Here is a 72,089-nt window from a genome sequence, read left to right as displayed (position 1 = left end):
TCAAATAAAGGTTAATTGAGTGAAAAAAGGGGGAAAATAAACCACAAAAAAGAGAGTTCAATTTGCTTAGTTAAACTAAAGGTTTCTAGAGGTTCCAAATGTAAATAAAAGGTTTTTAGTTCGTTGCCATTTCAAACGACTTTCTAAAATGTCACGTTTTGAAACCTTAATCCGTTCCAACGACGGATTAAGCGAACCTTGTAATTAAAATCGTTTTCCTTGTAAATAATAGAGTTTTGAATCATTTTCCTAACTAAACGGTTTTGTACCAAAAATAAATGGACTTGTATGCTTAATCACGTTTTTTGAGTTAAAACCTCTTATTCCACGTTTTCAAACGCTCGAGTCGTTCCAACGGCGATTCGAGTGAAAAGCATGTAAATTAACGGGGTTTTCAAACGTATCTAAATCGTTCCAACGGTGATTAAGATACGAACCATGTAAATAAACCTTCTTTCCGGGGAGTGAGATTAGTTTAGATTGAATGTATAGCTTAAAGCATAATTCACGTGGTAAATAAACCAATTCTTCCTTTTATCTCCCTCTCTTCTATATTTATGTAAATGGGTGATTCTTTACCAAAGTGGCTTTCAATAATATGCTCAAAACGGTTTTCAAAACGAGAAAGAAAAGGTTTCAAATGAATTTTAAACTTAAAGAAATATGTGATTAGTCCGTTAGCGCCTAACATGCTAAGTAGGAGGCCGGTGGTTCAGAACCGGGTGATGTCGGGGTGCCTAGTAGCCTTTCTCCGGAAAGGAGCTAGCCTTCTCGGCTCGTACCCAAATTTCCCGAACCCTCACTGGTCTCCCGCAAGGGATCGGTGTTCATTTCCCATTCGTGGATGGCGACTCTTCCATACTCCGAGCTCCGGCCTTACCGAGCAGCTTGATTCCGCGATTGGTTGCTTTCGGCGCCAATCATAGCATATGTCGTCAACAGTGTCCACCCCCCAGGTCTTCCGGGCGAGGCCGCGGCACCTACAAGTGGCGACTCTGCTGGGAAAGTGAGAAATTTGATTCCAGAAGGCGTGTATTAAGCCCATAACGGGGACGGATCGTATTATTTCTTTTCGTATGCATTCATAAGCATTATTGCAAACCTTTTGGGTAATTTTCGAGAAACCTCTATTGAGAGTCCATTCGTCACTCGAAAGAGGCTAGTGTAAGTTCCCCCTTGCAGTAAGGCGCCAAAGGGTCCCCATCCATTCGTTAGGGGTGAATTTGTGCGGTCCTGTAAGGTCCCGCGATCAGCTGTGTCAGCATATAGTAGCCTTAGAAGTTGCCATAGGATTACCCGTTACTATTTTTGGTGTGATGAATGAATCAATTCGTGTTTTCAAATTGCCATGATACGTGTCCAATCCTAAAATGTGTAAAGAAAATGAAACGATACGTTAATATATAGTCTTAAACCGATATATAAACTATCCCAAAGCACCGAAACGATTTGAACTAAAGACGACTTAGTCATCTCGTATGAATGAACTTGTGCGACCCGCCTGGTCCCTTTCCGTGTCCCGAAGAAGACACATATTCAGGAAATACATTATGACGTAAGCACGTATTAGTACGAGTCGGTTTGGTATTAAGGATAGTTATATCTCGATTTAAAAGACTATATTAACAATAGCCGTTATTCACATTCTTTAAATACATTGGGATAAAGCAAGATTATGACAAAAAGAAAATAAAGAACATTTCTATTTTGAACGACCCTATTGTAACGTAAAGAGTTTCGTAAACGTAGCATGTCCCTTCCGAATTAAAAACGAGCTCTTACGTTACACCTTGCGTTGTTCTAAGGAGAAATGGACGTATCCGCAAAAGTGACTAAGAAAATAAAATAAAAAATAAAAAAAACGACCAAAGTCATTCTGTATCTACGATATATGTCAATCCTGATGGTAGTTAAAGAAAATGAACCAATGTCGTTAAATACATGCCTCGAACTGGTATATACGCCGCCTAAAAATCACGAAGCCGAATTAAGATAAAAACCGCGTAATTGCTCCATATGGACGAGACTATGGATTTGACTAATGGCTCGATCATTTCGACCGTTACCCAAAACTATAAGAAATATGGCCCGATTTGCGCGTTTGCTTAACTCGTGCCTAAATGAAAAGAACGGTAATATCCCTGCTTCGAATAAGCATGCGATTAAACGAAATGTTGATTTTCTATAACCACGCTAGGATGGTATATCCCGTAAATTGGAAGAAATAAAGAGTTGTTGCTAGCCGAAAGATTACCGTGCGCTCGAATAAGACTCACCGTCTTTTCACGTAGCCAAAACGAGCAAGCGGATTCTTGACGCTAAAAACAAACATGTTACGCGATGAGTCCGTTCCCTAAAATAAAAATCCAAAAGTGATATCATCACTAAACAAACATGTGGTTGCGTCTCTCGATAGATCCAAAAGATCCTGTCGTAATCCGAAGATCGAGACACGAACCCACGCGAATAAAAGGGAACGAGTCATTGTAAATAATGAGCGATTGAACCAAAAGAATAATTCGTACCACGTCTAAATCCGAGATGCGCTCAAAGGGTGTCAAAACCCGAACTAATGCGTCTCGCGAAATAACAAAAGATGAGTTATTCAGAAGGACAATCCAATTTGGTCGATATCTTAGTCACTGAACGTCGATACGTTAAAACGAATTGTATTGTTTGATGGATGATTTATTTTTTTCCGCAATAATCGACGGCATCACGCGTCCCCTGGACCACAATGTGAGCCCCAAACCAAAATCCTAGGAAAGAGACTTGGACCATCGAGTGTGTGGAGGAATAAGGGTGGAAGAGAGATGTTGTGATACGTGTAATTAGACTAACGTTTGTTCTTCTTATCTTATATATCCGTAAATAATAAATGCACACACCACGAATCATGCATATAAAATCATGCATACATACTAATGGGTATCGCTCGTGCAGACGTCATCATTAAGCGGTTGTGGTTCCGTGAGAGTAATCGGCTAGTCAGACAGTTCGACCAGTTACAGATTGTCAGTTCCGAACCGTCACAGTCGGCAGTTGTGGCTTCTGAATCATCTTCGTCCGAGTCTACTCAGTCTTCGGTCAGTATGTCTGCGACCAGCGAAAAGGTGGCCGAATTGGAGAATTCTGTGAATAACATTAACGATCAGTAACCGCGATTTTGGCCTAGCTAGCTGAGCTGGCATTGAAGGATAACAAGAGTGGTAGTAAGCGCGCTGAGAATGATGTGAACACTGGTCCCCGCTTCGGGAATGAGGATGACTATCAGGATTACATCCAGAAACAGCTTGAGAAGGAGAAAGCTAAGGAAGAGGAATGGAAGCAACACATCACTCAGGAGGTGCAGGATCTGCGTGGGGGAAGCTCTGGGAGTCAGGACTTTTATAATTTGAAAAACTGCTTATCGGCAACGGCTTTGCCTTTGAAATTCCGGCTCCCTGACATGAAGAAGTTCGACGGAACTGGGGATCCTACCGCTCACATGAATCAGTATGTCGCGATGATGAAACACACGATCTTGACCGAGGAGCAAGTCTTGGGGCTATTCAATACTTACCTGGAGGGGGCTGCCCTCATATGGTTTCATGCGTTACCGCTGGTGACAAAGAGAGATTGGAAGGAACTGGTGAAGGCATTCATCGCCCAGTATAGCTTCAACACTATGCTTGAAGTTACTTTGAAGGAGCTAGAGAGAACTAAGCAGCAGACTGGTGAATCCTTGTTCGACTTTGTGAGGAGGTGGAGAGCAAAGGCGATGGTTATGAAGCAGAAACCGCTTGAGCAGGATCAGATCCGAATGGTAGTTGGCAACACGTTGCCGTATATTAAGAATGAGCTGCGGTATATGCCTTTTACCGATTTCAATCAGATGTATAGCTGCGCTTTGATAGTTGAGGGGGATGGAGAGCCGAAGAAAGCTTATACCAAGTGGACGAAGTCTGGATATAGTGCCGGAGGGCCAAGTGCGAGTACAGAATCTACCGCAGTGAAAGTACTTGAACTTAATGCTATCGAGAAGAGGCAGTTCGCCAAGTTTGATCAAACCTACGCGAAAGTTTTCGAACGATTGTAGAAGAAGGGATTGTTGAAAGCCCTCACTCCTTATAACAAGGTGTAGCCTACTCCGCAAATGCAAGCTAGAGGGTACTGTGAGTTCCATAGCAACTACGGGCACACTATTGAGAATTGTGAGAGGTTGAAGCACGAAATTCAGGATTTGATTGAGGAGAAGAAGATAGCTGATCCATCGTCAGCAAACCCTTCCACTAGGCGCAATCCATTGCCTAATCATAGGGTAAGCATGATTGGATCTGGGCCAGAAGGAGGCTTGATAGTAGAACCCTTCGAGGAAGATGAGGAGGAGTTGTTAGGCTCCGATGAGAAAATGACTATAGGAAATGGAGTTTATGTGTCTTTTCTAGGGGAAGAACCAGTGGATGAGAGGATGGATGAGGAATTGGGTGATGGAGCGCCGTATGATGAAGACGACACCGAAGAGACCGGGCAGGGGTCATCTCGGAGGATTATTCCTGAGTTAAAAGTATTCAGTGGAGTGGAAGATCCTGAGGTCCATCTGTATGAGTATATGTGTGCTATGTTTGTTGAACCGTTTGGGATTAACGAGATCGCTCAGTGGTTCCACCATTCGTTGATAGGCGAGCCGTTGAGGTGGTTTTGATCCTTGCCTGACTCCATCGAGGGTGATTGGTCGCAATTGGCAAGTTTATTCTTGGAGAAGTATAAGAAGGTTAAGGAGAGAGCGGCAGAAAGTAGCGCAATGCAAATTGGGCCCATCAAGCGCCCGTTACCAGCAGTTAGTAAGTATAACGGCAACAAAGATCCTATGGAACATTTGCATTTCTACTTGTCGGCAATGGGGCCGTTGGGCTTTAATGAAGAGGAGATCACCAGTTTGTTTTGTAATTCACTAATGGGTGAACCGTTGATGTGGTATATGTCACTCCCGATGTACGTCAAGAGCAATTGGGCCGCAGTGATGAAGAGGTTTATCAAAGAATATACGGTATGGATGCTTGCGGAGCAAACACCGGATTCGCCCTCCTATGAGACCCCTGAAGCAGTGTTGGCAATGCCCAAGTATGGTGGATATCAAAATCCAGTTGAGCACGCAACCTCATTCCGCAATCACATGTATGATGTCGGGTTCCCCCAAAGTGAGTTACACGAGCATTTTCTGGAAACTCTTATTGGGGACGCTCTGTTGTGGCACCAAGGGTTGTCAGAGGAAGAGATGGGACATTGGATACCTCTTCGGGATGCGGTCGTGTCGAGATACGAGATGTATATTCCATGGACGGGATCCCTAAAAGATCTGGATAGGATCAGGCAATTCCCCGAGGAGCCCTTCGTGGATTACGCCAGGAGGTGGAGGCACCACTATGAACTGTGTCGAGAAACTGTGATCGATAAAATACAGCTCATGTATATACAAAGAGGCGCTATTCCAATAGTGGCAAGGAGGATGAACAGGGTGTTCCTCAAGAATTATGACGAGCTGATAGGTTGGGCGTTGTATGGATCGTCAGACCCCTCCTATATCAATTCGAATGTCCCTCATGTGATGGACCTGATGGTTGTGGATATTTGGGGAAGTTCCTCAGAGGAGGAGGATGCCGAGCAGGGAACTCCTATCAATATTTGGGATGAATCTGATGATGAGTCGGAAGTTGCCGTCATGACAAGATCAAGTCGTGTGGCCGAGGGGAAGGCACCTATGGTCCAGACAGAGATAGGAGAAGGATCGGCTCCCAAGTCGGACAATCAAGTCCTGGAACAGTTGAAGAAAACACAAGCTAAGTCTACGGTGTGGGAAGTTTTGTGCCATTCCAAGTATCACCGTGAGAATTTGATGAAGGAGCTGCAGAACTTGGTCATTTCTACGGATACTGAGCCGGCAGCGCTAGTGGGGGCAATCATGGCTCGGAAGAAGACCGAGATCACCTTCACTGATGAAGATCTCCCGGAGGAGGGGAAGGCTCACAACAAGCCTTTGTACATCCGAGCTGAAATCAATGGGAAGAAGACTAGTTGTGTGATGGTCGATGATGGATCGGCCATTAACGTTTGCCCGCTGAAGCTCTTGTCCAAGTTGGGAGTGGAAAGAGGGGATTTGACTGCCTCAGAAACCGTGATCAGTGCCTATGATGATAGCCGTCGTCACATCGAGGGAGTTTTCAAGGCTAAGTTGAAAGTGGGGCCGCATGAGGAAGAAACTGAGTTCATGGTACTGGACATACCGGTGACTTTTGCTGTATTGCTGGGACGCCCATGGTTCAAGAAGCTCGGAGGTGTGCCCTCCACACTCCACCAGATGATCAAGTTCCCCTACGAGGACGAAATAGTGACGATCAGAGCTGAGAAATTGAGCTCAGTAGCTGCATTAGGGATCGAGCCTCAGCTTTTCTCCGGATTTCAAGTTTTTGGGATCTACGAGTCTAGCATGACCACCGATGTGATACAGATGATGAAGGGGGGGTTTCATCCCCGACATGGGCTTGGGTGCACACCATCAGGGGCTGCCAGAATCACCAGATTTCAAGAGTCAGAACACCTGGAGGGGATTGGGATATGAGCTAGGAGGTCCGTCTAACAAAGGCTGTGAGGGGAAAGTGGGCCTAAAGAAGTATTTTGTGAACGAAGGCCAGGGGAAGCTTTATTCAGGAACTTTCGAGTCATGGACTAGCACTGAGGGAAAGATTTTGCCAGGCTTTGAGATCTTCAATGATGTTACCGACTGGGGCAAAGGAAAGGCGACCTGCTTCATAGAGGAGATCATGATGTTGGATCTAAATGCCGAGGAGCAGGTTATCACTGCAGAAGCAACCGTGGGAGCGGTGGATGAACCAAGCACCTCCAAGGCTTACGAGGCGCCCGAAAACCCCGATGATGACAATTGTATTACTGCTTTGTTTGAATCTGGCGATATACTCACCAAAACTATCAATGAAATGAATTCTGATTTTGCTTACTTGCTTGATGTTGATTCTGATCATTCCATCCATTCTCATTCATATAACATGCCTACATTTGAAATCAATGCAATAGAAATGTCAACTTTCAATCTTGGCACGGATGAAAATCCTAAACTTATACAAATTGCTCAAGAATTAACTACTGAAGAGAGGAAAGAATTTGAGAGAATAATTAAAAAATATGAAATAGTGTTTGCTTGGACGTACGAAGACATGCCAGGAATTGATAAATCCATCATGGCTCACCGCATTCCAACATACCCCGATGCTAAACCTGTAAAGCAAAAGGTCCGACGCATGAGGCCAGAATGGGCAGATAAGATTAGAGAAGAGGTGAAGAAACAGTTAGAGGCAGGTTTTATCGAAGTGATCGACTATCCTCCTTGGGTCGCAAATGTAGTGCCAATCGCAAAGAAGGATGGTAAAGTGAGAATGTGTCGATTATAGAGATCTCAACAAGGCTTGCCCTAAAGATGAGTTTACACTGCCTCACATCGACGTATTGATCGACAGTGCAGCATCAAGTGTCTTACACACAAATGTGGATGGCTTCATGGGCTACATGCAGGTTCAGATGGCCGAGAAACACAAAGCAAAGACCTCGTTCACTACTGATTGGGGGACATACTGCTATAGAGTGATGCCATTTGGTTTGAAAAACGCAGGGGCAACTTATCAGCGAATGGCTACGGCACTGTTCCATGATATGATACACAAGGAAGTGGAGGTTTATGTGGACGACATGATGGTCAAGTCGGATACAAGAGAAGGGCATTTCGTAGCACTTGAGAAATTTCTGGCCCGAATCGCAGAATTTAAGCTAAGGTTGAACCCGAAGAAATGCTTCTTCGGTGTTTCGTCGGGGAAGATCCTAGGCTATATAATCAGTAACAAGGGGATTGAGGTGGATCCCGATAAAGTGAAGGCCATACGGGAAATGCCAGCACCGAAGAATGAGAAAGAAGTAAGAGGATTCCTGGGGCAGGTTTAGTACATCAGTCGATTCATAGCACGACTCACCACGATCTGCGAACCAATCTTTAAACTGCTACGAAAGGATCAACCCACGGTTTGGAACGATAAGTGCCAACAAGCGTTGGAAAGTTTTCGAACCTATTTGACTAATCCACCGGTTTTGAGACCGCCTAAACTTGGAAAAACGCTCCTCCTATATGTAGCGATCGAGGAGCAATCAATTGGAGCAATACTGGCCCAAGAAGGGGACACCGGTGTGGAACATGCGGTCTATTATCTGAGTAAGAAGTTCCTGGAATACGAGCTTAAGTATAACATGATCGAAAAGACGTGCGTGGCGGTAGTATGGCTAACAAAGAAGCTGTGGCACTATTTTCAGTCTTACAAAGTGATCATTATTTCCTGGATGGATCCCGTAAAGTATCTATACCGAACTCCATCCTTAACAGGGAAGCTGGCCTGATGGTTGTTGCTCTTGTCAGAATTCGACATCGAATATGTAACGAAAAAGGTTATCAAGGGGAGAGCCGTAGCAGAATTTCTGGCCAATCAGCCTCTAATGGAGGAGATAAACTATGATTTCCCCGACGAGCACTTGAACGCAATAGAAGTTATACCGTGGAAGATGTCCTTTGATGGAGCGGTTAACTCGAATGGAGCCGGGGTAGGGGTGCTACTTATCTCACCTGAAGGAGAAAGGATCCCAATGGTGAAGAAGTTGCCATTCCCTCTCACTAATAATATGGCTGAGTATGAAGCGTGCATCTACGGGATAAAGTCGTTAGCAGCGCTCGGAGCATCGTATGTTGAAATTTGGGGCGACTCAAAGCTGATTATCGAACAAGCGCAGGGAAATTGGGAAGAAAGGGAAGAAAGGTTGCGCCCATACCTCGACCAGCTGGAGGGGTTGGCGCAGAGATTCAGCGAGTGTCGCTTTTATCACATTCCTCGAGCACAGAACCAAGCAACGGATGCTTTGGCCACTTTGGTGTCGGTATGGGATAATCCACAGAATCTTGCCTCAAAGCCTTTGGTGCTAATGAGATCTCACAAACCTTGCTATGAAGATGTAATGTTGTTAAGAGTTGATGAGAAGCCTTTGTACTTCGACATCATGAATTTTATGAAAAGTGGGATTTATCCGGCAGAATCAGAACTTAGGGACCAGGCCGTGATCAGAAGGTTAGCCCAGCAGTTCATCATCCACAATGATTTGCTTTACAAAAGGCACACCGATGGATTACAATTGAGATGTTTAGACGAGGGAGAAGCCCGTGAGGCAATGGAGTCAGTACACTCGGGAATTTGTGGAGCCCATATGGGAGGAGCAGTGTTGGCAAAGCAAATCGTAAGGCAAGGCTTCTATTGGCTCACCATAGAAAGAGATTGCAACGAACATGCGAAGAAATGTCATGATTGTCAAGTCCACGGGGATTATAATCACCTGCCAGCTATGAAACTACACGTGTTGGCACCCGTTTGGCCATTTACAGCTTGGGGCATTGATATCATCGGTGAAGTGAGGCGTAATGCGTCAAATGGACACAAATTCATCGCAGTCGCCATTGATTACTTCACCAAGTGGGTAGAGGCAGAATCGTTTGGCAAGTTGGGATCTAAGCAGATGAGGAGGTTTATCGAAAAACACCTAATCACCAGGTTTGGGGTACCTCACCATATGATCACAGACAACGGGGTCCAGTTCCAAGGAGAGGTGAAAAATCTCTTCCAAGAGTACGGTATTGAGCATCATAGGTCTTCTCCATATCGCCCACAAGCTAACGGGGCAGTAGAGGCGGCAAATAAAAACCTCAAGAGGATTTTCATAAAGACCGTGGAGTCACACCAGAATTGGCACGAGCAGCTTCCACTTGCTTTGTGGGCCTATCGCACGACTGTTAGGACATCTACTGGGGCAACGCCGTTCTCCTTAGTGTATGGGGGAGAAGCAGTTCTGCCAATCGAGATTGAGAAGCGATCGCTGAGAATCACGGTAGAAGCAGAGATTCCTGAAGCAGAATGGGTGAAGAAACGGTATGAGCAGTTGGCGTTGGTCGATGAGAAAAGGATGGAGGCCCTCTACCATGTACAACTATATCAGAGGAGGATGGCCCGGGTTTTCAACAAAAGGGTTAAGGTCAGTCCTATCAAAGAAGGAGACATGGTGCTGAAACAGATCCGGATGACGCACACCGACCCTAGGGGCAAGTTTAGGCCAAACTAGGAAGGACCGTTTCTCGTGAAAAAGATGCTGAGCAAAGGGGCGGTGAAACTAACTACCATGGACGGCATGGAGTTCTCCGAACCTACCAATCTGGATAGGCTTAAGAAATACTTTTCGTAAAAAAATAAATAAAAATAAAAATTCCCGATAGGTTGAAAACCCGCAAAGGGCGATCTATGCAACAATGAGGGACATCCCAATGAGTGAAAACCCGAGAGGGCATTCATTTGAAAATTTTGGGATAATAAAAGGAGAGTTGAAAAATCGCTGGGATCTGAAAACCGAAAAGGCGGGTCCTGGTAACAGTGGTTATGTCTTGAGCAATTACGAAAATAATGTATAATTGGCTAAGTATTTCTGTTGTTTGTAAATAAATAAAGGCATGAATATATTTGAAGGGAATGATTGGAATCGTTATAATCGACTGAATGCATTGTATTATGAATCATAAGTTATACATTTCCTATCTCTATCACATAAAAAGCCTATACCTCTATCCACCCATCTCCCTACATACAATGTATACATCGGGGTAATACTAATAAAAGAAAGCTACAAATAACGGGCCTATCAAGGAGGAAACGACCCAAAATCCCAGAAGTCCTCAAAGCCTCTCGTATGTGAAGCCCGCTCCGCAGCTAAAGCCTCCTCGGCGACCCGGCGTCCCGACGGACCTCCTCGGCAGTCCGACGTCCCTCCTCAGCAACATGACGACCCTCTGTCTCAACCCGCATCCTCTCCCCCCAGCTGGCATCCCTCTCCTGATAGATGTGCCCGACCCGAGCATCAGCGTCCCGCTGCAACTCGCTGACTCTCTGATCGACAGCTTGAATATCGCTCTGCAAATAAATAAAAAACAAAAAAAAACAAAACAACAGAAGTTATACATACATATGTGCATCACATGCATACATTTCACTACACTACAACAGAATGAGAATACTCACTAGGTGGCTGGCACAACGCAGGTCGAGCTGCTCCCGGAAGTAATCAGATAGCCCCACAAAATCTGTGCAAGTCTCCCTCGAAGCGTGAAGAGAATAAGGGGGATCGAAAGGCACCATCAAGGTAAAGACTGGGGGGCGGTCTCGACGCCAGAATAGGCCACGCCCGCCTCACCGTAGCGGATCACCGAATACTCTCTCCTAGGGGCAGGTAAGGGTATGCCTAGGGAAAGCTGCTCGGGTCGGGCAGCGCCCGAAGACTCGCCTGCATAGTATGAAGCCTCACTCGCAGGGGACGCTCTAGATGTCCGGGCCCGAGTATCGTCGAAAAAGTCCAACGTTCGAGCACTCCTCAAAGAGCCCTCTTGCGAACAAAGGCAAAATAAATACACCCAACTATCTCGCAAAATAAAGAATAAGCAAACTGAGTACTCACCGGGACCACGTCAAGGCCGAAAACCTCAGCGACGGCCGCCGCTGAAAACACGTCCACCACAGGATCAACAACCATCACAATCTCAGGAGGGACCGTCGGAGTCAGGAGCGTCGATAAATAGCGAGCTCGACCCCTCACGCAGGCCCATACGTCCCGAGGCGCTAATCGGCGGATCAGGTCACGACGTATCATCCGTAGGGGCATAATCCTCACCGCAAACATGGAGACATGGATCTCGCCCGGAGTCCAATAAATGATGTCAGCTCCGGTAAAGCTCCGATCACCCAAATACCATGCCCGCACGCACGGGCCGGTGAGTACGCACTGCTGCCTCTGGATGTGAGTAACATATGCGTAATCAGGACCGAAGTCGAGGTCGTCCCATCCAAAAGAGATCTGAAACGTAAGGAAAATCAGACAAGAACAAATAAAAATCTAGAATAGCCAGGAGACGCTCACCTGTCCCAGGCTCCGTGTGTCGATCCAGGATAGCAATCGTGCCACTGTCGGCCTCGCCTCGGTGCTCAAATCAAAATCCCTCCACCTCGCCATAAGCGGAAGCGTAGCCCCACGCGGACTGCTCCCACGGACGCTCGGGAGAATCCTCCTCTCGTAGGCCCAAACCTGCTCATAAAAACCTGCGTCAGAAGCGGAAGTCATGAAAAGAATAAAAGGCGAGCTAGTGATAGAAAACACACCAGGAGGGCGAAGGTATAACCACCGAAGTCCTTGCGCTTCCGGCAAGTCAGGTCCAAGAATCGATATAGGTATGCCAAACTAGCTCCGGCCCAATCATAGGAAGACACCGCGTTTAGGTCCCGGAAGGCCTGGACGAGGCCCGCATGTATGGTCCCGCTCCGAGTATGGAAAACCGTCTCGCCTAGAGCATATAGGAGAAAGCTACGAGTGGCCCTATCCGTATCATCTCGATCACAGAAGTCTCGACGACTTAGCAGTCTGAAGGTGGTGACGAACTTCGCCGGGGTAGATCTAACGCTCGTATAGACTCCGGGACCAAGCAGAGCATCCATCTCATCGAGGTTAACCTCGGGACGCACCATATCATAGTAAAGGGGGACCGGAGTATCGCTACCTCATAATCCAGTCAGCAAAGAAAAGTCTCGGGGTGAGATCGTCGTCTCCCCGAATGGAAGATGAAATGTGTGGGTTGAATCCACCCACCTCTCGCAGAGGGCGCGCGAGCGCTTGTCACACACGCCGTTGGCACGGGGCAGCGCCAGAATAAAGGGCTCGAAGCCCAACTCCCGCACGCGGACTCTAACCGCCGTAGGAAGCAAAGCGAACCATGAATGGATGCCCTCGGTGGATCCCGAGATGGCAATAACCTGGAAGAAATAGTACAGATAAGAGCGAGACTTAGCTAGAGTCATTATTCCTCAAGGGCCTCGCGTCTGTATACGTCTAATGGAAATTCAGTTTAACTAGTTATTCTTCGAGTTTCGTCTAAGTTTAACTTAAATTATTTTTTAAGATCGTCATTCTTTAGAGTTTCGTCCATAGGATCATTCGTATAGGATTTAATTCAATTCGTTATTCTGTGGTGTTCCACTCTCCCGCGTGCTTGCGAGGAGCTTAATCCCATTCAAGTTTTTGGTAAAGGTGGTTTAGTATTATTCACGTTTTTACTATTCATGTGCACTATTCACGTTTTTACTATTCACATGCACTATTCACATTTTCCTATTCACGTGCACAGCTCACGTTTTTACTATTCACGTGAATTATTCACGTCATTTCACTATTCACGTTTTACCAGTCATGCAGTTTTTGCTACTCACATGTATAAAGTTCACATTCTTGCCAAAAATCATAAAGTGTTGTTCACATGCATGAAAAATTCGCGCTTTCTAGCTAAAGGACTCATAAGCAGTTTAAATGTTAGCATGCAAATTACGTTCAAACGGGGTTGCTAAAACCTAGAAGTCTTGACAAATAAAAACAAAGAGGTACTTACCCGATTGATGTTGGTCCGACTTAGATGAGAAGCGGGGTTCTGTAAAGGAACGACGCTAGCCAAATCCTCAAAGACCACCTCCATGCCCTTCGTGCCATCGTATTTGCTCGACGCCATCGTGAAAATGCTCAAACGTTAGTGAGAGAGAGAAGAGGAGAGAGAAGGTGTGGGGTTAAAATGAACCCCACCACCCTTTTATAAGGATGAAAAGTGGCAATCTTGTAATAAGGGAAAAAGGTACGATGTGACGTAAAGGTAAAAAGTAAATAATTAATTACCAAATGCATAAACCTCTGATTCGCAGTCCGTTTCAGCCTGCATTTTTACCGAGCAGTGACCATTGTCCAGGGAGACGACTCCAGACGATAGCCAAAGTTTACAAAACAGTGGCACCAGTCAAAATACAGACAACAGTCACTAGGAAAATAATTTTTAGCCCGAAAAGATTCCAGACGAAGGGATAAGGTTATTCCTATCAACGATTTCCGCATGCGAGACAGTAACTCTAGTCGGAACACAGACGATGGTAGGTCGAAATCCAAAATCACCCGAGTGCGCGCACTATAGGGTCGCTAGAAAGAGCCATATTACTTGCGGTCGATTTAGAGACTAGGGTCGCTAGAAAGGGCCATATTACCTGCAGTCGATTTAGAGACTAGGGTCGCTAGAAAGAGCCATATTACCTGCGGTCGATTTAGAGACTAGGGTCGCTAGAAAGAGCTATATTACCTGCGGTCGATGTAGAGACTTGGGTCGCTAGAAAGAGCCATATTACCTGCGGTCGATTTAGAGACTATGGTCGCTAGAAAGAGCCATATTACCTGCGGTCGATTTAGAGACTAGGGTCGCTAGAAAGAGCAATTTTACCTGCGGTCGATTTAGAGACTAGGGTCGCTAGAAAGAGCTATTTTACCTGCGGTCGATTTAGAGACTAGGGTCGCTAGAAAGAGCTATATTACCTGCGGTCGATTTAGAGACTAGGGTCGCTAGAAAGAGCTATTTTACCTGCGGTCGATTTAGAGTCTAGGGTCGCTAGAAAGAGCAATATTACCTGCGGTCGATTAGGAGACTAGGGTCGCTAGAAAGAGCCATATTACCTGCGGTCGGTTTAGAGACTAGGGTTGCTAGAAAGAGCAATATTACCTGCGGTCGATTTAGAGACTAGGGTCGCTAGGAAGAGCTAAAGGAGAGACGGGTCGAGGAAGAGATTGAAGACCAGGAAGGAGCTTGCGACATGGAGATCAGGTATTTCCCCTCCCACTCTATATGTGTTTTTTACTTTAATATGTTTTCCATTGCATGTGTCGCATTCGCGAAAATTTTTTTTTCGAAAAAGCACACACGTCACTGTCAAAATAGGAAAGTAGGGGCAACTGTAGACACCGAGTCGGAGGACCTGTGACGAAAACCCATAACAGATGGTTAAAGCGGTTGATTCCAATAATAAAAAATCAAAAAAAACCACGAAAGAATCCTGAGGGATTGCGTGTCGACAAATAGGCGGCTCGTGGGCGCCCAACGAATATGGAGCGTCGTCCAACACATGCCGAAGGCGTTGGACGCACGCCTAAGGATCGTTGGGCGAGCGCTCAACGGCGTGGGGCGAGCGCCCAGCAGCGTCGGGTGCACGCCCGGCGGCAGTTGGGCGCACGCCCAACAGCCCTGGGCGCACGCCCAACGGCGGTTGGGCGCGCGCTCGACCTACGCTGGTTGTCCGCCCAGCACCTGTTGGGCGCGCGCCCAACCGAGGTTGGGCGTCGCCCAACGTCTGTTGGGCGCGCGCCCAACCTGTGTTGGGCGTCGCCCAACTTGATGTTGGGCGTCCGCCCAACACCCGTTGGGCGCACGCCCAACTTTGGGATCCGTGCCTATAAAAGGCACGAATCCCCATGCATTTGGAAAAGAGAAAATTTTAGAGAGCTTCTCACTCTAGAACATTTTTTAGAGAGAGAAAGTAAATTTTTGGGAGAAAACATTTTTTTTCCTAAAAATTGAAAAATCTCCAAAAAGTTAAATATTTTACAAAAACACAAAAATATCGAGAAATCATAATTCGTGGAATCAACCGACTTCAGCTGTCAATACCGATCTTGAGGTATTATCCGAGGACTGGACTCGTTTAATTTATTTATTTCGTTTATTTATTTTATTTATAGTTTTTTCCTTTATTTATTTATTTAGTTAGTTATTTATTTATCACGTTTATTTATTTTCCCGCATTTATTTAATTCCCATCTCGTATTAAATAAACGTTTTTGTTTTGAATAAAAATAAACCTCGTTTTAACGTCCCAACACGAACCATGACCCGATTTGAGGGTAGTTCGGGACTAAAACGTTGTAAATATAGAATTTAAAAAGGTTTTTTTAATTAACGTTTTAAAATAAATCTGAAAACTATTGGACTGTTTCTGTAATTTGCCGTTTTCTGTCACTAAAAGCGGTTTACCGACGGATTTTCCGTCGGTAAAGCTGCTGGAATCATAAAAATCCCATTTTTGAACCTTTTTCCTAACTTTTTGACATTTGGACTTTGTATATATGTGTATATAACTATGTAGTATATTTATTAAAATTATTTTTGGGGGTATCTAACTAATAATTATAGGTATTTACATTTGGGCATAATTTACATTAATTTGGTTTTTGTAAAACTATATGTATATATCCATATTTTTCTTTAAAAGTATCAAGACCATATTACTTTATTGTTTTGGGTGGGTTATTTCCTAAATATTTATTATGTATAAAAACTGTTTTGGGTTAAATATAGTTTTCTTATTCATGGACTTTATCCATCATTTTTACACGTTTTCAAATTAGAATACAAGTATATTATATCTAGTAGTATATTTATTACCATTTTTACTTATTAATAACTCTTGTATATATATTATTATTATTATTTTTCTTATCTTATTTTTGATCTATAAGTATTACTATTATTTTTACCATAATATATATTTATATAAGTACGTACATTTATTCTCCTTGTTGAATTTCCTATATGTATATATTTTAAATGTACTTGGGTTGGGCGGATTTAGATTTAATTTGTTAATTATTGTAATCATATTCAAATAAAGGTTAATTGAGTGAAAAAATGGGGAAAATAAACCACGAAAAAGAGAGTTCAATTTGCTTAGTTAAACTAAAGGTTTCTAGAGGTTCCAAATGTAAATAAAAGGTTTTTAGTTCGTTGCCATTTCAAACGACTTTCTAAAATGTCACGTTTTGAAACCTTAATCCGTTCCAACGATGGATTAAGCGAACCTTGTAATTAAAATCGTTTTCCTTGTAAATAATAGAGTTTTGAATCGTTTTCCTAACTAAACAGTTTTGTACCAAAAATAAATGGACTTGTATGCTTAATCACATTTTTTGAGTTAAAACCTCTTATTCCACGTTTTCAAACGCTCGAGTCGTTCCAACGGCGATTCGAGTGAAAAGCATGTAAATTAACGGGGTTTTCAAACGTATCTAAATCGTTCCAACGGCGATTAAGGTACGAACCATGTAAATAAACCTTCTTTCCGGGGAGTGATATTAGTTTAGATTGAATGTATAGCTTAAAGCATAATTCACGTGGTAAATAAACCAATTCTTCCTTCTATCTCCCTCTCTTCTATATTTATGTAAATGGGTGATTCTTTACCAAAGTGGCTTTCAATAATATGCTCAAAACGGTTTTCAAAACGAGAAAGAAAAGGTTTCAAATGAATTTTAAACTTAAAGAAATATGCGATTAGTCCGTTAGCGCCTAACATGCTAAGTAGGAGGCCGGTGGTTCAGAACCGGGCGATGTCGGGGTGCCTAGTAGCCTTTCTCCGGAAAGGAGCTAGCCTTCTCGGCTCATACCCAAATTTTTCGAACCCTCACCGGTCTCCCGCAAGGGATCGGTGTTCATTTCCCATTCGTGGGTGGCGACTCTTCCATACTCTGAGCTCCGGCCCTGCCGATCAGCTTGATTCCGCGATTGGTTGCTTTTGCCGCCAATCACAGCATCTGTCGTCAACGGTGTCCACCCCCTGGGTCTTCCGGGCGAGGCCGCGTCACCTACAGCCAGCTTGACCAAGAATTCTTGCTTGGGCTGCTGAGAGACCAGGGAGGTCATGACATTCATCAGCTCCTTAAGACCTTTGAGTTTGGTCAAAAGTTGTGTGATGGAGGAGAATTGAGTTGACTCAGTAGGAGTTGACCCAACAGCAGCGGCTTGAGACTGATTGATCTCTTGAATGAGCGCATGAGTTGAGTAAATGATTCTACGGCCTGACTCAGAGGCATCCAGAAAGTTGTAGGGATCATTCTCACCATTGATTTGTGAAGTCTCAGGGGCCGTTTTCTGGTTGGCAGCAGGTGTTGAAGGATTTGGATGCTGTCCAGAAGTAGAAGTGTCAGCTTGGTCAGGAGCGGCATTCTTAGAGTTGAGGCCAGCAGCAGGAGCTAACTGGTTTACTAACTGCTCAGGTGGAGTGGAAGTGGATTGCACAGCAGTAGTATTGACCTGCTCAGTGTCAACCTGGAGTTGAGGTGAGTTTTGAGTTTGAGGCAACTCAAGGTTGTCTTTAGCAGGATTTTTTTCCGTTGCTTGCTCATTGAGTTGAGCAGCTGGAACTTCGAGCACTTGCTCAATAGAAGATGGAGCAGCGATGTTGGCAGAATGTTGATCCTTTTGGATTGAAGGGTCGGCATGTTCCTGATCCTTAGAAACAAAGGCTTGATTTTGTGAATCCTGACCTTGAGTGGATTCAGTTACGTTGGTGAAGAAGTTGAACTGCAACCCCGTCAAGTCAGTAATGGGATCCCGAAGCGGCGAGTCGTCTAAGATGTCGATCAACTTAGGTTTGAACGACTTTCACTTGAACCGTTTTACTGGGCTTTCTTTTATGGAGTGAGTAGATGGGTCAGCAGTGAAAGGTTCAGGGGACTCAGGAGAAGTAGTGAGGCCGAAGTCAGCATAAAGGTCCTCAGCTACTTTGTTTTTCTGTAGAGACTCGGCTCCTTTTTCATCAGCGTGCTCAGAAGTAGATGTGTCAGCTTGAGGATGTTCCTCAGTACAAGTTTGCTCTTCCTCCTAACTACGAGGAGTCTTTTCCAAATTGATCCCCTAAGCTCGCAGGAAGTGTGAATCCTTTGAGATGACGAAGTCGAGTGGAGCAGCATCCAACGACGTCATCCCAGAGGTTTTCTTCCTCTTTAGGGGTTGCTCAGGTGTACTTTCATTATCTTCTTCGGGCTCAGCTCTTTTCTTCTTTGCCTCAGCAGGTTCAGCCTTTTTCTTGGCTGGCGCAGCTTGAGGAGGTTTGGTCAGCACCACCTTGATTCTCTTAGCTGTTTGAATGGCAGGTTTAACTTTAGGGTCAGCTTTTCTTTTCTTTTCCTTCTTGGGTAGCTCAGCAGGTGCTTCTTCAACAACAACTTCCTTTCCTTTCTTAGTTTTAAAAGGAAGGCTATGTGCTAACCTGGTTAGGATTTCAGCTGTTATCTCAGTGCCTATCACGCTGCCCTCTCCTTTAAAGCTGATCTCATGGTCTTGGAGGATCTTGGTGATGAGCGAACCCATTCTGAGAACTCCTGTACTCCGTTGAATTTCTCCAATGAGAAAGACGGGCATGTTGAGTGGCTTGTAGTTCAACATGTGCCAGATGAAGCACTGCTCAAAATTTGACGCTGAGGAGGTGGCATTGACTTTTGGAAAGAGGAAGTTGGTCAGTATGTAGTGGGCCTGTCTCTGAGGCTGACGTAATGAGGTTGATGAGACTTCACCAACGTGATTCTTAGGCTTACAGAACTCAGCCTTATACTCAATATGCTTGTAGTCATTCCTCTTCCTCAGTTCCGCTCCTTCCGCTGTGAGGTCCAGAAGTATAGCGAGATAGGAAGGGGTGATGATAATCTGCTTGTTGTTGACATAGGTCACCATGTAGTCAACGTCGTCATCAGCCACCATCAGGTTGGAGTAGAACTCAGTTACCAGCCTTGGGTAGGTCAACTCGGGAAGAGAGAAAAGGGTAGTCCATCCGTTCTTGGAGATCCAGTCGCAGAAGGGTTTCTCAGCTTCGACGAAACTTCTGGAGAACCAACGTGAGTGAAAAACGTTGAGTCCCTCAACATCGTCAAACACAGCGATGAATTTTCTTTCCTTGGGTTTCTTATTTTTCTACTTCCTTTTCTTAGACGGAGTTGACTGTTCAGTGCGAGGGTTCTCACCGAGGATGCTGACCTCGGTCATGGGTTGGTCAAGCTGACCATGGGTTTATTGCTGGGATTCGGATGAAGAAGTTTCTTGATACTCCTGCTCAGCTGGATAGGAGGGATTAATATCAGAGCGATTGTCCTCGTATTGGTCACTTGAACGATGGATCACACATCCCACTACCGGGAACATCCTAGATGAAATGACCATCTATGTGTGAAACATAGGTGTGTCGGCCATCAGGCCCAAAACTATGGATGGGAATCTTCTTTTCTCTAGGAAAAGAGGCCGGAGAGATCATCATGGCTTGGTGAAAAGAGTGCCTTGGGGGCTGGAAAACTATTTTTACCAGTCCATCTTCCCTGTTCTGGAAGGATGAAGAAGTGGTTTGGACAGGCTGAGAAATCTGGTGCAATTTCTCATATGCAGTAAGCCATTCAAGAGGCATCAACTGAGTAAGCTCTTCCCTGGAGATCTGGCGAGGGATTTGTACAATTGTTGGATTGTCATCTTCTTCTGTAATTTAAAACAAGGCTTCAAATGAAGTACTCTGTGTTGGCATGTCAAGTGTATGATTCTGGAGTCGATAAATGAGTTGGTGGTGAACTATTGCTGCAATAGCTGTAGAGATTTGTTCAGCACCAATGAGTTGTACTTGAATCTTAAAGGTGGAAGGAAGGGTTGGGTCATGTAATGAAAGGTTCAAGTTTGGAAAAAATGTTAGAACAATACTACCGACATTGAGCATTTTTAAAACTGTGCCGATGATAGCATGTTCAAACTTAAGAAATCTGGTATCCAACAGGCTTACTCGTGTCGTAACTAGGAGACCCTTCCTACCATGAAGAGTCAGAATAATACGTACTTCCCCAAGATGGAAATGGGAGTATCCTTCTGGCCTCCATTTGGATAGCTGACATTTGGATAACTGGGAGACCCTTCCTACCATGAAGAGTCAGCAATATCATGTCTCAAAGGAATCTTGCTCAGAAATTCTGCAACAAATCTTACCTACATATCAAGTGCAAGGATAGCAAATGTGATTGTCGTCCCTCAAAGAAGAAACACCACAGGAAGCTCTCTAGATTCTCTAAATTCCCTAATTCATATCAAGGGTCCAGACGGCAGAAACGATTCAAGTTTTTCAAGAAAAAGACCAATAGGAATAAGCGGACTGATCGGTGTTACATTTGTGGTCAAAAGGGGCATTACGCTCGTAAATGTCCAAATCAGCCACAAAAGTCTCAAAAATTGGTCCAACAACTTTCCTACAGTCTTGAAGATGCAGATGTTGAATCCTTGTACTTAGAGCAAGATGAAGGAACACCAGAAACCATCTTCGCCCTTGAAGATTATACAGATTCTTCTTCTTCTTCAGAAGTTTCTGATGATTTGCTTCCCATCTATTCCCTACAATCATGCTCATCGGAGAGTCTTACTCCCACTTACCCCCTGGTTAATATTCATCTACTGTCATCCAAATACGACAGACCCATTTCTGTCATTGGTCTTATGGATACCGGGGCTCAAAAGACAATGGTTAATCCATCAATTTTGCCTAATACCTCATGGGAAATCCACTATGAGTATTTCAAGGCTGCAGACGACAAAGTATTTTCCACTACACTCAGATCCAAAAAAAACCCATTGGGATTCAGTTTTTTCCTAAATGTATCATTTGGGTCAAAGTCCTCTGGTCAGCCCTCCCAGACAAAGACATCTTAGTTGGTTTTGATGTGTATCAGAAAGCTAAAAGGTTACAAATTCTCCCTGAAGGGATTCGTTTCAAACGATAATTAAAATTGTACACTTATGTCCCTAAGTTGTACTCCCTAGCTGAAGTCTCACTAGATTTCCAACAGATTACAAACCTTCTCTTGAAGTCATGTGCTGATTCCCACTCACAATTCTCTCATCCCTCACCACTTTGGAAAAATAAAGATTTTTTCTTCAGATTGCCTTTCAAGCTTAATGAAGATGTCAATCCTACTAAGGCAACACATCCAGGCATGACACCTTCTGACCTTCTCCTAGTAAAGGAAGAATGTGCTCAATTGTTGCAACAAGGCTTGATAGAGCCAACCACATCCCCTTGGGCTTGTCAAGCATTTTACATCGAGAAACGGTCTGAAATAGTTCGTGGAAAGAAAAGGCTTGTGATTGACTACAAGCCCCTCAATGGATTTCTAAGAGATGACAAATTTCCCCTTCCAAGGATTAGTTCCTTATTTGTCCATCTCAATGAAGCCCATATATTCTCAAAATTTGATCTCAAAGCAGGTTTTTGGCAGCTTGGGATTCATCTAGAAGATTATTACAAGACGACATTCTGCATTCCTACATCCCAATATCAATGGAGAGTTATGCCCTTTGGGCTAAAAACAGCCCCATCTCTGTTCCAAAAGGCCATGATCAAGATTTTTGAGCCCATCCTTCATAGTGCTCTCATCTACATTGATGATATCTTACTCTTCTCTAAAGATGTCCAAGCCCATAATAGTCTTTTGGCCCAATTCCAGCACATTGTAGATCAGCATGGCATAATGCTTTCTGAAAAGAAGAGCATTATTGGACAGAACTTAGTGGAGTTTTTAGGCATGAGATTCCATGATGGCCAATATCAGCATGGACCCCACATTTCTTAAGAATTATTGAGATTCCCTGATGAGAATCTTTCTGTAAAGCAAATTCAGCAATTCTTGGGAATCATCAATTACATCCGGGAATTTATCCCTCATGTCTCTGAGCACACTAGCCAATTATCAAAAATGTTGAAAAAGAATGCCCCAACGTGGAGTCACGTCCAAACTAAAGTTGTTCACCAACTTAAATTTATGGCTCAAAATCCTCCAGCATTAAAGATACCTAGCACTGGAAAACATGTTTTACAAACAGATGCTAGTGATGGACATTGGGGTGCATTGCTTATTGAAGAAGTTGATGGAACTTCTCATTACTATGGACATTCTAGTGGACAATTCAAAGCTGCAGAAAAACATTATCACACCACGATCAAAGAGATTCTTCCGGTAAAAAATGGTATAAAGAAATTTGAATTCCATCTCATCGGTCATCATTTCACTGTCAGAATGGATAATTCATCTTTTCCAAAAATCCTTGAATTCAAAAATAAGTCTCTCCCTAGCCAACAATTATTGCGACTTAAGGACTGATTTGCAAAATATGACTTCCATGTGGAACATATAAAAGGCAACCAGAACCTCATCCCATATTTACTTTCCAGACTTATTACCTCTATCGCCTCCCTACCTATCATCTTCATGGCATCCTCTACTCCTTAGAATCCTGTAGTTCTTCACCCCTTTCCTCCTAGAACTAATTTCAAAAACATTTTTGAAATTCAGTGTTATGCCAAAACCCACCTGTTTGTTCACTTCAAAGACTTCCTCACTGCAAGAAACCTCCCTAAACCTGAAGAATTTTACCAAGATTGCCCATTCCTTATCCTTTTTCGTTTGAAACCCACACAAGATCTCCTCTCTTCCGAGTTATGGTGCATTTGGTGTTTGACGGCTCTCTATTCTATTGCCATTGAAATACCAGTTTTGGAAATGTTTCATCACCTCCATGAAGAACAGCAATGTGATTCTCTGTTATGGACTTTAATGGACTGGTATGCCCCTCTTTCGTGGTGGCGAAAGGAACTCCAAAAAATAATTGAAAGACTCAAGCTCTGGGATAGTGCAACGTCCCACTTATCAGCTAGTGCAGTCTTTATCATCCACAGCCCGTACTTCCAGGATATGCAAGGGAAATTTTGGACTCAAAATGAAGCTTATGAATGGAATACTTTTTTGACTCCAATATAGGAAACCAAAGGCAATGAAAAAATGGCACTAAAAAATTATCTTTGTTGTCTTAATGGTTATGATCTCAATGCTAACCAAATTCTTAGTACTACTATGTATCCTGCTAAACCAGTCAACATTCACTTAGTGTCAGCTCGGACTCCATTCATGACTTCACAACAACAGTCGGAACTAGGACAAACATCTTCTTCCAGATCAAGGCCACCTCAAGAAACTCAAGTGCCACCCCAAGTACGACCTCAAGCAACTCAAGTGCCACCTCAAGCAACTCAAGTGCCACTTCAAGAACCTCAAGTTCCACCTCATTATTTCCAAGATTCCCAAGACCCCTATCTAGACCCACGAGAAAGGAGAGGACCATGGTACGAATCTCTGTATGGCGATATTGATTCAGACGATGAAGACTGGAGGAACTTCAATCTCTCTCTTAATCATCACATATGAAAATATCCAGAAGACATAAGTGCCACTTGTCCAAAAGTTGTGGTTTAAGTATCGAGTTTGTACTTTTCTTGTAATAATAGTCTAGTGTGGTGTGATGTGTAATAAGAAAGATAAGATTCTTATCTTTCAAAAGATAATGGTGTGGTGTGTAATGGTCTAAGAAAGATAAGATTCTATTCTTATCTTTCAAAAAGATAATGGTGTGGTGTGTGGTAAAAGCAATTTTTTAGAGCAAAAAAACAAAAAAAGCAGAGACTTAAATGTAGAAATAGAAAGAAAAATAGTTGTTACTCAATTTGGTGACAACCACTTTAATGGTTGGTTGTTAACGGGACTTGTCCTGACATTTTATGAACCTTAAACGAAATAAGAGATAAATAATATTTAATAAATAAAATAGTACTAAAAGTTTAAAATAAAAAATTTAACCTATTTTATATTTAAAATTATATTATTTGATCCCATTACGACTATAATTGTAATAAAAAATTACTATATATATATATATATATATTTATTGATAATAAAGAGTTAAAGGTATAAAAATACCTCTAACATTTTAGGTCATGAGCAATTTTACTCTTAATGTTTAAAATGGTACATTTTTATCCTTAACGTTGATAATTTGGATCAATTTCAGACACTATTATAAAATACATATATTTTTGTTCATTATTTTGCACCAATTGCATATCAATTCGTTCTAAAAAAAGATTTCATGTTTTTCTATAATTTAATAATAGAATTAGAGATTAATATTTATAAATTCGGTGAATTTTTTAATTTTTTTTATCAAATTCATACAAAAGACAATATATTTTATTTTATTTTTTCACATCTCAACATATGTTCGTGATTTGTTACTGATAAAATGATGCACGTGTGAAGTGTAGATGATAAGATTCATGACCGAGAAGACAGTTTGATGAATTATTTCCTAAATTAACTTAATTTATCAATGTTAGGAATAAAATTGCTCTTAACTGTCACACCCGACCCTAAACGACCTCAATCGGCATCGGGCGTGAAATAGAAAGATCATAATCAATACTTAGGAGTCTCCAATTTAACCAAATATCATTATATTACAATTGCAATACCAAAGTTCTAACCATAATTCTAACAATAAGCAGCCAACTTCCAAACCTCGCCTAAACGGTCGGTAACTTTCTCTATATCTTGTACTTTCTCACCTAAAAATATTAAAACATTTAAAAACGTGAGACAAAAATCTCAGTAAGAAACTATCAGCTATAAAAACCAACTCTACTTAACATAGCTACATATATACATTTATAAAAGGATTTAATCAAAACCTTATAAAATATATTCAAAACTTAAGTTCATATAACTTTATATATATAATACATCTTATCAAAACGAATCAAAACAAATAAACGTTTCATCAAACCAATTCATAATCAAATAAATGTTTTATCAAACCAACTTGTAATCAAATAAATGTTTTATCAAAATCAATCATAACCGAAAACATAATCCAAATGAACTTAAAACATTGTATCCATCCTCGAGTTTCTCCCCTTAAGTATCAATCCATAACCACATATATAGTCGAGACGTCTCTTAACATTGTCTATCCCATATGGTCTTACCCAACACTTCACTGTCATACCCAATAGGTCTTTAGACTGTGTACACAGGCCATGTCCCTCACTGAACATGGTCTTCAAATATAAAACCACCGATCCGGATAACTCTCGATGGATATAAAATCATAAAATCATAATGTGCTCAAATTTCCTTTCACAATCAAATTCCAAACTCTAAATAACCATAAATCATTTGGCTTCAATTAGCCCTTTTGTATCATAAAAATCATATTTGGACTTCAATCCAAAATAATAACAACAATAACCGCAACAGATTTCTCAATCCAAAAACAATTCGTAAAAAATCATCAAATTCATTTTGTTCAATATAGATATATATTGAAACAAAAAATATATATGTATATATGTAAATCAACCAAATTAAGCCTTAAATCAACATAATCAAGTAAAATCTGAAATTCACATAGAAGCATAGTCAATAGCTTCATTTGAACCATAATTTCACAATAAAAAGCAAAATCGTGAAAAACCCCAATTTTACAAAATTCCTGCATAACCTTAAAATATCAATTTCCGAAAATTATTTGATTATATATATATCTATATACGTAAAACTCAAAATATAGTTAATAGTTACTTATTTTGGTTACTAATTGAAGAAAATACACCCGATCGATTCGCCTCTAAATTCTGTCTAAGACGTTTCCCTCCAAACACTGCCGAAACTCAAAAACTCTTCGGTTAAGATTTAGATCTATGCATAAGAATGCTATGTTTTCAATTTCAAATAATTCGGACGGTCGAATCTCCGTAAATCGAAAAAACGGTGAAGAAATGGTTCAGAGAAAACTGATGATAGATATAAAAGAAAAAGAAAAAGAAAAGATAATGATATAAGATGTGATAAAAGATGATATATATATCATCTGGAACATTTCGTGATATGTATATCCAAATTCGGTAAAGATTCCGCTTGGTCCTTTATCTTTATATAATTTTTAAAAATTATTCTAAACTTTTAATTTATACATAAAACCATCAAATGAACTCCAAACTTTCCTTATAACACCAAATTACTATCACATACCCAATAATTATAATATATATTACTATCAAGGTATAAATTCTAGAAATTTATACACGGACGTGACAATTCTCCTCACCTTAAAAAAATTTCGTCCACGAAATTCATATTCTCTAATCTAAATTTTCTTCCTCAAATAATATTCAAGCTCATGAAGTTATTTCTAATTATCAAGATTCCTCATAATCATCATAGGACCACAAATTCTAATGTTTCCCTCCATTAACTTTATCATTTATCAATATCCACATCACTGTAACAATTATTTATACTTAACTCTTAGTAACTCTAAATTTCAACCTAGTTAATTCCATCACCATAATCCACAATAAAACTTCAAATATCATTTATATCTTCCTAACATACACCAATTCTCACTTCAATAAATTTAAATCACAATTGATTCCATCAATTGCATATATATCATATATATTTTACCTATCTCCAAGTTTTATAAACTTCAAAAATATCACTTTTGAACCGCTAATATGTATGATATTATATTTCGAATCAATAAACATCATACACCTATAATCATATTTCATCATAATAATACTTAAATCTATAATTTTTTCACTCCAATTATTATTTATATTATAATCTTCAATCATTAGCATCAACATCATCATCACTCTTATAAGAGTCCTTTCATAAAAACCTCAACATCAACATCCCAATATAAACTTCATTATGATGATACAATTTCCTATCAATAAGACTCATTTCCATAAAATCTTAATATCAATATCACTCTTATAATTCTCCATTTAACTCCTCAAAATTAATTAAGCTAACATGCTATTTTTTTTTTCACCACTATGTATACCATCAATCCAATCAAATAAACTTCAATCGTTTCTCCAAACTATAGAATCAAGAAATATAGAGTACCTAAATTACGATAATCAATGTTTTTTTTTTCAAACTCCAAATAATATCTTTACACCCATAAAAGTCAATAAATCTATAATATCATTCGATTTTCTTATTTGACCTATAAACACTCAATTTGATCCTTATATAAGCTTAAACCATAATCACACAAATGTACTACAAAATTTCAATGATCAACATATATATCCTCTTAGATCATATTTATCTCTTAATTTCCTACCTCAAACTGTGCTTAAGATCAGAAAAATTCATCCTCAAAATTCATATCTTAATTATTTCCTCAAACACTATTTAAGCTTACCAAATTTTCATATTTAATCATCCAATCATGAACTCGAATATATTCTCTCACTTTACTTCTCATTGATCACTAACATCGGTATCTCTCTACTCTCAATAATTCTAAACCTCAATCTGATAAAGTTCAACAATAGATCTGCACTTTGAATTCAGATATCATTTATTCAAATTAATATTCCATAACTTGTTAAACTCCTATCATAATCTCCAATTTATAATCAACCACCAAAACAATTAATTGAAATCTCCACAGTTTCGCTTTCTTAATCACATATATATTAACTTCAAAACTCATCATATCATTGCAAAGTCTCCTAACCTCACTTCAAATCTGAGATACGTATCTTTTTCAGCTAACTGTTAAACTCTCAAATATCAATTCCAAGTCATACTAAGAAGAAAAATCAAAACAAAAACCAAATTCTGGTTTAAAGCTAAAATGACCAACATATGTCGTTTCCATCATAACTTTTTCATACGGAGTCCGATTAAAGCGATTCAAAACCTCCTGGAAACGTAAGATAAAAATAAAGAACTTTCATTTAGGACTCCATGACAGATTCAGCCTATATCTGGTCGAAAAATGCATCACAAGATTCAGATACGAATCTGATTTTCCAGCAGCACTTATATAGACAAATCTCTATATCTCTAGCTCAATGTTATTACTTACCCATAGCACATATCACCAAATATCAAATAGTTTACTATTTTTCATACACCTAAATATTGCTAACATCTCATTTTTACACATCATTAGCTAGTTACTCAATCCTCAAAAAATTCCAAATTATTTCTTAGCTTTCACCAAATATCCATATTCCTCAATTACTATAGGTATTACCAAATATCGATATTCCTCAATTACTATCAACCTTAGGTCCGAAGAATTTAACCTAGAGCTCTGATACCAAACTGTCACACCCGACCCTAAACGACCTCAATCGGCATCGGGCGTGAAATAGAAAGATCATAATCAATACTTAGGAGTCTCCAATTTAACCAAATATCATTATATTACAATTGCAATACCAAAGTTCTAACCATAATTCTAACAATAAGCAGCCAACTTCCAAACCTCGCCTAAACGGTCGGTAACCTTCTCTATATCTTGTATTTTCTCACCTAAAAACATTAAAACATTTAAAAACGTGAGACAAAAATCTCAGTAAGAAACTATCAGCTATAAAAACCAACTCTACTTAACATAGCTACATATATACATTTATAAAAGGATTTAATCAAAACCTTATAAAATATAGGGAAAAGTACAAAAATAAACTTTGTGGTTACACCCATTTTCGAACAACACCCATGTGGTTTAAAAGTTTGCAAAGTGGTACTATGTACTTCATTCCGTTAGCAAACACATACCAAATTGACTAACGGTGTTAAAAGTCAAAGGGAAAAGAGTTAATTTGGTCCTCATATTTATTTATTTTTATAAATTGACCCCCTTATTATCTAATTATCACAAAAAAAACCTAAAATAAAAAATAAAAATCAATTATACCATCTTCTCCATCTCTTTAATTTCTTGTTTTTTTCTTCTCTCTCTTATCTCTCTCTAACCAAACAAACACCCCATTATTCCACCTCATTATCCCCTCTAAAACTCACCCATCTTGCTTGGCCAACTGAATTTGAATACTATTCTTATTTTACCATTGAGAATTCTAGCAACAATTCTGAACCAATTATGTTTTTCAACGAATCATCTTCTGATATCTACTTGATGAACACAAATGGAGAGAGCCTTATTACACTCCCATGGAAGAACGAGAATGTAGCACCTAGCATAGCTGCGAACTATTACCGAGCAACACTTGATTATACCTGAGTTTTCACTGTCTACACGTATCCTAAAGGAGCCACCGGTAATCAAAGCTGGTTAATTGTGCAGTACCTTCCTCAAGATATCTGTTCTACTATAGGCGATAGGCTTGGAAGTGGTTCATGTGGATATAATAGCTACTACAACATAATTGAAGGGAGGCCTACATGTAAATGCCGGCCTGGGTACTCATTTATAAATGCAAATAACCAGTTTCGAGGTGTATACCGAATTTTCCTGTAGGATGTGGTGTTGAAGATGAATCTGGTAATTTAGAAGATTTATACGAACTTCAGCCAGTTCTGATTCAATCTGATTCAATTGATTTAGATACTTAATCTCAAAGGGACCAAATGATGAAATTTCAGTTCCTATCAGCTTTATTTCAAACTAATTTCACAAGCTGTTATTCTTAATCTGCACAGTAATGTAGTAGAAAGTTGAAATTAATTATAGATTTTAGTAGGAATTTGCTCCACAACCCCACCTTAATTTGCTTTAATTTGCGTTAATTGAAAACTAAAATAGTTATAAGACATACCTTTGTAGCTGCTACTGAATGAGCAACTTCGATTTCTTTGCCATCTTCAAGAAATGCAGCAGGCTATACACAATGAGCATGAAGAAACGATATTAAGCAACCATTGGAAACTGATTTTCATAGGTTTTGATAGGATTAAGGGTCTGGACAGATTTTATAAAATTTATCCCCAAATAATGTGGAATAATGGGATGTTAGTTTGGTTAGAGAGAGAAAAATTAAGAGAGACGAGAGAAAAGAAAAAAAAAAGTAAGAAATTAAAGAAATGGAGAAGATGGTATAATTGATTTTTATTTTTTTTATTTTGGGGTTTGTTTGTGATAATTAGATAATAAGGGGGGTTAATTTATAAAATAAATAAATATAAGGACCAAATTAACTCTTTTCCCTTTGACTTTTAACACCGTTAGTCAATTTGGTATGTGTTTGCTAACGGAATGAACCTCAAGGTACCATTTTATAAACTTTTAAACCACATGGGTGTTGTTCGAAAACAGGTGTAACCACAAGGTTTATTTTTGTACTTTTCCCTAAAATATATTCAAAACTTAAGTTCATATAACTTTATATATATAATACATCTTATCAAAACAAATCAAAACAAATAAACGTTTCATCAAACCAATTCATAATCAATAAATGTTTTATCAAACCAACTGACCAAAAACATAATCCAAATGAACTTAAAACGTTGTATCCATCCTCGAGTTTCTCCCCTTAAGTATCAATCCATAACCACATATATAGTCGAGACGTCTCTTAACATTGCCTATCCCATATGGTCTTACCCAACACTTCGCTGCCATACCCAATAGGTCTTCAGACTGTGTACACAGGTCATGTCCCTCACTGAACATGGTCTTCAAATATAAAACCACCGATCCGGATAACTCTCGATGGATATAAAATCATAAAATCATAATGTGCTCAAATTTCCTTTCACAATCAAATTCCAAACTCTAAATAACCATAAATCATTTGGCTTCAATTAGCCATTTTGTATCATAAAAATCATATTTGGACTTCAATCCAAAATAATAACAACAATAACCGCAACAGATTTCTCAATCCAAAAACAATTCTTAAGAAATCATCAAATTCATTTTGTTCAATATAGATATATATTGAAACAAAAAATATATATGTATATATGTAAATCAATCAAATTAAGCCTTAAATCAACATAATCGAGTAAAATCTGAAATTCACATAGAAGTATAGTCAATAGTTTCATTTGAACCATAATTTCACAATAAAAAGTAAAATCGTGAAAAACCCCAATTTTACAAAAGTCCTGCATAACCTTAAAATATCAATTTCCGAAAATTCTTTGATTATATATATATATCTATATACGTAAAACTCAAAATATAGTTAATAGTTACTTACCTTGGTTACTAATTGAAGAAAATACACCCGATCGATTCGCCTCTAAATTCTGTCTAAGACGTTTCCCTCCAAACACTGCCGAAACTCAAAAACTCTTCGGTTAGGATTTAGATTTATGTATAAGGATGCTATGTTTTCAATTTCGAGTAATTCGGACGGTCGAATCTATCGAAGAAACGGTGGAGAAACGGTTCAGAGAAAACTGATGATAGATATAAAAGAAAAAGGAAAAGAAAAGATAACGATATAAGAGGTGAAAAGATGATATATATATCAAATTTCGTCATATGTATATCCAAATTCGGTAAAGATTCCGCTTGGTCCTTTATCTTTATATCATCTTTAAAAATTATTCTAAACTTTTAATTTATACATAAAACCATCAAATGAACTCCAAACTTTCCTTATAACACCAAATTACTATCACATACCCAATAATCTATATATAATATAAAACAGTAACGATGGAACTGATGTGTCACTTCCTCCTTTTTTACTGATAAAAAATATAATATAATATATAATATATTAGTTTTTATTTTATTATTATATTTATCTATAAAAATATTATTTAAAGTAAATGTGAAAATCAAATAATAATATTTAATTTATATAACACATTTATGTCATTAATTGTAATTATTAGATTGTATTTTTATTAATATTTATATATTAAGATGAATCCGTGCATCACACGGGCCAAAAACTAGTTATAATATATATTACTATCAAGGTATAAATTCTAGAAATTTATACACGGACGTGACATTAGCTTTCAACGTTAGAAGTAAAATTACATCATTTTAAATGTTAGCGCGTATTTTTTATCTTAAACCAAAAATAAATAAGTTTGGGCATCCTTTGCCATAGACCTTAAGCGGTTGGACTTTCAACCTCTGCAAAGTAACAACCAAATAACTGGCGTAGAGATATGTGGAGATTATAGTCACTTGTTAAAAAAAAAAAAAAAAAAAAAAAAAACACCGACAAGTTTTAGGTGGTGGGCCAATAAAATTGATAGTAGCAATCTATAAATTTGGGTTTTAAGATCCTTGAATTAAGTTGCACCACTTGGACACTTCCAGCTTAAATTGAGTTGATTGGCCCATTGCATTTCAACCAAAACCTGAATAGATTTATTCAAAGGGTAACCTGATTTTAGGAACCAGAATCATTTTCACCTACTCAGTAACTAACTGTGTAAGTGAATTTGGTCAATCACTGTTAAATTGAAACTTATTAAAATCATATCGTAGAAATTAAAATTATAGTAAAACTTAGATTCACACCTTTTAGATCTAATAGTGACTGATCAAATTCACTTGATCAGCCACTGACCAAACAAAAACCATAGTTAGGAACCAATAATTATAATTGAATTCTCTATATGAATACCTTTTGCTTTGTGCATAGCGTGTTATTAAAGAAAGAGAGAGACAAGATTTAATGGAAAAATATGGATTTAATATTTCTTTTAGCTAAAAGTATAAAGACAAAAAAGGCCGGATTTGTAAACACATTTATATAATTTAAAAGTTGATAAATGTATTTTGAATTTCATATCATTAATAAAAATAGAAAAAAAATGTAACCGCTTGAAAAAACAAGTGACATGCCAATTTTAATCAAATGCTTAAAGGGATATTTTTTATTTTTTAACTTTTATTCTCTCTCGTTGACAAATTTTCTTACGGGACTTTGGTATTTTATTGGGATAAAGATATGGATAAAGGTTGAGATAGGAATAAGGATAAATGATTGGGATAAGGATAAAAATATGATAGTCGAGAATTATTATTCAATGTTTGGTATATGAGATAGGGATAAGGATAAAATAATACATTTTACTATTTTAACCTTATTTAAACTACATAACATTGATTTGAGGGATAAGATGGACTTTTCCATCCTATTAAAATCGCAGGAGTTTATCCCACCTCCTTATACCACCCCCTCCTGGGTATAGGATTTAAGGGATAAGAAGTTTATCCTAACTTATCTCGTGTTTTTTATCCCTATCTCACTTCCTATATCCCTTCTAACAAACACCCCGTTAGAGAAATAAGAGTCCTTAAAATCTTATATAATTTTTATTATTTTTCTGTTTTTTTTTAAAAAAAAAAAAAGTCCTATATCATAAATTAGGATTCATAATGCACATTTCATATTATTGTAGGTCATTATTCCATCATATTGATATCCAACACTTGGTTTTTGTTGTTGTTGAACTTATTTGAATGATGAAGGCTAAGATCACTTGAATTCCTTCCATAGAAATATGAACCAACTTGCTGGAACGGGGATCAATTTTGAGGAGGAGGTACAAGCCTTATGGCTTATTGGTATATTACCGGACACTTAAGAGACATTTAGAACCTCATTATCTAATTTCGCACTAGATTGGGGTATTTTTATTCATTCTATACACCAGGTGACTTTGGTCATGTTTAGATTGATAACGATGGGCTACCAAAGGTTTTCGATATAGGAGAAGTTTGTTTTAAGTTCAGCACTTATTAAGGGACCTGTTAGCTATTTTACCTATTTTATTGTATTTATTTGCTTTTATCTAATTTGTACTGTTAGAAACCTTCTCCTGGCTGAGATGTGTCATTTGTCTGCTAGTGAGTTTGTCTCTTTTGCTGCTTTACCTTTTTAGTCTGTAAGGGTGCTGGCAAAACCTTTCAGATGATGGAATAATATTTTCCTTGTTTTTCCTTCATTCTCATCTTTCTCTGATATTTCTCTATATTGGATTCTTGGTATATTTTGCTCTTTATGGTATCAGAGCCTACCAATATGAAGAGAAATAAGAGTTTCTTTCAGTGTTCCTGATTTCCCTCTTTTTTCATCGATCTTGATTTCCCCTCTTTCTTTCACCATTCTTTCTCTGTCTAAGATTTGAATCAATACTCTGTGGTTCGATTTTCCTCTCTTCTCCTTCACTTGGGCTACCTTGGATTTTTTTTTATCTCTCTTCAAAGAAACCAAAAATGGCGGCTGCAGCAAAACTTTCATATCAGGATATGCTCAATCCATTGTTTCTTCATCCATCTGAAGGAGCACACTCTGTCGTGGTGGACAAGCTTCAAGGATCTTCGGACTATAGAGCCTGGCACAGAACCATGGAGATCAACCTCTCATCAAAGCGCAAACTGGGATTTGCAACTGGATCTGTGAAGAAGGACAGTGATGATGAAGCTAAAGCAGAGCTGTGGAAGACCTGCAATAACATGGTAATAGCCTGGATAACTCATAATCTTTCTCCTAATATTAAGAAATCTGTCATGTATATGACATCTGCTAAAGATATCTGGTCGAATCTGGAGAAAAGGTTTTCTCTCACTAATGGATCTAGGAAGTATAAGCTTAATAAAGAGTTATTTGAAGAAAGACAACAACAGATGAGTGTTAATGATTATTATACTGCCATGAAAGCTGTATGGGAGGAATTAGACTCTCTTAACCTACTTCCAGTTGTGAGCGAACCAAATGATGAAGTTAAAACTCTGCTTAATGCCATTGATCTTCAGAGAGAGGAAGCGAAACTATTTCAGTTCTTAAATGGCCTAAATGACTCCTATAATGCTCAAAGGAGCCAACTTTTGCTGCAAAGTCCTCTACCTTCAGTTGAAACTGCCTCTGCAGCTCTGCAACAGGAGGAGGCTCAAAGAGAAATTCTTAGTTGCTCAAAGTTTGACTCTGAAATTTCTGCTATGTATAGTAGGACTCAAACTGACAAGGTGCAGATTTGTGCTGCTTGTGGAGGAAAGGGTCACAGTATAGACAGATGTTGGACTATAGTTTTAAATGGCATTCTAGGCATAAAAGCAAGCCTAAGGGCGGATATCAGAACACATCTACCTCTACAAATCCAAAATGGACCTCTAAAAGTGGCCAAGACACTGGTAAGATGGCTGCCACAGCTCAAAGTAGTCATAAAAGTAATGCTGCAGGACTACTCTTCACTCCTCAACAGCTTGAGCAATTGATGCAAATTATGCCCAAACTTCAGATGCAGCAGGGGAAGGGGTCAGAGATTGATGAAGAGATTGACCATCACTTCTCTGGAATGATCACATGCCACTATGCAACTGCTCACCCTGATGAATGGATCATTGATTCAGGGGCATCTGATCACATGACACCCCATTTACATAATGTTGTCAATCCTATGGCTTCACACACCAATGCATCTATCAATCTCCCAAATGGACACACTGCACCTGTGACTCACACCGGCAATGTAATGCTACCAACAGGATTGCAACTCACCAATGTTCTGTGTGTGCCGTATTTCAGACACAATCTGTTATCTGTGCAAAAATTAATTCAGGCCAGCCAATGTGAGGTAACATTTTATCCCAGTCATTGTTTGATCATTGATGGTGTCACTAAAAGATTGCTAGGTATAGGAAGACAAAAACATGGGCTATACTATTTGATTAATCATGTTACTGAGGAATGGCCTAAGGAGTGGGTGTCTAGTGCAAATGGTTCTATTTGTCTTACTGATGAGCTAAATATAAATGTTTCTACTACTCTTGATGTATGGCATCACAGATTGGGGCATGCCCCTGTAACCAAACTCCAACATATCTCTTGTGTCAAGCCTTATCTTAAGCATGCCAGTAAACTATGCTTGACCTGTCCATTATCTAAATTTACCAAGCAACCTTTCACTTTGAGCAAATCTCATGCCACTGAACCTTTCTCTCTTATACATATTGATACCTGGGGACCTTACAAAGTTACCACTAGAGGAAAATACAGATACTTTCTCACAATTGTTGATGACTGCACTAGGACAACTTGGGTGTACTTAATGCAATATAAGTCTGATTGCTTCCTGATTCTTGTCAAATTTCTTCATTATGCTAGAACTCATTTTCAAAAATCCATCAAGTACTGATCAGGTCTGACAATGCCCTTGAGTTTACAGATGCTCAGTGCATTGATTTCTTTACCAAAAATGGTATAATTCATCAGACTTCATGTGTTAGAAGGCCCCAGCAAAATGCTCGTGTTGAGCGAAAGCATAGGCACATACTTGAGATAGATCGTGCTTTGCGATTTCAGGCTGGTCTTCCATTGTCCTATTGGGGGGACTGTGTGCTTATAGCAGTGCACATTATAAACAGGCTTCCTACTCCTATTCTTAACAATCTCACCCCTTTTGAAACTCTACACAATGCACCCTGTACTTATGACCATCTAAGAGTGTTTGGTTGTTTGGCTTTTGCCTCTAATCCTTCATTTTCTTCGGATAAACTCTCACCAAGGGGTGTACCCTGTGTCTTCTTGGGTTATCCTCCAACTCAGAAGGGTTATAGACTCTTGAATCTTACAACTTCCCAAATTTTCATCTCTAGAGATGTTCTCTTTCACGAGTCCATCTTTCCTTTTCATCCAAGCTCATCCTCCTCTTATATGCATCCACTTCCTGTCGTACAGTCCACTGCACCTTCTCCATCTATGTTTGATGATCTTTACATTGATCATACCACATCTGAATCCTCACCAGATTCAACTCTTGTACCTGTATCCTCTCCAGATATCAATTCTTTACCTCCAACATCTATCTCCCCTCCCATTGACTCCACTCAAACCACTATACCTCTTTCCTCACCCACCTTAAGAAGATCTACTCGACACCATGCCCCACCAGCATGGCTCAAAGACTATTCCGCTCCTCATATTTCCAACCTTGCTTACACTAATTCCAGTCCTACTTTCCAATGCTTTGTTGCTACTCTCACCACCAATTCTGATCCCATCTTCTACAAAGAAGCTGTAAAAAACTCACACTGGGTTGCAGCTATGAATCTTGAACTGGATGCCTTGGAATGTAATGATACTTGGGAAGTGACATGCATAATAATAATTTACACTTAACTCTGATGAACCTCGAACCGAATACTTAAAAAAAAAAACCCCATTTAATATATATAGAACGCTAGGTGAGACGTAATAACACATTTGGAACAGATTTCCTAATCTAGTAGGCTTGTATTCAACTTGTATAAAATGTCATATACACAAATTTTCAATCAATAAATATGCACTCTTTCTAATCAATCCTCAACAGGTAATGTAAATGCAAATGAATCAAGGTAAGAGAAGAGGATCAATCCTCCAAATATCTGTTGCATATTCATGAATGGTTCTGTCACTGCTGAACTTGTATGATCCTGCACTATTCATTATTGACATTCTTGTCCATCTCTGCACAACACAACACAAACTAACATTTATGTCAACCATTCTTAAGAATTCGTATTCGTATGCATCTCTCTTTTAATCGGTCGAGTCAATTGAAATTTCTCACCTTTTGGTCTCCATATGCCACGTCAACCTGGTCTTGACATTCCAAGTAACTTGGAAAGTCTTTACCAACAAGGAAGTAATCAGCTCGTCCATACCCTTCATTGCCTTCTAAAGATCCCATTAGTTCTTCATAGTTGTAAGCTCCAAAAACACCACTCCTGACATATCTCTTCACTTCCTCAAATCTTGGATCTGCCACAAACTGCATGCCCTTTTTCTTATTTTTCATCCTTTTTTTTAGTTTGATTTTTGAGCAAACAAAGATGAATATATATATAGGTTACCTTTCCCTCTGCTCTTTCCTTTCTAAGTGGTGCAATTTCATTAGCTCTTGCACCAAACAGGAAGAAGTTGTCTTCTCCAACTTCTTCCCTGATTTCAACATTGGCACCATCCAAGGTTCCAATTTGCACACTTCCATTCATTGCAAATTTCATGTTGCTTGTTCCACTAGCTTCCATTCCAGCAGTACTAACCAATTTCACAGTTAAATCAAGAAGAATCAATTTCAAGAAAAAAAGAGAGAGAAACAATTGTAAAAATCTATGGTACCTCAATTTTAGTCTTACTTTCTTTATTTTTATTTTTGGCCTCTTGAACTTGAAAACTCAACGTAAAAAATCTCTCAAGTTTATCATTTATTAACGTACAAGTCCCTTGTGAGAGTAAAGGACTTCAAAATGATTGTTGAGGTGTCACCTCAAAATAGAAAAGTTCAAGAGTTAAAATTAAAAATCACCACTTTCTGAACATTCGCTTTTTAAACAACCATTTTTTGTACCCTTACTAAACAATTCTAAATGATCTCAAAACCAAAAAGTTTCAAGAATCAAAGTTGCTTAAATATCATTTGCATAAGCTCTACATCGGAGGGTTACCTTCTATTAGAGTGGTCGAAAATTAATGGGCTTTTATGTTAGTAAAGGGCATAATTCAGGAATTTTTAAGTTGAGTTTTAAAATTCAGGTCTATAAAGAATGTAATACAAAGTTGAGGGGCTATAGGTGTACCTGATATGCTGGGAAAGGTCACTGCCAGGAATTAGTATTTCTGCTACACTGACATTGTAATCAGGAACAAAGACAACCTGCAAGAAGAATCAAAAAGAAAATTGAAGACAATTTTCAACCAATTAAGTACTTGATATATATAGAATGATGATACCTTGAAAAGATCAGCAATATCTGGATCATTGTTAATAGTAGCCCCTACATCTGTAATGAATTTGACAATTCTCTTGGCTTGAACATAAGTAGCAAATGCTTTGCCTCCAAAAATACACACTCTTGGAACATAACTTGCTTTTCTTTTCTCATTCTTCATTTCTTTCATCTTCTTATATCTGTATACAATTCCCAGTATATTCAACAACTGCCTCTTGTATTCATGGATTCTCTTTATCTGAAACATCAACTTTCTTCTTTTTATCATTCTTCTCCCAAATTGTTTTATACTTGTTGCAGAATATCAATAACATGAACTTGGCAATGCAATAAATATTAACACAAAAGAACCAAAATCAAAAAGATTAACCTGCACATCAAACATTGCCTCTGGATTGACAGTATAACCAGTTCTTTCTTTTATAAGGGCAGCAACTTTTATCTTGTTTCTCATTTTTGCTTCCCTCCATTCAGACTGGAGATCCTCATTATCTGCAAACTGTAGAAAACCCATTATGTTTCTGTTGGAAAATTTTGGTGTTTTTTAAACCATCGGGTATGGTTCGCCAAGACTAATCAAGATTCGAGCTGGATACTCTAAGCTCTCCCATCAAGTATTTTAATGAGAGCTACATTCCATTCTCCAGCATTCGAACTCTGGTTGAATGGTTAATATGATCCATTACCTTAACTCTCATTTATGGCTAATAAGTAAAAAAGTTGAAGTACCTTTCTAAGTTTCATCAATTTCTCAGTATTGAGGACCCAATCTTCTGTTCCTATCCACTTGTTTATAATTTTACTGAGATCTGGATTGCAGAACCGAATCCACCTTCTTGGAGTCACTCCATTTGTTTTATTTTGAAATTTCTCAGGCCACAACTGCCAAATCCAAAAATCCATAGGTGTCTGATAAACAAAATTTTTAAAGGATGAGGAAAAAAATGAGATTTTATAAGCTACCTTGTAGAATTCATTAAAGACTTCATTTTTCACTATTTCACTGTGAATCTCAGCAACCCCATTTACAGCATGTCCACCTACAACACAAAGATTGGCCATTCTTACAATCTTTGGCAGTGATTGATCTTCCTTAAATGGTTTTGAATCCTCTTCTGTTTCTTCTTCTGCTTCTTTATCTTCTTCTGGCTGTTCTTCTGCATCAGTAGACTGAATTTCTTTATCAGGATCTTCAACTCCAGCATCCTTAATAGCATATTCAACGGTAGAACTTCTATCTGGTTTAACTAGCAATTTCCCAATTGATTCAGGCAAATCAACATTATCAAGAATCCTCATTTCCTTCAGCTTTTGCTGCAGCAAGTCAAGATCCTCGGTTCCATACTCAGCAATGATGGTTTCAATCAGCTGATCGATCAAGACAAGTATATTCAAATTCATATAATTAAGATTCAACATAACCAAAATAAACCCTGCTATTACTTTACATTGTCCAATCTTACCTCTTCATCGATCATCTTAATGATCTCCACATGACGGGGAAGCAATTCCTGAAGCAGATCCAAGCTCCATTTCTCCAGTGCCTCAGGAAGTACTGTGTGGTTTGTGTATGCAACAGTTCTATAGGAAAAAAGTAATAATCAGAATACTAAGTACTCGTCTCTATGAATGTTTTATAGTGTGAAATTACCTTTGAGTAATGTTCCAAGCTTCGTCCCAACTCAATTTCTTGACATCCATGAGTAGTCTAATAAGTTCAGGTATGCAAAGAGTTGGGTGAGTATCATTCATCTGTACTGCAACTTTATCAGGAAAAGTTTCCCAGTTTAGAGGCTCTCCTGATCTTCTTTCAAAGTGAGAAATTATATCTTGTAGAGATGCAGAACATAATGTGTATTGTTGCTTCAACCGGAGCGTCTTGCCCTCTATTGAGTCATCTCCAGGGTATAAAATGTAACAAATCTGATGACAACAGAAACATGATCAGACTTGTTAATCATAAATAGAAGTGTAATTAGCATTTAGTAGATTAACTAATTAACCTTCTCAGCATTCTTCATAGCTGCATAAGCTTTGGCATGATCTCCATCATTAAAAGCACTCAAATCAAATTCTTCTGGCGTAACTTTGGTAGACCACAGCCGAAGATTTATGGTGGTCTTTGTTTTATAACCCGGAATTGGAACATCATAGGCTACAGCTATTATGTTTTCTCCTCCAACCCACTCTTTAGTCCCATCTTCCTTCAAAATGACTTCTCCATAAAATTTGACAGAATAAGAGATATCATTTCGTACTATTTCCCATGGATTCCCCATCTGAAAACACATTTCAAACTCACAAATCATGCCTTAAACCAGAAAATTAGACAAAACCACATTGAGAAGGGTAATGAATTCAGCTACAAATACCTCACCTCAAGCCAATTTTCTGCAACTTCCTCCTGTCCATTTTCTGTAATTCGTTGTTTGAATAAACCATATCTGTACCTAAGTCCATATCCCCATGCTGGGTAGTTTAATGTAGCCAGGGAGTCCAGAAAACAAGATGCCAGACGGCCTAATCCCCCATTACCAAGTGCAGCATCAGGCTCCTGTAAGATTTTGTAACATTGTTTAGTTAGAATTAGAATGCCTAATTAAGCAAATTGCATACAGAAACATTAAACATCTGACCTGATTGGCTACATCTTCTAGATTGTGACCGAGTTTCTGCAACGCCTCTGCATAGACCCCGGAGAGTTCCAAATTACCAATTGCATTCAACAATGCCCTACCCTGTATAATTAGACAATAAGAGAACTGGTAATGATTTTCATTTTCAATGGTTAATTTTATCAAACAGGAAGCAGACCTGGAGAAACTCCATGGATAAATAGTATGCCTGCTTCATGTTAGTCTTCTCATAGAGCTCATAAGTAGCATTCCAATTTATGATGAGTGAATCACGAACGCTCTGTGCAGTAGCAACAAATGCCTTAGGGAGGTCGAATCGTTCTGGGGAAAATGAAGGTGTGAATTCACTATGGTACTTTATGCTTGAAGCAATTGAGGCAGAATCAGGAACAAAATTGTCCAAAGAATCTGGTGCTGGAGTTAGAGGTTCCTTCAATTCTTGACATTGATTACTGGCAACGTTGCTGACAGAAAGATTTCTTCTTTTTGAATGGTTGAAAGATGGGGTTGTAATGAAGAAAAGCCTGGATTTATTAGGTCTGCAATTGAAATTTATGAAGCTAGAAACGAGTATGGATTTTGATGGAGCTGCTGCAGGGAATGGTAAAGAAGCCATTAATCATGAATCTATATCTTGGATTGGAAAGGGAAAGAGGAGAAAATAAGAAGAAGAAAATGAGTGAAAGAGGACGTTTTGGTTTGGTTTTCTTATCTTGTTTTTTCTTTATGTACCTCTTCATTCATGACTCCATAATTCTTCATGTTCAAAACGAGGTAAAAAGAAAGAAATTGATTTGTCATTTCATCTGATTCATGACTCCATTATTGTATTTAACTTTGCATAGCTTTGGTGATACTAGATCCTGCGAATATCTGGTTTGAAATTTGATGATGAAGTCTACTCAAAAGACACTGAATTATGGTGACAGGAATTCAGAAGAAAGCAAAGAAAAAGAAATATGATTATGGCATTATGAGATATTATTACGTGGAAAAGGCTAACTCTTTTTGTATACAGACTGTCAACTACAGTTCTTAAATCAACAACAACATTAGCCTTTGCCTTTTGACAATGAGTTGCTATAATATTTTTTTTTGGGTTAATTAAAAAAAAAAAAACTCTGTGGTTACACTTATTTCCATTTACAAATGAAAGATTGTAACTTTTTTTATCAAAACGAGACGTTGTTTGTGACATTTGCAAAATCAATGATTTTTGAAAATTTTAAAAAATTTAATTTGTTTGGTAAACGGCATTTTTTATTTTTCTAAAAAAATTGAAAAATTAAAGTTGTTTAAAATATTATTAAAATTTTGAAAATTTTCAATTTGAGATCGTTAATGGTCAAATTCGCAATATTAATCCAAAAGTCATTAATTTTGTAAATGTCGACGATCACAGTTCTCATTTTGACAAAAAAAAAACTCAGTCATTCGGTATAACTACAAGGATTTTTTTGAAATTAACTCTATCTTTTTTATAATGCGTGCCATAAAATTATTATTTTTTATAAACAAAAACCTTATATTACGAAGCAAACGAATTAACATCTTTCTTAATACATGAAAAAAAACACAAATAGAGAAATCTTCAATAATAATATCCATGTGTGAAAGAGAGCATGCCCATGCAGCTAAAATATGAGCAGCAGTGTCTGTTTGGCGTCTCTCATACACGAACTCAGTTGATTCAATGGCACGAGCCGCCTCAATAATGTCCCTTATGATAACACCCAACCAGTTTAACAAAACTTGGTCTCCTTTAATCAATTGGATAGCAAAACCTGAATCGAATGCTACCAGAATAGCATCATAACCACAATCACGAACCACATATAACGAATAAAGAATCGCTAATAACTCTGCATGTAGAGCCAACAATGCAGAACCAATTGGACCACGACCAGATATGGAGACTAAACTATTACAATCCCTAACCATTATACCAAATCAACCAACAAAAGTTTTGACTAAAAAAGCCGCATCACAGTTAAGTTTGCAAATATTGGAAGCAGGAGCCAACCAAATGTATCTATCATGAAATATCCCAAGTCCACCATAACTACATGAACCAACAATACTCAGTGGATCAGCTGAATCCTGAAAATGACATGTAATAATCTCAATTTCATCTTCATTATCATATCAAACTCCCTCACTATCCTTTAATCTTTTAACACAAGTCACCTGTCTCCTAGCATTCACTTTTGAATGAAAGAATTTAGTATATATATCACCATCCCTAAACCAAGACATACATGAACGTTGTTACATAATGCCTTCATCCTCCTGCAAGCGAGTAATCGCTTTTTTCAATATGATCAATTGTCTCTGCCTTGTCATCTGACATTACATCCTTCTCAATATCTAGCAAATCATTATTGAGTTTCTTCAATTTCGTCCCCACCTGACTAAAACATGTTTTATTCCAGTGTTTGAGAGAGATTCCACGTTGTTTCAACTTTTCACAAATAGGCATTTGCTCTCCCAACTTTGAATCTGAACGGACTGTACAACATCATGACAAATTGGGAAGATTTATGGTTTGGAAGATTTATGTCACTCATATCAGGCCTGAGATATTCTACATTGTCAACAACCTCTCTCAACATCTTAACTGAGTTACCTCAAAGGCTCTCCAGACCTTGGCTTGTTCTTTCCTGTCACTAATACACTTCGGGTTCAAGCTTTTTCTGACTCAAATTGGGCCACCTGTCTAGAAACTAGACGATCAATTACATGATATGTTGTAGGGATGGCAACAGGTAGGGTACCCACGGGTAGTGTCAATCTCAAACCTTTATCCGTTTATTTTTTTAATTATCCGTACCCTTCCCATTACCTTAACGGGTATATATTTTGTATCCCATACCCGTCCCATTTAATTTACGGGTATCCGCGGGTACCCTTACCCGTTAAGTATCAATAGATAAAACAAAAAATATGACAAATTTAACAAAATATAAATTTAATAAATCATCCATCTACAAATTAAACAAATTGAACCTTAATCAATAAAAATAAAGTAGCTTAGTAGTATCACTTAATGGTCGAAGAGCAAAAGATTGGTATTCAAATCTCACATCTTACATCTAAAACACAATAATATTTTTTAATATATAAAAAAGTTATGACGGGTAACGAGTACCCTGGGGGGTCTTCCCATTACCCGTTAGGGTAATGCTTTTGATCTCATACCCTTTTATACAAGGTACGGGTAGTCCCATTAAAATCGGATAGTGTCGGGTACCCGCGGATAGAGTACCCGTTGCCATCCCTAATATGTTGTTTTTCTAAGCAATGTATTGATCTCATGGAGATCAAAGAAGCAAAATATTGTATACATGTCCTCCTCTGAGGTAGAGTATATAGCCATGCCATCAATTTCATGTGAATTACAGTGGATCATCAACATGTTGACATACTGACACACTCCACATCCAACATCAGGACTCCTTTTTGTGACAAAACATCTACTATTCATATAGCTCAAAATCATATCTTCCATGAGCATACAAAATACATTGACATAGATTGTCATGTCATACGAGAGATGGTTACTTCTGCGTTAATGTGCCTCATGCCTATTCCTACAGTTTTACAGATTGCTTATATTTTCACAAAAGCCCAACACTCTCCCCATTTTCTTTATTTGGTCTCCAAACTTAGCCTTTACAATTTGTTCCCTACCAAGTTTGAGGAGGGTAATAACATACAATATCACTTTCACTAACTTTCAGTGATCCACTTTCACTGACTTTCAGTCTCTTTCAATAACTCTCCTTCCCGCCAAATACATTACGGGCTCGTTTGGTTCGCGGAGTAGTCTAAAGATTACCTATTCCCACATTTGGTTGAATTTTTTGGATGGAATAGTTATTCTATAGAATCCCTATTCCTTGTTTTCATGGAATAGCTATTCTTCAATTTAGCCAAGCCTATTCCTAATATTGTGTTTTGTAATTTACAAAATTATCCTCTATTAAATCCTCAATCTTCTCTCTAGCAAATTTCTTAAATCCTATAAATTTTGACAAATCCATAATTTATATCATTAAAACACGTGAAAAGTAGAAAATTAAGGAAAACATTAAAAAATATAAAAATACAAAAAATATGAAACACGAAAAATGTGAAAACGTTACAAACACGAGAATATAAAAAAAACGCGAAAAAGATGAAAAAACGTGAACAAATGAAAAAAAACAAGAAAAAACAAAAAAGTAAACACACGAAAATACACAAAACATGAATAACGCGAAAAAGTGACAGTAGGAAATATACAAAAACGTGAAAAACACGAAAAATGCTAAAACACAAAAACATGAAATACACGATAAACATGAAAATGCGAAAAACGCAAACAAAACACGAAAAAATAAAAAAAACGTGAAAAAATACGAAAAACATAAAAAATACGTGAATAACACAAAAAAGTAACAAAATGCGAAAAATACAAAAAAACGAAAAAAAACGAAAACGCGAAAAAATGAAAAACTAAAACGTGAAAATGCGAAAAAATGCAAAAAAAACACAATAACGTGAATAACACGAAAACGTGACAAAATGTGAGAAAATAAGAAAAACACGAAAAAACATGAATAACACGAAAAATACAAAAAACTCGAATAAAACGAAAATGCAAAAAAACACAATAACGTGAATAGCACGAAAACGTGACAAAACGCGATAAATACGAAAATGTGAACAAAAATAAAAAAACAAGAAAACTTGGAAAACATTAAAAAAACGTAAAAAAACATGAAAATGTGAAAAAACGTTATAAACGCATTTTTCACATTTTCGTGTTTTAACGTTTTTTCATGTTTTTCGTTTTTTTACATTTTTCGCTTTTTTCACATTTTTGTTTTTTTTTCATGTTTTCATGTTTTTTTTAAAAAAATTACTTTTCGTGATTTTTGAATTTTTGCACTTTTTTGTTCACGTTTTAGTGTTTTTAACAAATTTTCACATTTTTTTTATCATTTTTTCGTGTTTTTGTGTTTTCCATTTCACGTGTTTTATGTTTTTTGTGTTGTTTTTTTTTTGCATGTTCTTGTTTTCATGGGTTTTTTCTATATTTTTTCCTATTTTTGCGCTTTCATAGCTTTCCACATCTCTACAAAGTGTTTTACCGTTTGCACATCTTTTGCCTTTCTGCATGTTTTGCATGTGTGTTTTTTGTGTTAACAAGTTTATATGTTTTTCGCGTTTTCACTATTTTCCACTTTTATTTCTTTTTTTTCTTTTGTTTTTGTGTTTTTAATTTGTGCTTTTACATTTTTTGTTTACTATTTTCCATATCTCTTTTTTCGTGTTTTTTCAATTTTTTTCATATTTCTATTGTTCGTGTTTTTTTCCGTGTTTCATATTTCGCATTTTTCTGTTTTTTTATATATTTTTAAAATAATATATATTAAATATTTGAACAATTTTTAATAACAATTAAACTTTTAAAAGAAATAAGAAATTACATTTGAAGGTAATATTGTCTCTTGATAAAAAATTTATCTATTTCATCCTATCTTATTCCACCATCCAAATAAAGGAATAGTTATTCGTAAAGAATTTCTATTCTATTCCTCGTTATTCTATTCTTTTGTAATAACAATTCTATTACATTTCATTCTATTCCGCGAACCAAATGACACATCCGTTTCATCTTCCTATTCTCATTCAAATCAGCAAAACCTTTTTTTCATCATCAACCAATCACATATAAGGAGCGGATTATGTGCACACATCATACTTTTATTTTTTTCCCTTCCTAGTCTGTTGGTCAATGCAGGGGCGGAGACAGCCCGGAGCCCGGGGGGCTTCAGCCCCCCGGACTCCGGCTTCACCCTTAAGGAATAGTGGTTTAGTTTCGGGTAGGCCCCCAAATAATTTCATTAGTACTTATATTTTGGGGTGTAATCGTTTCACATGGAATTGGGTTTAAACTGTTGGTTTAGGAGCTATCTGATAGTCTCCTTGTTCCCTAGATGACCCAGGTTCGAGTCTCCTTTTTCTCTTTTTTTTTTTTTTTGTCTAATTTTTTCTCTTTTTCCTACTTCTCCTTAGGGATGGCAACGGGTAGGGTACCCGCGGGTAATGCCATTCCCAAACCCCTACCTTTTTATTTTTTAATTACCCGTACCCGTCTCATTACCTTAACGGGTATACTTTTTGCATCCCATACCATTCCCATTTAATTCGCGGGTACCCTTACCCGTTAAGAATCAATAAATAAAAAAAATATTACAAATTTAACAAACTATAAATTTAATAAATCATCAATCTAAAAATTGAATAAATTGAACCTTAATTAATAAGAATAAAGTAGCTTAGTGATATCACTTAATTGTTGAAAAATAAATGGTTGGGGTTTAAATTTCATGTCTTACATCTAAAAAAACAATGATATTTATTAATATAATTTTTTTTTATGACGGGTAACGGGTACCGGGTACCCTAGGGGGTATTCCCATACCCGTCCCATTACCCTAACGGATAATGATTTTGATCTCATACCCATCCCATACCCTTTTATACAGAGTACGGGTAGTCCCATTAGGGTCGGGTAGTGCCGGGTACCCACGGGTACACTACCCGTTGCCATCCCTACTTCTCCTCATTTTTTTTATCTAAATGTATCCCATAGCTTTTTCATTTTTTAATGTCAATATTAATTATTTTCATCATTGTTTTTTTTATCTAACTATAATTTTTTCCTTAAAATAAAATATTAATATTAATCTATATTGAAATTTTTTGCAGGAGGTGTGGAGCATAACGATAAGGTGATTTGGCACTTAGACAAACGTGGTAGATATTCGGTACGATCAGGTTATCGCGTAGCTTGGGAACAATGGTGTGGTCCGGACTATGACCCTCGGGTAGCTGTTTGGACGCGGATGTGGTCTTTTCCCCTCCCCCCTCGAGTTAAACTAATGATTTGGAAGGTGTGTCGGAACTATATCCCTATTAAGGATACATTATTATTCAGGGGCATCCTTAATGATAACATTTGTGGATTTTGTCAAGAGGAAGGTGAGCATGTTGTTCATCTTTTTATTGACTGTTCATTTGCAAATCAATTCTGGGGTGCAATGGGGATTGATCATCATATTGTTGGTACGGATTTCATTTCGGAATGGGTGGAACGATTTTTAAATGAACGAAGCCTTAAGGAATGTTATCTATTGTGTATGGGTGTATGGGAGATTTGGTGTCAACGGAACTTATGTTATTGGGAAGGAAATTTCTCCCCCCCGTTTATTGCTTCTCGACTGTGTAAAGATTGCCTCACAAGCTTTAATCAAGCGAGAATGGTCCCTCCTAGGTCTGCAGTTCCGCCTGGACAGATTGGCTGGTCTGCACCACCGGCTAGCTTTGGTAAGCTGAATATTGATGTTGCTGTCAGACAGAATCAATTAATCTTTGGTATTGGTGGTGTTCTCCGGGATGAGATGGGTAGGTTTATCGCTGCGTATGCTGTGCCTATATCTGGTATTTTTCCTGCTCGAATTGCGGAGGCTATGGGGCTGCTGTATGCCTTGCGTCTTATTCGGGAGAAGGGCTGGACAAGGCTGGAAGTGGAGATGGATGCGGAGGAAGTTGTTTTAGCGGTACAAGCAGGAAATCTTGATTCATCTGAGTTTGGAGTAATTGTTAGTTCGTGTCGGCGGTTGGTGCAAGAATTAGATCGCATTCATGTTATTTTTTCTAAAAGGTCGGCCAATCATGTTGCTCACTATTTAGCCAGTGATGCCTTGAATTTGGTCACGCCTTCATTTTGGCAAACTGAGCCTACTTCTATTAGTGCTCTTTTGTTAAAGGATGTAATGAGTCTTCAAAGTTAATATATTCATACAGCTTTTCTTCAAAAAAAAAAAATATTAATATCTAATTAATTATTTTTTCATCATTATTATTAATTGATTGTATTTTTGTTTATTTAATCAAAATGCCACTGTAAATACTCAAATAAAGAATAATATACTTGTTTAGGAGTTTTAATTTAGAAAATTAACGTTAAATTTTAAAAAATTAAATATGTATATGCACTAAAGCGAAACAAATTATACTGGAGAGAAAAAAAAAATTTGCCCAGCCCTGACGGGCTGGATATTAGAAAATTACTCTAAACCATATGGCTAAAATTAGCCCCCCCAGACACGAAATCCTGGCTCCGCCACTGGGTCAATGTAATGTACCCTTTTCTGCTGCACCAATTTATGGATTGTGTAGAGTAAATTATGATATGTTCCGATGTCAATTAAGAAGGAAAAAAAAAAAAAAAATTTTTGATATTATTTCATATAATGCCTGTTAGATGATATGCCGGTGTACTCTACGGATATGTCTTAAATTCGATAAACCTCCACGAAGTTTATGATCAAAATAATCCTCAACTTCAATACTAACATCAATTAATTCTACAAGTACAAGCATATACGTTTTGAAGGAAAATTAGCATTTAAATTTTAACCTTATAAATTTAAAACCCAAGTTTAGGCAAAAGTTCATTTTGAACTAACTTGACCATATCTGTCAAGTCAAAAGATCATATCAAGTATCCTTAAAAAAATAATGAGGTAATTTTCTCCAATAAAATATTAAAATCTCCAAAAATTACAAGCATTGTTTTTTCTTACTAAAGTTCAATTCAATTTATTTAGTAAATCACTTAATTACTAATTAATAAATACATTTCACATATATTTCCATTAAAGCTTTTATTAAATAGAAACTCTAATCAATTTAAGCTGGAATATATAACCCCAAAAGCCAATTTATCATATTAAAAATCATCATAAAGCTACACTGCCTTCAAATTTATAGTAAGCTTAAGCTTTCCAAATGTAACATCATCATCCTATGGACAGAGATAATTTCACTACAAATTTGATTGATTTTTCTATGATATCCCAGACCAGGTTGAATGAACCAAACAATTGACACAATAGCATCTCAATTTGCACACAAATAGAGAGTTCAAGTAAATATTCAATATGCTACAATGTGATTGGTTGATATAGTATAGAATTTCCTAAATTGGCTATCCTAAGACACCACAAAAATAGAGAGAGTTCAAGTAAATATTCACTATGTTCATAGTTATAGTTACATAGTTATGAATCCTAAGTGATGTAAGATAGGGTTCCGATAGTAGTGCCGACATTAAAACTCACTAGACTGGACAGTGTTGAAGAAGAACTGAACCGAAAGATGAAAATTGTATTTAATTAATTCTATAAGGATCCTAATAACCCTACTAAGTTATACAGCCATGTTATTTTACCATTGATTATGTTCATTTGGTGTATGGGACTGCGCAGTATAACTCTGATATCATAGAGCTTGACAATTACATTAACCGTAGATTAGATAAGTCAATTTTAGTGTCTAAATAGCAAACAGACAAGAAATCATTCCAAGGGTTACCATCAAAATATCCAGTGAAATAACATGAATTTAACTGTAAATAAACCCTGCTTCTAACTTTGTCAACTCAAAAACAACTTACTTACAAAATTGATCCCAATTGACAGTAAACTGTTTCTAGGAAGGTGCACTGGCAGCTTCGTGCACCAGTTGGAGAGAAGAGCAGATGGACAACAAGCTTTGACAGCATGATATGCAACATTGTATGAGCTCTGGCCACCAGAAGGAGAGACATAGCAAAGAGAAAGGGAGTGAGCTGCAGATCAATTGTCGTTGATTTGACTTTCGATTCAGAAGAAAACAGAAAGGGTAAAAATGAACATTACATATGGGATATAAGACCAATTCCATGAAAATTCAGAAGCAATAAAGACTACATCAACAAGAGTATTGGAAATTATGTCAGTAATTCTAATTCTAATTCTTATTTAAATTTTAAAAGAATATTAATTGGAACCAAACACTGAAATGGTCCCTACAGTGGAGTGGATTGATCATTCTGTTACATAGGCCATTGCAATGTACCAAACATGGCCAGTATTTACAGACTTAAACATTATACAGTTGAGGCTACATTTCTATCAGCCTCCTACCTAAGCCCAAACAACAAGAAAGCTTTGTAAGATACCAATACCTTGATACCTGTAGCAAACAGCTTTTAAGATAAGGAAGCATGTTCTGAATTTTCATGCCAATGTTTCATTCTCCTCTCTATTCACAGGAACCCAACCTTTTCCAGCAATTTGCTTCCTGGAACGTGAAATAAACCCAAGAACATAACCCATAAAAACCCCGAGCACCAGCACACTAGCAACCTTGACATAATTTGAGAATTTAGAATCGGGCACGACATCAATCCTAGATCTAGTAACATCACGAGCACCATGACTACCACTGTTAACTTCGCCTGATGCCAGAATTTCCACCATATCATGCACCTCTCCGTCATGGTTCCCAACATAAGAAAATGTCAGCTTCTTCTTTGTGGCAACCAATCTAGTGTATCCAAATTCACCGGTACGGTACATAGATCGCATTGGCTGTGGAAAGATAGGATCTGTTGGATGATCAGGTCTAGGTTCCCAGATAGGCTGCCAGTCTTGTCCTGCCATTCCAATCACAACATGGACTGGATATCCCCTCCAAGTGCTTCCACATGTAAAGTTACTCACCGGACAAAACCTCTCATATCTATGCACGTGACCCCACAGTGCAAGTGTTACATTGTTTTCCACAAACAAGGGTTCCAAGTGCTCAAGCATTCTCTGCCTCAAAGGTGCATCCCTGTTTTCATTGCTTGTAGTATACATTGGTCTGTGACCTTGAACAACCACAAAAGGGGTCTTGGTCTGATTAACTGATTCCAGATCATGCTTTATAAAGTTATATTGCCCACTCCCAGGAAGAAAATTGGTCTCTGTTGATATGTAAAGAAAATGAACGGAACCAACATCAAATGAGTAATAAAGGTTTCGAGTGGCTGGAGCATGGCTTCCAGTTAGCTCTGAAGAGTTTCCAGGCATTTGAAACTTAAGGCTGTAAGGAACCCCACATTCCCCACCCCCATCAGTTCCATAAATTGAAGCCGACCATTCAGGTTTCCAAGGTTGTAAAGGCCAATCATACTCATGGTTACCAATGCAGACGTGATAAGGTAGTTTGGATGCAACGGGTTCAACTTGATTAAAAAAATGGTCCCATATCCATGAATACCCTCTTGCATAGCTAATATCTCCTATATGTGAAACGAAAGCAGGCTTGTTACCAATAGCTTCTATATCACGAAGGATCCATTTCATTGTTGCTATGCTTTCATCTTGTGTACGGATGAACGTTGCATACGGTGTTGCAGTTCCCATATCTCCAAACAGAAAGGCTATTGTTTCATCTGAGTCTCCATTCCGCGACACAAAGCTCCGAGTCGAGCTCCAACCTTTGGAATCAGTTCCAACCTGTTATGAGTGACAAAATTATTCTTATACTGCTGCAATAAAGTAAGCCACAGCCAACATCTAAAAGCTGATTTTCTTACTCTCTCATGTTATTGTGAACTAGAGAACAATCAGCTGAGTATATCAAAATGACCTACGAAAAGAATGCTTTCAAAACTCGAGGTTACCTTTAATTATTAAAACCATAGACAAACAGTTTGCAGAGGAATTACTCTAAAAACGAAACCATAATTCTAGAGTTCTCAACCCAACAAACAGCAGTTACTTTCAATCCCAGATTAATAAATTTGGAAATACAATAGATAAAAAGCAGTTCAGATAACTAATTCAAACAAATCATCAATAGAAAATATCAAATTTTACCCATAAAATAAAAATATAAGTTCAATTGAAAGCAAATTGGGCGTACCTGGTAATAGTATCTAACACCTTTCTTCAACATTGTCATGATCGCATTATGGATCCAACCAGGATCTCTCCAGCCAGTACTATCATTAGCCGGGGCATCACACATGTGCTCCCTCTCGTACCTCGCAACACGTGCCACTTGCGCGTGAGTCCACTCTCCATCAACCTCCCCCCATTTCACTTTCCTCTCATCCTGGTCTCCAGCAACAAACATCACCCTCATCTCATCTTCCGAGTCCGTAAACGCCAAATGGATCTGTTCCGGTCCATGACCCTCCTTGAATCCAACCTCCTCCGATTGCGCGAGCAAATGAGCCGTCCCTGGAAGTGGATTATGATCGTGATCATGGCGTTTAGGGTTGATCTCAGATTCCTTCCAGCGGAAGATCCTGAATGAGTAATTGGAGCGGAGATTGACAACGGGTAGTGAAATGGAGCCCGACCCGGATTCCCAATCGGACGAAGATGAAAGAAATTTGTAGCCAATGAAATGATCGTGATGTGAGTCAGGCGGAGAATAGAGGCCGAGCCAATCTAGCTTGGAGGGAGAATCGACATTGGACCAGGTAATGGTGATGGCGTCGCCGGATTTGTTAAGGGTTGTAGGGGTGACAGAGATGTGGACTTTGGATAGAGAAGGTGTAAAGAGAAGCGAGAAGAAGAAGAAGAAGTGGAATAGGAGAAGGAGAAAAAAGGGGTTTTCCATGGTGAAAGAGGAAGAAGTTTTTTCCGATGAAATGGTAGGAAGATGAAGAAGACGGAGGATGAGAGTATGATCATTAGTAATTCCATGGACCCCACTGCGTTTACCTGCAGCTTATTACGAATATTCTGCAGTATAATTAGTTCAAAAATCTTTGTCTCCTTCCAACATTTTATTCATTTTATATTTTTATTTTATTAAACATTAGTAATAATTAATTATTAAACGAAATTATGAAAAAAAAAACTTGTGCGATACCGATTAATGTTAAGCTTCCGTGGTAAATTACCTCAAATCGTGGTTTAAGTTAGATTTCAATTTCTACCATATATAAAAAGTTTAATTGGAAAAATATTCATTTAAAAGATATTTTACAAGTCTCAAATCAAGAAATTGTATAAATTATATAAAAAAATTATACAATAGTCTATTTAGCATTATTTTTCATTTTGAATGATAAAAATTGTTTTTCTAAAGGAAAAAAACTTAAGTTCAATTTTTTTTTTCTTTTATAGTAAATTTCATAGAAAATTAGCACCGATATAAATAATTAAAAAATTACAATCCAAAAAATATATATAAAAAAAGTATATAAGAAGAGTTTGAATCTGCATCATTAATATCATATATTGTGATAAATAGTGTTCAAAATTGTTTTTGGTACAACGACGGGAAACAAACTACACCCAAATCAATTTTAGAATTTTTTTCTTCAGGAATGACTTCACAATCTTTCACTAGGTCAGATCCATGTGATGGTAGACAAAACTTTTCTGTTAATTTTTTTTTATAGAAAAAATGTAATTGTTTCATTTATATAAAAACAATAGTACATCTTTACATAAGTAATTGAATAATTATCATCCAGAAGTACATTAGAAAAGTTTGAATTTGCAGTTTTGATATTATCGTGAAAGAGCAATGATAGACAATGTTTGAAACTGCTTTTGGCACACGATGGGAAATAAATTCTACCCATAATCGACTGCACAATGTTTTTTTTATAAATGACTTCATAATCTTTGAATGAGTCAGATCAATGTGATGGTAGACAAAATTCTTCTATTTTTTCATGAAGAAAAATATGATAACACCATATAGGGAGATAAACGACAACAACTCATATACGAAGAAAGACCACGACCACTTATGTAGGGAGAAATACAAGAAAAAAGAAAAAATTTCAAATAAAAGAGAAAACTATCAAACCTACAATAGCAATAGATTGATTAAAAAAATTATTAAATAAAGAAAAAACCAAAACAATGTAAAAAATAAACTTATCTTCCAACTAAAAATCGGAAGAAAACTTCAAAATCTATATGAAGTTTCCAATTTCCAATCAACAACAGGCAGGTCTATAGGACATACATGGACACATACTTCACAAGCAATGCATTTATCAAATTCAAAATGGAGATTCGTCACTACAAAAAGGATGATGGAAATCCCACCATTAACTATTTCATTTATGATCCTATAATCGAGGTTACATAGATTCGTTTTATGCAATAGCTTTTATTAGGGGTATAAGAAAATTATCTCAGTTTATTTATTTTGTTGATAAACGAATAATTGATGGAATTATCAATGGAGACGAAGGGATGAGGTTTCTCTCGCTTTTGACATAGTGGCCCTCGGCCGGAGGCCCGCACGACGAGCTATTAGCTTAGTGGTAGAGCGCGCCCCTAATAATTGGATCGTTGTGCCTAGGGGTTCTTTTTTACCCAGAGGTTTTTAGCTACCTAGGGGTTTTGCTCACCATTCCAATATATATATGAAATAATATAAAATAGTTGTTGTTATGGATGTTGACATGATCACCCACGAGATTAGATCACATGACATGATCCGAACATCGAAATAGATCTGAAGATCAAGCAAAAACGGAGGCTTGATAGCGCAACGCCTAGTGATAGAGTTTCTTAATGACGAAATGTATATATTATGAGTGCGGACTCTATATCTATGGATGTGATCTTTATAAATTGCTCTTAACTCTCCTAGACGCTACGACTACTTAGGGGCAAGTGTATCCCGTCGTATCAAGTAATAATCCGGTTAAGACCGGGTATCGAATCCACGGGATTTATAACTGCAAGTATTAGACGACTCGGTTTTATACGTTATCTAAGCGGTGAATACTTTGAGTTGGTGTGAGAAACAACTACAAACTACTCCTAAACTATTGGTGACACAGGTTTATGTAACGGAAAACTCCATGGAGTGATATGGGTGACGATAAGTTATAAATATAATATGCAATAACTCCGAATATATTCGGTTGATGATTTACTCTTGCAAAGACGACTACGTGTAGTTCGACCGATCCGTGAAGTACTTAGACTACGTGGTTCCTAGTCAAGGCGTGTCTAATGCTGGGGATCAGAAACTAGGGCCCGTAAGTTCCGTGGCTTGTCAATTCCTACGGTTTCCGGAGCGTCACTTCCGGTAAGGCAACACCTATGTGAATCCCTAAAGATAGCCCGAATGGCGTCGGAAATCGCGTTCCCCTACACAATAGTCAATTACGAGTATCAAAACAAGTAATAAACATCAACACGTATATAGAAACGGAAATTGCAAATCATATATTATAAATGTGGAAAGCATAAATGAAGAATACAACCAAGCCTAGTACATAGGAAGAGTGCAAGCTAATTAGCAAGCGAAGAGGGAAGAATCGGCCCTCGGAACTAGCCAACCGGACTCGAGACCGTCTCTTAGGACTTGGAGGTGGAACTCTCGAGCTTGGTGATGAATGATGGAGCGGAACGTTGATGGAACGCCGGAATAACCGAACAAGCTCTCGGGGTGGGAGAGTTTTTATTACATAAACTGAATCTAAAACCAAAACTATACAACAACTATCTAGAAGAAGCAAAATGTGACTATGTTCAAGGTTTCAAGAGATGTCTAATTGAGTGCTAGTCACTCTTATTTATACATCAAGCTAGGGGCAGAAATGTAACTTTACAAGGTGCAAGTATGGAGCAACATCATTGAGTGCAGAAATCCCATAATACGCCCCGCGTATGGTGAGGCACGCCCCGCGTATATGCCCATTCCGTTAGAAATCTCCTGCATGTGGACCAATTCTATGTCTTGTTGTCTCAAACACGCCCTGCGTAGCTGAAGTACGCCCCGCGTAAATGATTTTCTGAGATTTTATAGCTTGAATTGGAGCTTTTACGCCGTGCGTAGCTGAAGTACGCCCCGCGTAAAGGATGATACGCCCCGTGTAAAAGATGATATGCCCCGCGTATGGAGAGTTGACTCCGGGAGACAATGCAGTCTGACTTTCAGGATTAGGCTAATTATTTCTGACATGTGTCATACGCCCCGCGTATGGTGGCATACGTCCCGCATATGCTGAGTCAATTCCACATGGTGTCTGCGGATAAGGCAATTATTGCTGACACCATGTTTTACGCCCCGCGTAAAGGACAACACGCCCCGCGTATTTGAGTAGATTTTTGCTTCTTGCTCGTACCTGAAATACAAATCTTAAGAGCCGAGTTAGCTTGACGTTTTTATTTCCTAAACTAATCAAAAACACGGAAAATTAACTGAAGGTACGAAATTTATTCTTATTTCTTTATTTTATCAAAACGCTTTATTTTTGTAATTAAACTTATTTATTTCTTCTAAAATTAAACCGTAAATCACGCTAAAAGATAGGGACGAAACGCCCCTATCAAGGCTCATGTCCAATACGGTTCAAAATTTTAAAATTTGAATTTTACAAGAATAACACGTGACGGGACATCGGGCACATAACTCATCTCAAACTATAGGGCGGCATGGCCTTGAAGCAATAGAGTTGCTATTTCAAAGGTAACATATTGCCTTTTGGTAACAGTTGCTTATTCTTATTTTGAATTCGTACAAAATTTGGAAATTGAAAAATAAATTATTGCAACCCTAGAAAGTATATTTGAGACGATTTAAAACAGTTTTATATCACGAACACTCACTTTTGTTCAAACACTCACTTTTTTCTTTTATTAATATATTGCGGGTTTGACAGTTTTTTGGTCATGGATGCTCACCCCCGCCCAAGTTCTGTCTCGTCTCAATTTCTATCAAAAAAAATTAATTAAATTGTTTTCTAAGAATCGAAAAGCGTTTTGATTCAATTAACAAATTGTTTTAAACAAAATAAATTGATTTAGTAAAATTAAACCATTTAAATTAATCAAAACGGAAAAGTTTATTATTACAACCATTAAATGTTTTTATAGCAAACATCAGTAATAACGAGCTCGTTACCTAGAGCCGTCCCTATTATCATTTACACTGATTAATAAAAAAATATATATAATTTTTTAATTTCTCTAATATTTATTTTGTTTATTATTTTATTATTTACAATAATATTGATTGAATCACGAATGGTTGGTTGAACATTATTTTTCATTTTGAATGATAAAAAACCATAGGACCCATTATTAAACTTGAAAGTTATGAGTCCTTAAAAAGAAACTTCAAAGTTATTACGAAAATAAGAGACATACTGTAATAAATATGACATAAGTGGAAATAATTGACAAAAAGACACATAGTTGATTATGAGTTGCTTCCTTGTTCTTTTTTATGTAAATTTTGGTGTGATAAGTTGGATGGTTTTATTATGGGTTGATAAAGAAGACAAGAGAAGTATTAAAAGGGGCCTCCAGGATTCCCCATTGACGCCTCCAGGTATGTCAGAGATGAGAAAGGAAGTGTTCTTATTCTTCCCCCTGCCTGGCCTCCTACAGTTGAAACTTTCGGGCCCAGTCACACTCGCAATTGATACTGCCTCTGTTTTGCATGATATGAATAGTGAAATGAGAAAGAATAAATTTTTGCCCTCATATATTTCTGCAATCCTTTCATTGTAGAATTTGCTTCTTAAATCCATTGGAGGCTCTCCTGTATATTTGTTAATTGATTTAAAATGTGTTTGTACACGTTAACCACAACAGTTAATTATAATTTTACCAAACACTAATCCTCAATCCGTTAATAAAAAAATAGCAAATAAACACTAACAGATAAACTAAAGAGATCCTAGTTCAATCTCCGTATGTAGGGGCGTAGAGGGGGGGTCTAGGGCCCAAAGCCCTCCGGCCGCCGGAACCACCTTGACCTCAGGTAGTTTCGGTCCTCCTGTCTCAAAAAATTTTTTATCAAGGTGTTGAATTAAGTGTTATTAGATGGCCCATTAAGTGTTAGGCTTGTCCAAAATTCAAAATTTTAATATTTTGGGCCTGTTAGGTACTCTCTAAATCCAAATTTCTATTTTTTTTAGGCTTGTTAAGCCTATCTAAATTCAAATTTCTAATTTTTTTACCTGTTCGGTCATTCCTAAATCCAATTTTTTTACATGTTAGGAATCTTAAATAAAATCTAGTTTAATTTTGAAAAATTGTACATTAATACTTAAAAATTGGTTATTGACCACTCAAAATATAACACGTATACATACAAAAAAAAAAAAATTGAGCAAGTTTGATTTAGCAAATTTTTTTTTTTTACGAACGCACATGTAAAATCGCTTCCAACCGAGTAATCTTGTATTCGTCACTGTCTGTATGAGATGGTTGAGCTAGATCAACCTCATATCATAGTAGTAGAGTCGGCCACTCTCTTAGCATCACTTAGAAAGGCTAAACAGCTAGTCCCTAATTAATACAAAATGAAAATATTCCATATAATGGAGAATTAATTACAATAAAATTCAATTTGCAATAAATTAAAAAGATCAATTAGGTTAATTTATCATGTTTCGCAGAAGCGGATTATGGTAAGTGAAATCATAAATTTACTATAAATAATCCCAGCTAGTGATGATCCCTCATTAATCTTAGTTGTTGGTGGAAAAACACTCTCATCGGTAAACAACACAATGGTAGCCGATTGTCATCTAGCTTCTAGGTTTTCTAAGCGTGCTAACCCTAGAAGACGTGGCATGCATTCAGAAGAGACACATAGCATTTAAACAAATTATCATTCAGAAGCATACTTTTCAGTACTCAAAACTACTGAAAATGATTGAACATACCTATTGATTTTCTCAGAGCGCAAAATTGCTCTTATGCTAGAGGCTTGGTGAAGATATCAACAAGTTGTTCTTCAAATGGTACATAGATCAATTTGATTTCTCCTTAAAGGACATGATCTCTGATGAAGTGATGCCTTATGCTGACATGCTTCATCCTACTGTGCTGGATTGAATTTTTGGATAGATCAATAGCACTTTTATTGTCACACATGACGTCAATAGTCTTTGTTTTGAGTCCAAAATCTTCTAGTTGTTGCTTGATCCAGAAGACTTGAGAAACACAGCTTCCAGCAACAATGTACTCTACTTCTATGGTTGACAGGGCTACTGAGGATTGCTTCTTACTAAACCAAGATACCAAGCTGCTTCCGAGAAAGTGACATCCTCCGGCGGTACTTTTTTATTCAAGCTTGTCCCGTCCATAGTCAGCATCCATGTATCCAGAAGAGTAAACTCATAGGTATTAGGATACCAGAGGCATGCATTCACAGAACCTTGCAAATACCTAAGGATTCTTTTCATTACTATATAGTGAGATTCCTTAAGGTTAGACTGATACCTAGCATAGTAACATGATGAGAATTGTATATTTGGTCTACTTACAGTTAGATAGCGTAAGGAACCAATCATACCTCGATATAATTTGCTGTCTACTGACTTACCCCACTCATCAACTAAAAGTACGATGTCAGTACTCATAGGTGTTGAGATTGCCTTGCAATTCTCCATGTCATATTTCTTCAGTATTTCCTTAGAATATTTAGTCTGGCTAATGAAGATTCCATTTTTCCTAATTTAATTTGAAGTCCAAGAAAGAAGTTAAGTTCTTCCATCATGGACATTTCAAACTCTGTTTGCATTTGCTTGCTAAATTCTCTTGCTACGGGAGCAAAAGTTTCTCCATAGTCAATACCTTCTTGCTAACTGTATCCTTATTCAACTAGTCTGGCTTTGTTCCTTATCACATTTCCTTCTTCATCTAAATTGTTTCGGAAGACCCATCTGGTTCCAACGGTTTTCTTGTTCTTTGGAAGAGGGACTAAGTCTTATACGTCATTTCTTCTGAACTGATCTAGCTCTTCTTGCATAGTAATCATCCAGTATTCATCTCATTCAGCTTCTGGGAAGTTCTTTGGTTCTATACTAGACAGGAAGGCCACATTGTTCAGAAGCCTTAGCTGGCTTCTGGTTCTCACTCCGTTCTGGACAGCATCTAAGATATTTTCCATAGAGTGACCTCTGGGAACTCTTACTTCTCTAGAGAGAGGATTTTCTTCAGCTGTGGGTGTTTAAACAATCTCTGCATGAGCAATTTCATCAGTGAAAATAATTTTAGAATTAGTTTTACCTTCTGACGTTCCAGTGGAATGAGGCTCAGCAACTTGAGTGTTCTCAGTAGGTACTAAGGCTAGATCTTCATCATCTTTGTTGTTGCTAAGTTTACCTGCAGAGTCAGTCTCATCGAATTTCACATGTACTGATTCCTCAACTACATGGGTTCTTTTATTGAAAATTCTATAGCTTTTGTTGTTTGTTGAGTAGCTAAGAAAAATGGCATCATTAGCCTTTGAATCAAACTTTGCAAGATTGTCCTTAGTGTTTAAAATAAAGCATTTACAACCAAAAGCTCTGAAGTATCCTATCTTAAGCTTTCGCCCTTTCCATAGTTCATATGGAGTTTTATTCAGTATATGTCTAATTAAAGCCCTATTGAGAATATAAATGTTGTGTTAATAGTTTCTCCCCAAAAATACTTCGGAAGCTTGTTTTCGCTCTACATTGTCCTAGCCATTTCAACTAACGTTTTGTTCTTCCTTTCAACTACCCCATTATTTTGAGGAGTTCTAGGAGCAGATAAGTCATGGTCAATGCCTCTGGTATCACAGAATTTATCAAACATTTGTTTTTTGAATTCTCCACCATTATCACTTTTGATATGAAATATTTTTAAGTCCTTTTCATTCTCAATTCTTTTACAGAGGGTTAAGAATATCTCGAATGTTTCATCCTTGCTACTGAGCAAGATGACCCATGTATACCGAGAAAAATCATCCACTGTGAATCTTCTTCTGCCCAAGCTCAAAGGCTAAATAGGCCCAAAAAGATCTAAGTGTAGTAGTTCCAGAGGACGTTTGGTTGACACAAGATTTTTTACTTTTGAAGGATTTTCTAGTTTGCTTTCCAGCTTGACAAATATTGCACAATTGATTCTTTTCAAATTTTAGAGTTGGCAGTCCTTCAACTAATTGCTTTCTTGCTAATTTGGCCAGAATGTCCATGCTCACATGACCTGTGTCATAGCCAGGAATTTTCTTCCTTTGAGACAAGACAGATTTCTTTTGAAAACTTATTTTTTAAATTAAGCATGAAAACATTGTCTATCCTCGGAGCAGTAAGGATTATAGAATTAGTATTACCGTCTATGATCTGGATGTTTGAAATTAGGCTAAGGTATAGCAGCGGAAATATAAAAAATTTAACCTATTTCCATTTAACCACAAGATCCGTTAACCGTTATTTCATATAAAGAAGGATAAGAAGAAATACCTTTTAGAAGTTCTATCTACCGTTGCAAACGAAGTGCCCACAACTTCAAAAGAGATAGAAACTGTCTACCAATCTGCCCCTATCCGAAACAGACATTCCAGACCTCTGAACGACAATCCCTTCGGTGGAAATGTGGAAGAATATGTCTAGAAGCTCCTGTCCAAATATCGCGACGATCTGACGGTTCAATCTCCGGGAATCCGCGAAATCGTGAACTGACCTGATGTAGGAGTAGTAAAACGAATTTCTCCCTTTTGTTTGTTTTTCCTTCTTCGAGTTCCCAAACACGAAATAAAACACGGGAAGATTAATTTAGTATCAACCGTTGAATAGCAACCAAATTAGATTGCCTCTAATTAATCAACACAAGATCAAGGATAAAAGAAATAGATGAAAATCAATTGATCAAACGAAGCCGTAGAGAAATCTCGTCCTCGAACTAGGGGTGTCGAATTTTCTCTCTCTTGGACTAGGTGAATTTCGAAAATCACAAGTAGGGTATGGCTTGCTTGGATTTCAAAAATCTCAAGGGAAGGGGTATTTATAATCTCTTGTATCTAATCCCTAGTTAGATAGAATTAGGTTACTGAATAGGAATTCCATTCGGAATAGAATTCCTAATTATTATCTCACTATATATCTAATATATTAAGGATAATAATAATAACCTTATTGGATAATAATAGGAGTATATTAATCTTTGCATAACGGAATGATGTACAGAGTATGTGATTAGCAAGTCCGTAATCATTCCCCCAGAGCTATAAGAAGACAAGTTGATTCTGTCGTTAACCTTTCCGTATTAGTTACAGTATAATTCGATCCTTTATCAACTACATCCTTGAACTGAATCTTATGACTATGGGTGATGTCAAGTCACATATAGAGAGACGTTCATTTTACTTGTACAGGCCGAGTCAACTCAAAAAGATAGGTTAAGTGAAATCTGTATTTCTTACTCTTAAGCTATCACATTGCAAGGATTTAGAGTCGAGTCTTCCACAAGCGATCCATGGATGTATCTCCCATTTATCGGGAGTGATAAATGCTCAATCCAATATATAACGACTCCGCAATTACTTTCTGTGATACCCAACGTCTACTGTTCACACCCCAGAGTCATCTCTGTTAAGGATCGTGTTACACCAGAGTCAAAGCATCACATTCCGTAATCCAGAATACCAATTAATATTCCTTTGAGTCTGAGGATTAGTTATACCTATTAATACCAATGAGATGAACAGGTGACAAGGATGAATCTACCCATCCTGTTATCTCAAATCGGATCCCCAATCCTAATGAACAACGTTTCATCGGATCTATGTAACTGTCCAGATATCTGTATATATGAAGCTTGTGAGATCAGCTTTCTGTCGGACAGAAGACATTGTTACATACAAGTCTCAACAGTGATATGTCAATCCCAAACATATCACTTGACTTGGGGTGGTTTTAAGTTTATCAGTTTACTATAAAGTTTTGTCTCACTTCATGCTTGTATGAACACTTTATAATCACTTTAAATAAACTTACGGATTTCCTTTTATTAGACTTTATTTAGTGCTTAAAAGGGATTGCCTTTATATAGTTATAAAACATATATCTCATTAAACAAATGATATAAAGAACAATTCATTTACATTAAGTTTGTATCCTAGAACAATTGTCTATAGGACACTAACCCCCAACATACTCCCACTTGGACTAAAGCCAATTGTTTCTAAAACTTATCCCAGTAGAAGTTAAATGACGATCATGTATTCTCTGGGTTAAAGGCTTTGTCAACGGATCTGCAACGTTGTCCTCTGTAGGTACTCTTTCTATTCTCACATCTCCTCTAGCCACAATCTCTCTAATGATGTGGTATCGCTTAAGGTAATGCTTGGATGCATTATGAGACCGTGGTTCCTTTGCTTGCGCAATGGCTCCATTGTTATCACAGTACAGTGCAATGGGATTGACAATGTCAGGCACCACACCTAGTTCTGTAATGAACTTTCTAATCCAAACCGCTTCCTTTGCTGCTTCCGCAGCTGTGATATACTCTGACTCGGTCGTAGAGAAAGCTACGCTTCCCTGCTTGGAACTCTTCCAACTGACCGCGCCCCCATTCAAGATAAACAGGTATCCTGATTGGGATTTATAATCATTCTTATCTGTGAGATGACTTGCGTCTGAAAATCCTTCTATTTTCAGATCACCTTCTCCGTACACTAGGAACATATCTTTAGTTCTTCTCAAGTATTTAAGAATGTTCTTGATGGCAATCCAATGCTCGTCTCCCGAATTCCCTTGGTAACGAATCGTTACAGATAACGCGAACGCTACGTCAGGTCTAGTACATAGCATAGCATACATAATCGAACTGATTGCGCTGGCGTACGGGACTACAGCCATGCATCGTTTATCATCATCGGTTTTAGGATATTGATGATTGTTTAACTTTACTCCATGTAACATGGGTAAGTTACCTCGTTTCGATTCAAGCATGCTAAACCGATTTAGCACCTTTTCAATGTATGTAGCCTGTGAAAGACCAAGCAGTCTTCTCGATCTATCTCTATAGATCTTTATACCAAGTATATAAGCTGCTTCACCAAGGTCTTTCATTGAGAAGTTACCAGATAACCATACTTTCACTGACTGTAAGAAAGCAACGTCATTTCCCATTAATAATATATCGTCCACATATAGTATGAGAAATGCTATAGAGCTCCCACTTACTTTCTTGTAAATGCAAGCTTCTTCGCAATTTTGTTCAAAACCAAATTGTTTTATGGTTTCGTCAAAACGCTTATTCCAGCTTCTAGATGCTTGCTTGAGTCCATAAATGGATCTCTGAAGTTTGCAAACTTTATTTGCATCCTTTGATATGAAACCTTCAGGCTGCATCATATATACATCCTCAAGCAGGTTTCCGTTTAGGAAAGCTGTTTTCACATCCATTTGCCAAATCTCATAATCGTAGTGAGCGGCAATTGCAAGCATGATTCTGATTGATTTGGACATAGCCATAGGAGAGAAAGTTTCGTCATAATCAATTCCTTGCTTCTGACGATATCCTTTCGCTACTAACCTAGCTTTGTAGGTGCTAACCTTTCCATCCATGTCTGTCTTCTTTTTGAAGATCCACCTGCACCCAATGGGTATTATCCCTTCGGGTGGATCAACCAAAGTCCACACTTGGTTAGTATACATGGAATCCATTTCAGAATCCATGGCCTCAAGCCATGCTTTAGAATCTGGACTAGTAAGAGCCTCTTCGTAGTTTTCGGGTTCGTCGTCTAACACGGGAACCTCATTATCATCTCCCACTAGAAAACCATATCTAACTGGGAGTTCACGAACTCTTTGTGATCTACGAATAGGTGGCACTGGAGTCTCATCTAATGGGACTCCTTCGGGTACCTCAACCGCCTCTGTTGTTTCAGTCGGTGTTTCTTCTTCTTGAACTTCGTCAAGTTCAATCATTCTTCCCTTTTGTGTTTCTTCGAGAAACTCTTTCTCTAAGAAGGTTGCGTGCTTGGATACGATTACTTTCTGATCATCTGGATGATAGAATTAATATCCCATAGTTTCCTTAGGGTATCCAATGAAGAAACATTTATCAGATTTCGAATCTAGTTTGTCGGACGCAATGCGTTTGACAAAGGTTGAACAACCCCATATTCTCGTAAATGAAAACACGGGTTTCCTACCAACGAACAATTCATATGGTGTGGAACTAGCGGATTTAGTTGGTACTCGATTTAGGGTGAAGAGGGAAGTTCCTAAGGCATAGCCCCAGAACGTCTTTGGAAGTAAGGCCATGCTCATCATGGATCGTACCGTATCTAATAGGGTACGGTTTCTCCTCTCGGACACACCATTGTGTTGTGGTGTATAGGGAGGTGTCCATTATGAGCATATCCCACATTCAGTTAGATAATTCAGAAAATCATCTGAAAGATATTCGCCACCTCGATCAGATCGAAACGTCTTTATTTTCTTTCCTAATTGATTTTCTACTTCATTCTTGAAGCATTTGAATTTCTCAAAAGCTTCTGATTTGTGCTTCATCAAGTAGATGTAACCATATTGGGTATGGTCATCTATGAAGCTTATGAAGAATCTGAATCCTCCTCTTGCTTGGACTGACATAGGACCGCATACATCTGAATGAATGAGTCCTAGAGTGTCTGATACACGCCCACCTTTATTGCTAAAGGGTGTCTTTGTCATTTTACCTTTTAAACATGATTCGCATGTTTCCAATGATTCGGGATCGATTGGATCTATAAGCCCATCTGAATGTAGCTTTAGCATGCGTCTCTTGTTTATATGGCATAAACGACAATGCCACAAGTAAGTTGAATTATCTAGCTTATGTCTTTTGGTATCAATTGCAAAAACAGGAATTTTGACATCTAACACATAAATCCCATTTTGTGATATTCCTGAAAAATAAAAGATCGAATCTTTATAAAAATTGCAACTCTTGTCTTTTATTGAAATATGAAAAGCCGTCGTCAACAAGGCGGCTAATAGAAATAATATTTCTAGATATTCCTGGAATATCCTCAGGCTGCATCCGGTATCAAGTACCAAAAGATTCAGACTGTGAAATTTCAATATAAAACATACCAGATGTTGAAGTCCCAGCTTCTTCCCCTTTTGAGGAAGGCTAGGTACACCAACAGTTTCTTTTCCAATGCCCGTCTTTACCACAGAAGTGGCACTCTCCTTTGGGCTTCTTCACTTCCTTTCCCTTAGTTTTGTTGGGCACGGCTTTCTTACCTTTCTTGGGATAATTAGGATTGGGATAGCTCCCTTTCCTTTTCTTTGATCCCTCAATGACAAGAGCCGGTATGGCTTTGTCTTTCTTCATATTGAGCTCAACTGACTTGAGCATATTTGCAAGCTCTTCAATAGAGGTTTGCAAGTCATTCATCTGATAGTTCATAATGAACTGTGAATAACTTTCTGGGAGGGATTGAAGAATTAAGTCTATACTTAATTCGTTATCCATCGCAAATCCAATACTAGAAAGTTTGGTAATGTAGCCAATCATCTTGACACAATGTGTCATGACAGATGTGCCCTCTTGCATCCTACTACGATATAGCAACTTGGATATCTCGTAGCGTTCGCACCTGGTTTGTTTCCCAAACAATTCCTTTAGGTGCATGATGATGGAATAGGCATCCATTTCCTCATGTTGCCTTTGTAATTCCGGTGTCATCGATGCAAGTATGATGCAACCGGCATGATCATCATCAGCCTTATGCTTCTGGTAAGCATCAATTTCCTCAATGGGAGCATCATCAGCAGGGAGAGGGGGTATCGATGTATCAAGTACATACCCTATTTTATCGAACTTCAAAACAATTTTGAGGTTACGAAACCAGTCGGTGAAGTTTGAACCATTCAATTTGTTTTTGGTAATAATGTTTCGCAGATCGGTGTTAGTCATGATTATAAGAGTGGGTTTAATTTAAACCTGAGAGTGAGAAAGAGTAAACGTATGTCATTCATTTGCTTAAAGTATATCAATCTAAAATTATAGGCCTTTTAGTTTATTTTAGATTGCTCCCACTATTTTGCCAAATTAATAGCCCTTCATATTAATTCGAAGAATTTCACAAATCCTTTAGTGAGCTAGGATCCTAACTCCTGAGATTTCGCCTTGAGTTTACTCAACAAGCTAGTCTCATTCATTGGGTAGATTCATGTAATCAATCACATCTTTAATGTGATTCCTAGGTTATTGGGTTACTAACCACATTAGTAACTAATATGTTATTCATATTAATCCCAACCGTCTTGCCCATTAGTTTATGACAATATGAGTTTACTCATCCAATTATCATAATCTAATTTAAGTATTACCCCATATTCATGAAAAATGATTTTCGATAATTCAGGTGTTACCGAAAGGACCCCGAGCTTGAGTTTACTCAACAACCCAAAGGCCCTCAGCACTGCCGGCTGAATTATAATATTAGGGAGGGGCAACCGATTTTAATAACTTGTTTATTTACTTAACTTTTTAATGAGGGATTTTATTTTAGGTCTCATAATCTAACTTAGTCTTGATTTGCTTTAGCATACATCAGACACATACATTCACATACATTGGCGTTATGGACATATCATCTAAATTATTCCGTCGAGCCAGAGACGGAATAAAAGGGCAAACCTAAGGAAATACTAACTATTACATATTTCTCTTTAGGTCCTCCGTCTTCTCCATGACGCATTGAAATTACATATTAATTTATATACTACTAAAGAAAACTTCAATTGAGTTGAAGGGAATCAGATGAGAGGAGAAATTACAATAGATAGTAGAAAGGCAGGACTCGCAGACCCTATTTCAAAAATACCAAAAGACTAAAGAGGGTCCAAATATGTCCATAACTCCAAACATGCATAGACTCAATTAAATAAATTTAATTGGTTGATTACATAACTATCTTATGTAATATTTATGTTAATCACATTAACATATCAAATTAACTTTCATCCAATTTTACTTCTAATAGTTTCGTATCTTTTATATTAATCTTTAGATTAATATAACTATACAAAACTTTAATTATGCACGTCCCAATTATTTTGATTTTAATTCATTTAACATTTTGATTTACAAATTGGTAAAACAAACTTTTAAACAAATTTTCATTCAATAATCAAAACAGAAAACTATCAATTTCTGAAACATATATATTTAAATATAAAACGATTTTAAATATATATATATATATATATATATATCAGTTCTAAAACGGTTTTAAAACGATTTTCAGAAAATAGGAAAAACTACTATAGATTTCCGTTTTATCTTTAGAATTAATAAGACTGATTTTATCAATCTAACTATAAAACTAATAGATTTCGTTATCATGATTATCAACCAAAATAATTAGGAACATACGCATAATCTATTTTAATTAACAATTAATTAAAACTTATTTATCCTTAGAATTAATTAATCAAAACAATTTGTTAATTAATCCTAACTATAAATATTTATTCAATCCTATTGAAAAACTTCTAAATTTTCATATATGAAATAACGGATTTAACGATGGCTATGATACCACTGTTGGAAATTATGCTAAGGTATAGCAGCGGAAATATAAAAAATTTAACCTATTTCCATTTAACCACAAGATCCGTTAACCGTTATTTCATATAAAGAAGGATAAGAAGAAATACCTTTTAGAAGTTCTATCTACTGTTGCAAACGAAGTGCCCACAACTTCAAAAGAGATAGAAACTGTCTACCAATCTGCCCCTATCCGAAACAGACCTTCCAGACCTCCGAACGACAATCCCTTCGATGGAAACGTGGAAGAATATGTCTAGAAGCTCCTGTCCAAATATCGCGACGATCCGACGGTTCAATCTCCGGGAATCCGCGAAATCGTGAACTGACCTGATGTAGGAGTAGTAAAACGAATTTCTCCCTTTTGTTTGTTTTTCCTTATTCGAGTTCCCAAACACGAAATAAAACACGGGAAGATTAATTTAGTATCAACCGTTGAATAGCAACCAAAGTAGATTGCCTCTAATTAATCAACACAAGATCAAGGATAAAAGAAATAGATGAAAATCAATTGATCAAACGAAACCGTAGAGAAATCTCGTCCTCGAACTAGGGGTGTCGAATTTTCTCTCTCTTGGACTAGGTGAATTTCGAAAATCACAAGTAGGGTATGGCTTGCTTGGATTTCAAAAATCTCAAGGGAAGGGGTATTTATAATCTCTTGTATCTAATCCCTAGTTAGATAGAATTAGGTTACTGAATAGGAATTCCATTCGGAATAGAATTCCTAATTATTATCTCACTATATATCTAATATATTAAGGATAATAATAATAACCTTATTGGATAATAATAGGAGTATATTAATCTAATTAAAACTCCTAACTTAATTATCTCTTAATTAATTTAATTCATATTCCTAATCTAATTAGGATTAACAAAATCAAATTAATTATTCATGTATATCACTACATGAATTTCGACCCCCTTATGTCCATGGGCCTTATTGGGCTCAATTGGGCTTCTATCAATTAATTAACATCTATATCTCTTTTAGGTTCCAAGTCTTATGTGTGATCCATTAGGTTCTTATTGCTTCTAGCCGTATGCAACGTTATTAAATTAATTTTCAAAGAATTATATTTAATCTTTGCATAACGGAATGATGTACAGAGTATGTGATTAGCAAGTCCGTAATCATTCCCCCAGAGCTATAAGAAGACAGGTTGATTCTGTCGTTAACTTTTCCGTATTAGTTACAGTATAATTCGATCCTTTATCAACTACATCCTTGAACTGAATCTTATGACTATGGGTGATGTCAAGTCACATATAGCGAGACGTTCGTTTTACTTGTACAGGCCGAGTCAACTCAAAAAGATAGGTTAAGTGAAATCTGTATTTCTTACTCTTAAGCTATCACCTTGCAAGGATTTAGAGTCGAGTCTTCCACAAGCGATCCATGGATGTATCTCCCATTTATCAAGAGTGATAAATGCTCAATCCAATATATAACGACTCCGCAATTACTTCCTGTGATACCCAACGTCTACTGTTCACACCCCAGAGTCATCTCTGTTAAGGATCGTGTTACACCAGAGTCAAAGCATCACATTCCGTAATCCAGAATACCAATTAATATTCCTTTGAGTCTGAGGATTAGTTATACCTATTAATACCAATGAGATGAACAGGTGACAAGGATGAATCTACCCATCCTGTTATCTCAAATCAGATCCCCAATCCTAATGAACAACGTTTCATCGGATCTATGTAACTGTCCAGATATCTGTATATATGAAGCTTGTGAGATCAGCTTTCTGTCGGACATAAGACATTGTTACATACAAGTCTCAACAGTGATATGTCAATCCCAAACATATCACTTGACTTGGGGTGGTTTTAAGTTTATCAGTTTACTATAAAGTTTTGTCTCACTTCATGCTTGTATGAACACTTTATAATCACTTTAAATAAACTTACGAATTTTCTTTTATTAAACTTTATTTAGTGCTTAAAAGGGATTGCCTTTATATAGTTATAAAACATATATCTCATTAAACAAATGATATAAAGAACAATTCATTTACATTAAGTTTGTATCCTAGAACAATTGTCTATAGGACACTAAACCCCAACACTGGAATCCAGAGGCATCGAAGGTAACCCTTCTGACTTTGTCACAGAGCTGAGCCACGCTTAGTAGGTTGAACT

The 72,089-nt window shown here is 37.6% G+C and overlaps 2 protein-coding genes across 5 annotated transcripts; both read right to left on the bottom strand.

Annotated features, from left to right (window-relative positions):
- Window positions 1-37,621: 37,621 nt before the first annotated feature.
- On the bottom strand, window positions 37,622-42,644 carry LOC136217811 (alpha-1,4 glucan phosphorylase L-2 isozyme, chloroplastic/amyloplastic-like). Its single transcript, XM_066004473.1, has 14 exons — window positions 41,939-42,644; window positions 41,761-41,862; window positions 41,502-41,678; window positions 41,128-41,403; window positions 40,776-41,047; window positions 40,588-40,705; window positions 40,088-40,492; window positions 39,854-40,006; window positions 39,495-39,623; window positions 39,126-39,362; window positions 38,972-39,048; window positions 38,246-38,432; window positions 37,963-38,163; window positions 37,622-37,859 (listed from the first exon to the last, which is right to left on the bottom strand). The coding sequence occupies exons 1-14, from the start codon at window positions 42,374-42,376 to the stop codon at window positions 37,743-37,745; spliced, it is 2,889 nt and encodes a 962-aa protein (XP_065860545.1). The 5' UTR covers window positions 42,377-42,644; the 3' UTR covers window positions 37,622-37,742.
- Window positions 42,645-51,148: 8,504 nt separating this feature from the next.
- LOC136217810 (probable inactive purple acid phosphatase 2) lies at window positions 51,149-54,314 on the bottom strand. Of its 4 annotated transcripts, none has more exons than XR_010683545.1 (3): window positions 53,551-54,314; window positions 51,824-53,141; window positions 51,149-51,401 (listed from the first exon to the last, which is right to left on the bottom strand). XR_010683545.1 is itself a non-coding variant. In XM_066004472.1 (2 exons), exons 1-2 carry the CDS (start codon window positions 54,253-54,255, stop codon window positions 51,876-51,878), a joined length of 1,971 nt encoding a protein of 656 aa, XP_065860544.1. In that variant the 5' UTR covers window positions 54,256-54,313; the 3' UTR covers window positions 51,487-51,875. The 4 variants fall into 4 exon arrangements, 1 of the variants encoding a protein (XP_065860544.1); XR_010683547.1 differs by lacking the exon at window positions 51,149-51,401 and adding an exon at window positions 51,427-51,445; XR_010683546.1 differs by lacking the exon at window positions 51,149-51,401 and adding an exon at window positions 51,454-51,471.
- Between the last annotated feature and the right edge of the window lie 17,775 nt (window positions 54,315-72,089).

Source organism: Euphorbia lathyris, chromosome 2, assembly GCF_963576675.1.
Source record: "Euphorbia lathyris chromosome 2, ddEupLath1.1, whole genome shotgun sequence".
Taxonomy (NCBI): Eukaryota; Viridiplantae; Streptophyta; class Magnoliopsida; order Malpighiales; family Euphorbiaceae; genus Euphorbia; species Euphorbia lathyris.
This window is presented reverse-complemented; position numbering and strand designations above follow the sequence as displayed.

Excerpts from the sequence above, each read along its gene's own strand:
- LOC136217811 (XM_066004473.1), bottom strand. The coding sequence starts at position 42,376 with ATGGCTTCTTTACCATTCCCTGCAGCAGCTCCATCAAAATCCATACTC. Across the intron at positions 41,404-41,501 it reads TTGCAGAAAATTGGCTTGAG|ATGGGGAATCCATGGGAAAT; the intron begins GTGAGGTATTTG and ends ATGTGTTTTCAG. Across the intron at positions 37,860-37,962 it reads TGGCATATGGAGACCAAAAG|AGATGGACAAGAATGTCAAT; the intron begins GTGAGAAATTTC and ends TGTGTTGTGCAG.
- LOC136217810 (XM_066004472.1), bottom strand. The coding sequence starts at position 54,255 with ATGGAAAACCCCTTTTTTCTCCTTCTCCTATTCCACTTCTTCTTCTTC. Across the intron at positions 53,142-53,550 it reads GTGTTAGATACTATTACCAG|GTTGGAACTGATTCCAAAGG; the intron begins GTACGCCCAATT and ends CACTCATAACAG.